This window comes from Primulina eburnea, chromosome 12, assembly GCF_022965805.1.
Source record: "Primulina eburnea isolate SZY01 chromosome 12, ASM2296580v1, whole genome shotgun sequence".
NCBI lineage: Eukaryota > Viridiplantae > Streptophyta > Magnoliopsida > Lamiales > Gesneriaceae > Primulina > Primulina eburnea.
The window spans coordinates 34,572,162-34,633,109 of record NC_133112.1 but is presented as its reverse complement, the minus strand read 5'-3'; the positions used below and the strand labels follow the sequence as shown (position 1 = coordinate 34,633,109).

The 60,948-nt window shown below is 34.3% G+C and overlaps 6 protein-coding genes and 1 long non-coding RNA gene across 9 annotated transcripts in view; 5 read left to right on the top strand and 2 right to left on the bottom strand.

The window, feature by feature from the left end:
• The first annotated feature begins 1,392 nt into the window (after positions 1–1,392).
• Positions 1,393–10,819, top strand: LOC140807487 (uncharacterized). 3 transcript variants are annotated; one of them, XM_073164342.1, is made up of 7 exons: positions 1,393–1,911; positions 2,007–2,162; positions 2,245–2,268; positions 2,467–3,339; positions 3,911–9,052; positions 9,148–9,248; positions 9,387–9,677. In XM_073164342.1, the coding sequence occupies exons 4-5, from the start codon at positions 3,227–3,229 to the stop codon at positions 5,547–5,549; spliced, it is 1,752 nt and encodes a 583-aa protein (XP_073020443.1). In that variant the 5' UTR covers positions 1,393–1,911; positions 2,007–2,162; positions 2,245–2,268; positions 2,467–3,226; the 3' UTR covers positions 5,550–9,052; positions 9,148–9,248; positions 9,387–9,677. The 3 variants fall into 3 exon arrangements, with proteins under 3 accessions (XP_073020443.1, XP_073020444.1, XP_073020445.1); XM_073164343.1 differs by having other exon boundaries at positions 1,394–1,911; positions 2,007–2,107; positions 2,467–2,514; XM_073164344.1 differs by lacking the exons at positions 1,393–1,911; positions 2,007–2,162; positions 9,148–9,248; positions 9,387–9,677 and adding an exon at positions 10,376–10,819 and having other exon boundaries at positions 2,171–3,339; positions 3,911–5,034.
• An 18,173-nt stretch (positions 10,820–28,992) lies between these two features.
• LOC140806984 (pentatricopeptide repeat-containing protein At1g02060, chloroplastic) lies at positions 28,993–31,982 on the bottom strand. The gene is made up of 2 exons (XM_073163587.1): positions 29,607–31,982; positions 28,993–29,335 (listed from the first exon to the last, which is right to left on the bottom strand). Exon 1 carries the CDS (start codon positions 31,856–31,858, stop codon positions 29,684–29,686), a length of 2,175 nt encoding a protein of 724 aa, XP_073019688.1. The 5' UTR covers positions 31,859–31,982; the 3' UTR covers positions 28,993–29,335; positions 29,607–29,683.
• A 1,546-nt stretch (positions 31,983–33,528) lies between these two features.
• Positions 33,529–37,648, top strand: LOC140807194 (ATP synthase subunit delta', mitochondrial-like). The gene is made up of 2 exons (XM_073163934.1): positions 33,529–33,880; positions 37,136–37,648. Exons 1-2 carry the CDS (start codon positions 33,614–33,616, stop codon positions 37,478–37,480), a joined length of 612 nt encoding a protein of 203 aa, XP_073020035.1. The 5' UTR covers positions 33,529–33,613; the 3' UTR covers positions 37,481–37,648.
• A 2,340-nt stretch (positions 37,649–39,988) lies between these two features.
• On the bottom strand, positions 39,989–43,687 carry LOC140807229 (superoxide dismutase [Fe], chloroplastic-like). Its single transcript, XM_073163998.1, has 9 exons — positions 43,448–43,687; positions 43,300–43,343; positions 41,867–41,941; positions 41,383–41,571; positions 40,982–41,153; positions 40,748–40,866; positions 40,637–40,663; positions 40,504–40,527; positions 39,989–40,405 (listed from the first exon to the last, which is right to left on the bottom strand). The coding sequence occupies exons 1-9, from the start codon at positions 43,509–43,511 to the stop codon at positions 40,196–40,198; spliced, it is 924 nt and encodes a 307-aa protein (XP_073020099.1). The 5' UTR covers positions 43,512–43,687; the 3' UTR covers positions 39,989–40,195.
• Positions 43,688–44,383: 696 nt separating this feature from the next.
• On the top strand, positions 44,384–45,406 carry LOC140808331 (uncharacterized). Its single transcript, XR_012112865.1, has 2 exons — positions 44,384–44,585; positions 45,011–45,406. It is a non-coding gene; the product is annotated as an uncharacterized lncRNA (long non-coding RNA).
• A 1,424-nt stretch (positions 45,407–46,830) lies between these two features.
• On the top strand, positions 46,831–49,286 carry LOC140807585 (pectinesterase 2-like). The gene is made up of 4 exons (XM_073164508.1): positions 46,831–47,352; positions 47,485–47,691; positions 47,798–48,039; positions 48,886–49,286. The coding sequence occupies exons 1-4, from the start codon at positions 46,870–46,872 to the stop codon at positions 49,043–49,045; spliced, it is 1,092 nt and encodes a 363-aa protein (XP_073020609.1). The 5' UTR covers positions 46,831–46,869; the 3' UTR covers positions 49,046–49,286.
• Positions 49,287–59,457: 10,171 nt separating this feature from the next.
• LOC140807714 (glutamate dehydrogenase A-like) overlaps positions 59,458–60,948 on the top strand; it is a 3,282-nt gene continuing 1,791 nt past the window's right edge. The window contains exons 1-3 of the mRNA XM_073164678.1: positions 59,458–59,738; positions 59,827–59,940; positions 60,511–60,732. Coding sequence (XP_073020779.1) covers positions 59,631–59,738; positions 59,827–59,940; positions 60,511–60,732 — 444 coding nt within the window. The 5' untranslated portion in view covers positions 59,458–59,630. The remainder of the gene's footprint in view (positions 59,739–59,826; positions 59,941–60,510; positions 60,733–60,948) is intronic.

Below are 60,948 nucleotides of genomic sequence, written 5' to 3'. Positions count from 1 at the left end.
AAAAATTTCTCATATCAATCACGTTACAAAAATATTGAATTGATTGGCTATGCTATCAATAAAAAAAAGAAATTAATAAACAACATGTTTATACTGACTGAATTAGTATTTAGAATTTTAAAATATTAAGAAGAGATATTTTTTAGTGATAATTTTAGATATGTTTTATCTTATTATTTAATTATAAAAAAAAAAAAATTTGATTGTTGTGTATTGGTTTATTTATTTATATTGTCTTAGTATTGATTAAATTCGAAAAAGTTATTATAGACTTAAAAAATATAAACCCGTCTTATAATTTAGAAATGTTTTTTTAAAGTTAGATTTAGGCCTACAAATTGTTATGATCGGCCCAGATTGATTTTCCTTCTCGCCCCGTTGGAAGTAGTATGAGGAATTGACGTCCCAAAAAAAATCATTTTCTTCCTCTGTATGCAATATTAAATTATTATTAGATAAATTACATATATTACCCCTTTAAAATCTCGAGATTATTGAAAACCTTCTATGTATATGTAAAAAATTATTTTAAATTTCAAATAACTAAGCTTTCTTTTTTAAAATGTCAATATGTTCTTAAATCATTATAAACTTCTTGTTAAATAACCGTAAGGCCCATATCAATGCTTGAAGGAAATTGAATTCTCCTTTCTAATTTGTTCTCTTGCCGTAGTATGCAATTATTGTATGTATAAACCCTTTTTTCTCTCTTTATCTCTTATAACTAATCGGTTTTGTTCATGTTATCCACGTGGATAGTGCTCTTACTCATTCAATACATAACATGTGTATTCAGTGGATGAATCAGAAACACTCATTCAACCATGATGTATGGATGAATGATCACGATTCTTCAATTAGCACACGTATCATCTGCTGGGTAGATAAAGATACTACCCATATGTAGGGGTGGGCTTTTGTGATCGAGTATCGGGTACCCGATCCGACCCGATCGGGTCGATTATTTATCTCAAATTCCGATATACAATTGTCGGGTTGGTTTCGGGCAGTAATTTACTACCTGAAACGAAAAAATGGGTACCCGAAATATATTATATATACTTCTATACTATATTATTAAGTGTGAGAACATTATAATAACTACCCAGAGAGGACACCATCTTTTTCTTCCAAATTTACTCTTATATGATACTAATATTACATTTTTGTTTTTTGTTTTTTTTTTCAATTTCAACACACAATCTTCCAATTTTACCCTTATATAATATTAATATTACACTTTTGTTTTAATTTTTTTTCAATTTCAATACACTTTCATTTTTATTTTTTTTATTTCAACAATTCAAATATCAATTTAGTCCCTCCATATTTTGTCAAATTTCACTTTAATCCATCGATAATGATAAAAAAGATTGTGTAAGGCCCTGTAATTTATTATCCGGTAATTTTTGGCATAATTAGAATAATTATTGAGTTGTAAATTAAAATAATTATTTATGCCAAATAAATTCAAGAAGTGTGTTAAAAATATGTATTTGAGAATATCGGAGAATTTAACGATATAAAATACATATAGAGTTTAAATAACACACGAGAGCAAAATAAATACAGACCGGGATAAATGGGATTGAGTTACTATTTGAGTAACCAAATACACAAGATATATATACAAATATGCATATACATACACACATCATTTACGTGAAGAGAGAGAAACTTTTCCCCAAACCCATTTCCCTCAACCCAATTCTCGTCACTCGTGTAGCAGCTGTGGGAAAGTCGCGATATCTCCTCCGTCCGGCGTCCAAATCACGAATGGTTTGAGGGGTTGTCTTCCTTACATCGGTAGCTTCGTTTTGAACCATGAATCGCCACTTTTGATGCTCGTTTCAGCCCCAATCGAGCCCTGTTTCGGGACTTCTCTTTTTCGAATTTCTTGTTCGATTTTAGGTGAGCTATTGCTTGGTTTTTTTCTTGGTTCTTTGGAGTATATTGAGCAAGGAATTGAAGCTTAAATCTTACCTTGCTGTTCCTGCATTTTCCAGCTAGTTTCCAGTTCGGTTTTTGGTCGTGAATAGTGATTTCCGGCGTCTTTTCCGGCGAGTAGCAACATTGGACCGCTAGCGACTAGTTTATACTTCGATTGGTAATTTTGGATCCAATTCCAGATTTTTCGGTGCATAATTAGGCTGCCCCGAAGTGTAATGTTACTCGCTTCGATTTAATTTCGCCTTGTCGATTTTAATGCATTATATTGACGTATATATTGGGTTTATATTGTAGGTTCGATCGTTGGAGAGCTTTGAGGTATAAATCGAGGAGTTTGTGAATTAGTATCGAGTTAATCGTTTGATTATTTTGGAGAATTACGGTTATTTAGTTGAAATTTCAGAATTGTTGAAATTGATTTGGGAATTAAGTTTTGATAATTAAAAATCAATAAGTTTGATTAATTTAGTGTTATTGACGAATTGTGAATTATTCGACCTATTTTATCATTTTTAGGTCGAGGAGATTAAAGTTGAGCTTGTTGTGATTTTAGAGTCGGTTTAGGTGTGTTACAGCTCGGTAACATACGACGGTAAAACATAAATTATGTTTAATTGTCATTCTGTGTTACAAGGATCGTGTTTATGACTTGTTGTTGGTTGTAAATTGTTAAATGCCTTTGTTGTGATATATGTTTATTATTGTGACATATTATTGGAATTTATCATCGGGCATACAGTTATGACATTCATGTTGAGCCTATCGTTCTTGTTAGCTCATTGTTGATATCCGTTGTTATCTGGCACTGTTGTTTATCTCGGGATCATAGTGTGGCTGATAGGCCTATACACATGAGACCGTGGATGTGATTGAACAATCCCGTGGTTAGTGCAGCCTTTTGAGGTGAGCACTGGGATTGTGTCATCTAGTTCGTTCTGTTGTGCCATCCTGTTATAGCGTATCAGCTGAATGGAGGCCGAGTCAGGGGTGTTGTTTAGCACAGCTTGGCATACCTCGCATACTTGGCAGGGCGGTTTAGCTGCATGACGATGTAGCTCCCCTGTGTTGTTGCTCGAGCATTATTCCAGTTGTTACCGTACCGTTTGTTGGCTCCTGTTATCCCGATTATTCGTTGAGCCTTTCATGCATTTCATATTACATTTCATTATATGATTATGCATGATTTATATTATTGTTGTTATTGTTGAACTGTTTCATACCAGAATCCTAACCTCAGTTATTTACTGGGGGGCTGCTGTGGTTGCTTTTGGGCACCATGGTAGATCTCCCGAGTCCTTTGCAGCATCAGGCCGAGGTTCCGCCAGTGGAGCTCGGGATTGAGGTTGGATTGATTGGTTCTGTTCAGTGGAGTCTCCAGTTAGTTTATATGTATGTCTTGAGTTTGTTTTAGGCTTGTATTGTACGTTATTTGCCGGGGAGATGCCCCGTGTATCTGTATTGATATTTGATTGTTCTGGTTATGTTCTGAGGCGACTCTGTGATATTCTTGATCTGATGAGTATTTGGTAAGTTTTAAATTCTGTTTAGTCATGGCCAGTGCGGCTATAGGTTGTTGATTTTGGTTGTTGTTTTATTGACTCTAGTTGGAGTATATTTTGATATAAACTGTTGTTTGAGTTTTCGTGATGTCCTACTTACGAGGAGGTCATGCCGAAATTTTTCTAGGCCCTGAGGTCCGTTTTAAAGTAATTTAAACCTTTTTCCGCTGCAGTTTTAAGTCAAACTATTATTGTTTGATCATTAATTGTCGTTAGAGTAAATGGGCCTCACATCTTGGTATCAGAGCGTAAACTGGGATACGCTCGAACTAGAGTCTAGGACACTCGAGTCTTGGCACTAAAATGGTTGTTGCGCCTGTGTATGCTACTTGACAGCATGTTTATGTAAATATAAGATTTGTTTACTTCCATTCTAATTGTTTTGGTGTTTTATCGTATAGAATGGAAGGAGGTGGAGAAATTCCTGTTGATGAGATTCCTCTAGCTCGAGGTCGAGGTCGTGGGCGTAGTAGACCTCGTGTCCGTGTTGTTGATGATACTTTTGTTGAGCAAGCTGCTGATCTTCTAGAGCAGCTTAGGATGGATGAGTTAGTTGCGCGTTTCCATTCTATGCATCCACCTCGATTTAGTGGTTCGGAGGGAGCTGAGAAAGCTGAGTTATGGATTTCTGAGATTGAAGAATTGTTCGATTTGATTGAGTATCCTCCAGAGTGTCGATTGAGATTAGCTGTGCATCAGTTGAAAGATCGTGCTAAAATGTGGTGGTCTACTACATTGATGACTTTGGATGCTCAAAGGATCATTCCATCATGGAATATATTCAAGTTGAAGTTTAAGGAAAGTTATTGTCCTCCATCATTCTACAGTTCTAAGGCTTCTGAGTTTCATAACCTGAAACAAGGCGATATGTCAGTTGCGGATTATGCGGATACTTTTTATGCTATGCTGAGATATGCTCCTCACGTGGCTGCAAGTCAGGTTGCTGTCGTCGAAAGTTTCATTGAAGGATTGAACGATCATCTGCACCCTTTTGTTTCTACCGGTAAACCACTGAATTATCTTGAAGCAGTGGAAATAGCAAAAAGGGCTGAAGCTAGTCTTAAGTGGAGTGGCAATCGAGTTCCTACCCAACATCATCACTCGGGGAGACAACAATTCAGTTCATCTGGTTCTGCATCTCTTCGTCCTCGTGGGAAACAATTTAAGAAGCCTGGTTCTAGTTCTTCGAGTTCAGGAAGTTCGGGGAACCGTGGGGGATATCGCTATAGTGGACCTTATTGTGATCACTGTGGAGGCAAGCATTCCAGTAATCAGTGTGTTGGAGTTCAAGGGGTTTGTAATGTTTGTGGTCGGCCGGGCCATTTTGCTAGAGTTTGTCCTAGTAAGACGGGGAAATCATCCCAGGCAGGTAGTGAAGCTCAAGGTAATAGAATTCTAGTTGCGTCCCAGTCTTCCCATCAGCCCAGTCGCCCTTCGCATCAGAGCAGAGGGCAAGGTGGTCAACAGAATCAGTCATCTGCTCATGTATTTGCCTTGACTGAGGATGAGGCTCAGGCAGCTCCAGGTACTGTCATTACTGGTAATTGTACTCTATGTGGTTTTATAGCACGAGTGTTATTTGATACTGGAGCATCTCATTCCTTTGTTTCTCATGCATTCGTTGTTTCGCATGATCTTCGCACCACTAGTATGAATTCCAATCTATCTGTTGCTACTCCGATGGGCAAAATGATTATAGCTGATAATGTGGTGTTCAATGCGGTTTTGTTTCACGATGAAAATGTTCTATATCTGAATCTCATAGTCCTACCTATGCATGACTTTGATTGTATCGTTGGTATGGATGTTTTGACTGCAAATCGTGCCACTCTTGACTGTTATCGAGGAATAGTTCGTTTCAGACCTAACTTTGCTCCTAAATGGAATTTCTATGGTCGTGGTTCTCAAGCCAAGATTCCTCTAGTTTATGCCATTGAAATGAATCGATTGTTAGATTCTGGTCATGAAGGTCTTCTGGTTTATGCTGTGGATCTATCGCAAGATGAGCGACAGATTTCTGATATTCCTGTAGTCCGTTAGTTTCCTGATGTGTTTCCAGAAGAGATTCCTGGTTTTCCACCAGAACGAGAAGTTGAGTTCAGTATCGAATTAATGCCAGGAACTGAACCCATATCTCGAGCACCATATCGGTTAGCCCCTGTTGAGCTGAAAGAACTGAAAGAACAACTGCTGGATTTGTTGAGTAAAGGTTATATTCGTCCGAGTTCTTCACCGTGGGGTGCACCGATTCTATTTGTCAAGAAGAAAGATGGTACGATGCGGATGTGTATTGATTATCGACAACTGAATAAGTCTACTGTCAAGAATAAATATCCACTTCCTAGGATTGATGACTTATTTGATCAGTTGCAAGGTACTTCGGTGTATTCTAAGATTGATCTTCGTTCTGGGTATCATCAAGTGCGAGTCAGACAAGAAGATGTCCCGAAAACAGCTTTTCGCACGAGATACGGACACTTTGAATTTTTAGTTATGCCTTTTGGTTTGACCAATGCTCCTGCTGTGTTTATGGACTTGATGAATCGAGTATTTCGTAAATATCTCGATCGTTTTGTGATTGTATTCATCGATGATATTCTTGTCTATTCCAAGTCTGAGGAAGAGCATGCCAAACACTTGAGGATAGTTCTTCGAATTCTTCAAAAGAAGCAGTTGTACGCAAGCTATCCAAGTGCGAGTTTTGGCTAGATAGAGTTGTGTTTCTGGGCCATGTCATATCTCAACATGGTATTTCAGTCGATCCAAGTAAAGTGGAAGTAGTTCTGAACTGGGCACGACCGACCAATGTGCCAGAGATTCGTAGTTTCATGGGTTTAGCTGGTTATTACCGTAGATTTATTGAAAATTTCTCAAAGATTGCTAGACCTATCACTCAGCTGACTCAGAAAAATCAGAGATTCATTTGGTCTGATGAATGTGAGTCAAGTTTTGTCGAATTGAAGAAGAGATTGACTTCTGCACCAGTTCTTACCATTCCAAGTGGTTCTGGAGGATTTGTGGTTTGCACTGATGCATCTAATCGAGGTCTAGGTTGTGTTCTGATGCAGCATGGTAGAGTTGTGGCCTATGGTTCTCGTCAGTTGAAACCGCATGAGTCTAAGTATCCTGTTCATGACTTGGAATTGGCTGCTATCGTTTTTGCTCTCAAGATTTGGAGACATTATTTGTTTGGGGAGCAATTTGTAATCTATTCTGATCACAAAAGCTTGAAGTATATGTTCTCTCAGTCAGATCTGAACATGAGACAGAGACGTTGGATGGATCTTTTGAAAGATTATGATTGTGAGATCTAGTATCATCCGGGAAAAGTGAATGTCATTGCCGATGCTTTGAGTCGTAAAGTTGTTGACGTTAATTTATCCTCGATTCATGTTTCTAAGTTACGAGAGGATATTTGCATTTCTGGGATGGATTTTCAAATCCAAGGTAATGCTGTTTGTGTATCTCAGATTTCTGTTGAGCCAGAGTTGATTCAGATTGTAAAGTCAGCTCAGAAAACTGATGATCGAGTTCTGAAATCTTATGAGTTAGTATCTCAAGGACACCAATCTGGTTTCTCAATTCATTCAGATGATTCTCTTCGGTTGAATGGTAGATTGGTTGTCCCAGATATTCCTGAATTGCGTACAGCCATCCTTAAAGAAGCTCATTGTACTCGATATAGCATCCACCCAGGAGGAAGGAAAATGTATCATATTCTACGGCCTCAGTTTTGGTGGAAGAATATGAAAAAGGATGTTGCTGAGTTTGTGTCTCGTTGCATGATCTGTCAGCAAGTCAAAGCGGAACGAATGAGACCGGGAGGATTACTGCATAGCCTTGAGGTTCCTCAGTGGAACTGGGAGCACGTGGCTATGGATTTTGTCACGTATTTGCCACGTACTTCTCTTCATTTCGATGCCATTTGGGTGATTGTCGATAGGTTATCTAAGTCGGCACATTTTATTCCGTATGAGAGGAAGTATTCGTACAAGAAGATGGCTCGTCTGTATATTGAAAATGTTGTGAGACTTCATGGAGTTCCAGTTGCAATAGTCTCAGATCGTGACCCTAGATTCACATCAAAGTTTTGGACTAGTTTCCAAAAAGAAATGGGTACACGACTTGCGATGAGTACTGCGTACCATCCTCAGACAGATGGTCAGACAGAGCGTACGATTCAGACACTCGAGGATCTGCTTCGAGCTGTAGTCATGGATTTTAAAGACAGTTGGCAGGAAGCTTTACCACTAGTAGAATTCTCATATAACAACAGTTTCCAGGTGACTATTGGTATGGCTCCTTTTGAAGCTTTGTACGGCAGACGATGTCGATCACCTCTTTGTTGGGAAGAATTTGGTGAGAAGCAGTTGACTGGACCTGAGATTGTTCAGGAAATGCATGATAAAGTCCAGTTGATTCGTCAAAGAATGAAAGCTGCCCAAGATCGTCAAGCTAGTTATGCTAACAGACATCGTCGACCTCTAGAGTTTCAAGTTGGAGATTTTGTGTTTCTGAGAATCTCTCCGTTTAGAGGTGTTGTTCGCTTTGGTATGAGAGGTAAGTTGTCACCTCGTTTCGTTGGTCCCTACGAGATTGTTGAGCGTATTGGGACTTGCGCTTATCGTTTGGATTTGCCTCAGGCTTTATCTGGCATCCACGATGTTTTCCATGTTTCTATGTTGCGTAAGTATGAGCCCGATCCATCTCATGTGATTCAGCCTGATGAGGTTGAACTTGATCCGTCTCTATCGTATACTGAGTATCCTGTTTGTATCTTGGATCGTAAAGATAAAGTTTTACGCAATAAAGTTATACCACTTGTACGTGTTCAGTGGTCGAGGCATGGGATAGAAGAATCAACATGGGAAACAGAAGAGAAGATGAGAGCATCTTATCCATATCTGTTTGATTCTTAGTATTGTATTGTTGGTTTTCTATTGTGTGTAAGATGTATGTGTATAAGCAGAAATTTCGAGGACGAAATTTGTTTTAAGGGATGGAGAAGTGTAAGGCCCTGTAATTTATTATCCGGTAATTTTTGGCATAATTAGAATAATTATTGAGTTGTAAATTAAAATAATTATTTATGCCAAATAAATTCAAGAAGTGTGTTAAAAATATGTATTTGAGAATATCGGAGAATTTAACGATATAAAATACATATAGAGTTTAAATAACACACGAGAGCAAAATAAATACAGACCGGGATAAATGGGATTGAGTTACTATTTGAGTAACCAAATACACAAGATATATATACAAATATGCATATACATACACACATCATTTACGTGAAGAGAGAGAAACTTTTCCCCAAACCCATTTCCCTCAACCCAATTCTCGTCACTCGTGTAGCAGCTGTGGGAAAGTCGCGATATCTCCTCCGTCCGGCGTCCAAATCACGAACGGTTTGAGGGGTTGTCTTCCTTACATCGGTAGCTTCGTTTTGAACCATGAATCGCCACTTTTGATGCTCGTTTCAGCCCCAATCGAGCCCTGTTTCGGGACTTCTCTTTTTCGAATTTCTTGTTCGATTTTAGGTGAGCTATTGCTTGGTTTTTTTCTTGGTTCTTTGGAGTATATTGAGCAAGGAATTGAAGCTTAAATCTTACCTTGCTGTTCCTGCATTTTCCAGCTAGTTTCCAGTTCGGTTTTTGGTCGTGAATAGTGATTTCCGGCGTCTTTTCCGGCGAGTAGCAACATTGGACCGCTAGCGACTAGTTTATACTTCGATTGGTAATTTTTGGATCCAATTCCAGATTTTTCGGTGCATAATTAGGCTGCCCCGAAGTGTAATGTTACTCGCTTCGATTTAATTTCACCTTGTCGATTTTAATGCATTATATTGACGTATATATTGGGTTTATATTGTAGGTTCGATCGTTGGAGAGCTTTGAGGTATAAATCGAGGAGTTTGTGAATTAGTATCGAGTTAATCGTTTGATTATTTTGGAGAATTACGGTTATTTAGTTGAAATTTCAGAATTGTTGAAATTGATTTGGGAATTAAGTTTTGATAATTAAAAATCAATAAGTTTGATTAATTTAGTGTTATTGACGAATTGTGAATTATTCGACCTATTTTATCATTTTTAGGTCGAGGAGATTAAAGTTGAGCTTGTTGTGATTTTAGAGTCGGTTTAGGTATGTTACAGCTCGGTAACATGCGACGGTAAAACATAAATTATGTTTAATTGTCATTCTGTGTTACAAGGATCGTGTTTATGACTTGTTGTTGGTTGTAAATTGTTAAATGCCTTTGTTGTGATATATGTTTATTATTGTGACATATTACTGGCATTTATCATCGGGCATATAGTTATGACATTCATGTTGAGCCTATCGTTCTTGTTAGCCCATTGTTGATATCCGTTGTTATCTGGCACTGTTGTTTATCTCGGGATCATAGTGTGGCTGATAGGCCTATACACATGAGACCGTGGATGTGATTGAACAATCCCGTGGTTAGTGCAGCCTTTTGAGGTGAGCGCTAGGATTGTGTCATCTAGTTCGTTCTGTTGTGCCATCCTGTTATAGCGTATCAGCTGTATGGAGGCCGAGTCAGGGGTGTTATTTAGCACAGCTTGGCATACCTCGCATACTTGGCAGGGCGGTTTAGCTGCATGACGATGTAGCTCCCCTGTGTTGTTGCTCGAGCATTATTCCAGTTGTTACCGTACCGTTTGTTGGCTCCTGTTATCCCGATTATTCGTTGAGCCTTTTATGCATTGCATATTACATTTCATTATATGATTATGCATGATTTATATTATTGTTGTTATTGTTGAACTGTTTCATACCAGAATCCTAACCTCAGTTATTTACTGGGGGGCTGCTCTGGTTGCTTTTGGGCACCATGGTAGATCTCCCCAGTCGTTTTTCAGCATCAGGCCGAGGTTCCGCCAGTGGAGCTCGGGATTGAGGTTGGATTGATTGGTTCTGTTCAGTGGAGTCTCCCAGTTAGTTTATATGTATGTCTTGAGTTTGTTTCAGGCTTGTATTGTACGTTATTTGCCGGGGAGATGCCCCGTGTATCTGTATTGATATTTGGTTGTTCTGGTTATGTTCTGAGGCGACTCTGTGATATTCTTGATCTGATGAGTATTTGGTAAGTTTTAAATTCTGTTTAATCCTGGCCAGTGCGGCTATAGGTTGTTGATTTTGGTTGTTGTTTTATTGACTCTAGTTGGAGTATATTTTGATATAAACTGTTGTTTGAGTTTTCGGGATGTCCTACTTACGAGGAGGTCATGCCGAAATTTTTCTAGGCCCTGAGGTCCGTTTTAAAGTAATTTAAACCTTTTTCCGCTGCAGTTTTAAGTCAAACTATTATTGTTTGATCATTAGTTGTCGTTAGAGTAAATGGGCCTCACAGATTGTACACACACGCATAGCGTGTAGTATATATAATGTTTTATATTTTAAATTAAGGAATAAAAAAATTAAATCCCTAATTCCAATATTTTACTGTCTTCGCTTTTCCCTCCCAATGTTTTTCTGCGCCTCAACTCTCAGCAGCTTCTTCTCAAAAAGTGAGTATACATTTGATTAAATCGTACATACACCTCATCGCTATCTTATCTGCAGAAGCTACTTGATTTTAGGTATGGATTATTTTAATTTACAACATGCATTTGTGTATGTGTGTTTGTATATAAACAATTTACAGCGTCTCCTCTGCTCTCTCAGTTGCTTCCAAATAAGGGGTTTGGTAAAGAGCTGTGACTATAATGTTCCATCCCTGACAATATTCTTTGTGATTTGACTATAATTGTTTGTTTATACTGATAAGTGACAATATTTTTTCCCTTTTTCCGTTTTTTTAGATATGCTTGATAATTGTGATGTTTCTAGTATTGATATTTTCTATTTCGCATGGATTTAGTTTAACAATTATGTAAAAAATTTCACAAATACGAATTTTGTTCTCGTATTCGGGAGGAAACTATTTGATCGGCCGACAGTTGACATCAGTCATTAGATCAACGTGAGGATCTTGATGCAGGTATTGTTTTGAATGTAAATTTATCTATTGTAATATTTGTTTGCCGAAAAAGAAGAATTTATGTTTTAGAACGTCCAATGTATGTATGGCTGTCAATATGCAATAGTTCATTTTAGGGGTGTTCAAATTTCGGATAAAACTGAAAAATCGAAAATCCAAATCGAACACTGAATCGAACCGAAAACCGAATTTTATAATTCGGATATAAATGTTAAAACTGGATTTATTTGATTCGATTTTGGATTATATATGTAAAAATCGAACCGACCGAAAAAACTGAAATTTTATTAAATTAATAATTTTATTTTTGTTATATATTTTTTGAGATGATATTAGTGAATGATGAATTATTTTGAAGAATATTTAGTTGATTGTTCTTTATGTAATTTATTTAAAATTTATATTTAAATGTTTTACTAAGAAATCATGTAAAAAGATAACATATTATATTTTATGTGGGGACCCGGACGCTAATCAAATTCTTAATCATCATTGAGACTAATTAATCAATTATAGAACAGGGTCTAATTTTTTTTTTAAAGTGTGGAACGTAGTGAAATTAAAACATATATACATCTCAGTATATAAAAATACAAGTCTTGTATCACAAACATTTACTCAAACTAGGGTTTGACAACTACTATCAAGTGTTCAACCCTATCTCTAGTCCAAGTCCGGTGCCACCACTCTAATCACGATCTCTCTCTTCATCTCCTGGACCCTGATCATGTCCCACCTGTTGTCAAGTACACATACAGACAAGACAACAGCCGGATAAACCGGTGAGAATATAATCCCAGTATAAATCAACGAAACATGCAATCATATAAACAATATAAAGCATGTAATCAGGTAACATATATATGTATCAAAATCTGAAACATAATCAATCTCAAACTGTCGACAATACTGGTAGCTACATCATTCAGACTAGACTCAGTCCTAGTCTAGGGATCCCGATTCCAGAAGTTGGCATGCGTATAACGACTAGCAGTAATAGAAAAGACTCCAGTTCTATCCACGCCAATATGGTATCGATCAACAGTAATAGAAAAGACTCCAGTTCTATTCACATCGATACAGTATCGATTACCAGTAATAGAGAAAGCTATTATTCTATCCACATCAATATAGTACGGATTAACAGTAATAGAAGCAACTCTAATTCTATCCACATCGATATGACATCGATTAACAGTAATAGAAGAGCTACTAATCTATCCACATCGATACAATACTGATTAATAGTAATAGAAAAAGCCACCATCCTATCCACATCGATAGCCAAACATCCAGTGACAGTCTTTGGCACAACCGCCAATACACAATCTTATGACATCGTGCAATGTGCCCGTGGTGATCCCACCACTAACGGCACTTCTGTCATAAGACTACTCGTCTAATACCTGCTGTCTAAAATCAAGAGAACAAGTATATCAATCAACTCAATGCAAATATCAATACAATAAAGTAAAGTATGTGATTTAGGGAAACTCAAGTCTAACCAACTCAAGTCGATCTCCCAATACCACATTGACTTATACCTTTCTTTCGTCGGTTTCTGGCTCAGTCAAAGTCCTGAACTCACAATCTGTCTGGTACTGACAATATCAATAATCTCATATCAATATACTAGTCAATTCCATAACAATCTGCTCAATCTGGATTTAATTCAAAATCAACGGTATAACGGTACAATTTTAATATCCCCGTCAATACCAATTCACCAGATAACAGTTACAATCTATAACTCATATCCAATACAATCCGTAATCCCGCCACAATTCAAATCTGTCCGGTATCAACCGATTATAATCAGAAATTCATAACAATTCCATAATCAGTCTATTTCTTAATCTGACTTCGATTCTACGATGTCTAACATGTCAAGAACATCATATATGAATCCTATTCAATTCTGACAATAGCATAATTTCAAAGCATGTCAAAACGTAGCAAAACTTACGTCAAAGTGTAGCCTATATATATATATATATATATATATATATATATATTCAGGTGCTCGGTTAGTGATACGCGTCACTTTTCTATCCAATTCAGGCGGCGCTCGGGCGGTAATAAACTACCGCTCGAGCGCGGTAGTTTCTGTCCAACTCCTTTCCGGGTTGCACATTGGCGCTCGGGCGGTCAAAAACTACCGCCCGGGCGCCACACCTTCTGTCCAAGATGTATGTCTATTGAACTTTGGCGCTCGGGCGGTCATTTCTTACCGCTCGGGCGCCACTAGTTCTGTCCAAAATTGCACCCGTCATATTTAATCTCATTTCATGTCCCGATTAATCCTTTCATAATCATATCAAATTATATATCAATAATTATAGATTACTAGGATTAAATTTCCGGGCATTACATTTTACAATATATTTATCTTATTAATTTAAATAATTGTATCAAAACTGAAATAACCGACCGAAATAACCGAACCATTTCAGTAGAAAACCGAACCGAACCGAAGAAAAATAGTTTGAATATCGGATGATATATTTGTAAAACCGAAAATCGAAAAAACCAAAATAAAAAACGAAAATCGAACCGAACCGACCGATGAATACCCCTAGTTCATTCCCTATATCTGATCCATGTTTCACCGGACTTGCTTTTGAATATGTAAATTACTTGTGAGTTAACAAAATAAATTCAATCGTCATTCTACTTGTCTGGGAAAGTCCTTTGAGTTTGATCAACTTTCCGATGCATATCCCACGATTTCCTCGTGTATTTTCCTAGATGAATTATCAGCAAAATGCTGAGAAAGTGCACTGTAACAAGATTTTGTTTTTTGTTTTTACTTTTCAAAATCTAACTAAAAGAAGCTAAATCTATTAAATAATCATAATCTTGCTTTTTCTCAAATTTGAATGTATATTGGCTCATACAATAGATTAAGGCATCAATGATGTGATTATTCGGCTTGCCTTATTGAATATTTTGGATTTCATATATTTATTAATTAGATGGAGAGTGTAATAGATTATCTAATGGAAGAAGCTGATAATGCTGACGAGAACAAGAACAATGATGTTGATTTTGTGGAAGATTTAGATCATGATTTGGTGATAAAGATGAAATGAAACCCGAGTCTAAAAAGAGAGTTAGGAAAGATATGACATCTAGATCACGATATTGGGAACACTTTGAAAAATTCTACTGTGAAAGTGACAATCTCTTTGTTTTTTTCCCCCTCTAACGACTAATCTCTTTGCTTTTTTTTTTTTTGGCATAGAATTAACAAACTCATAGAAGGATGCAACCATAATTGATATATAATTATGAAAAATATCAACAATCGATTACTGTAAGTTTTAAAGTTTAAATTCATTATATTCGATGAATGTAAATTTTTAAAATTTAAATCTTTTATATTTTTTTACTTTAATAATGATTGTCTTAGAAAACTAATAGAATTATAACATTTTAGGTACTTTGATTTGATTGGATTTTGAGTCTTTGAGTCAGTCCTGAATTCGAAGATGATATATTTGGACATATGATGATTTAGCTTGAAAGTTGGAAGATGATTTACATCTTGTTTTAATTTATCGTTGATGATTGGAAGAAATTGATGTTTTACTTTCGAAAATGATTGGATTGGTTAATATGTGATGGATTTTTTGTCTATAGTGAATTCAAGTGATTTTGTCTTTGATTTGAATGTGTTTTATTTAAATTGATGGTATTTTATCAGCTTATTATTGTTTCAAAATGATGGAGTTTTTGTTATGCTGAATTACTATTATTTTGATTGACATATGTTTTATTTAGATTGATGGTTTTACTGCAACTTTTTATTGTTGTTGTTCTATTTTGTGCAGAATAGGTATTATTTATATATATATTGAGAGATAAAGAAGATAAAAATTTTGACATAAATTTCGAGTACCCTACTATACACGAAAATTGCGGGTACTCGAACCATCGGGTAGCACCAATTAAAGTTCAGGTTCGGGTACCCGAAATTCCCCGACCCGAATTACCCGAACCCGTGAAACCCGACCCGACCCGACGCCCACCTCTACCCATATGAGTAACATCTCTCAAGACTAACTCATATCACAAAGATCTTAAATGTAAGAAAAGATCTCGGTTCAAAATCCAATTGTAACACCCATTTTTTAGCTCAAATTAAAAATAAAAAAACCTTCTTAATGAACAATAGAAAGAGAACCCTTAAAGTTCATTATCGATTCGCATCACAATTTTGTTTTTATTAATTCACCGTTCATTTTGTTAGGTGAGGGGTGGGGCCCACATATTAAATAAAATAATATAAAACCACATCCCACATCGGAAAATTTATAAAATTGAACGAGAGAATTAGTTATAAATAGAGCTCAATTCCTTCAGTTATTGTATCCCAAAATCAAAAGTTTTTCAGCTTTGATAAAAAGAGAGTACATAGAAAAAAGGAGTGTATTTTTTTCTTGAGTGCGGGAATTCTCTTGTGTGAGTTAGAGAAATTATTTTCTCGGTATACTCGGATGTGGGAGTGAGAAATATTGTGTATTGGTGTATACACTTGTTGTAATATTTCTTTCAGTTATAAAAATTGCAGTGCTCCGTGGACGTAGCCTATATTGGGTGAACCACGTAAATCTTTGTGTTCTTGTTGGTTATTTTATTCCGCAAGTTTTTTGGTTACTATATTATCATCGTGATCAGTATCGCTTCGGTATAATTTCCCAACAACTGGTATCAGAGCCTTGTTGTGAAAATTCTTAAAAATTCTGAGTATACTCTGTGGTTGCAGCTTTGTCTGATATTCCACATCAGAAAAGATTTTTTTAGATTTTTTTCTAAGGATAGAGAAGTGATGGCCGGAGATGATGGATCGGGACCGGGAATCAACAAGTTTGACTGAACAGATTTTTCGTTCTGGCGGTTACAGATAAGAGATTATCTGTATAGTAAGAAGCTGCATCAACCTCTATCAGGAAAGAAACCGGAAAAGATGGATGATGATGATTGGGAGCTCCTTGACCGACAGATGTTACGTGTGATACGACTGACCCTAATGAAGAATGTGGCACATAACGTGACGGAGGCAAAAACCACAGAAGAGATGATGTCCATTTTATCAGACATGTACGAGAAGCCATCAGAAAACAACAAAGTACATCTCATTAAAAAGTTATTCAACCTGAAAATGGGTGAAGGTGCTTCGGTGGCTAAACACATCAATGAGTTCAACACGATTATTTCTCAGCTAACATCAGTTGAAATTAATTTTGATGATTTGATTCGTGCACTTATTCTTTTGGCGTCTTTATCAAATGTATGGGAACCAATGCGGGCAGCGGTTAGCAACTCTGTTAGAAAAAAAACTAAAATTCAATGATGTCAGAGATCAAATTCTTGCCGAAGAAGTTCGCAAGATGGATTCCAGTGAAGGAACATCATCAAGTTCTGCTCTAAATCTCGAGAATAGAGGAAGGGGCAGGAGTGGCGAAAAGAGTTTTAACCAATGGCATGGTAGATCCAAGTCAAGAAATGGAAAAGACAATAATACATTTGAAAAGAATGTGAAGTGCTGGAGCTGTGGTGAAACTGGTCCCTTGAAAAAGAAGTGCTAGAGCTGTGGTGAAACTGATCTCTTGAAAAAGAACTGCAGATCAACGAAGAATAATTTCAATGCTGTCACTGAGAAAGTACGTGATGCTCTGCTATTATCCATGGAAAGCCCTGTTGATTCTTGAGTTATGGACTCGGGAGCTTCGTTTCATACCACTGGTAATCATGATGTATTCGATAATTACATTGCGGGAGATTACGGAAAAGTTTTCCTGACTGATGGAAAACCTTTGGAAATAATTGGTATGGATGATATCCGGATGAAAATGACAATTGGATCTGTCTGGAAAATTAAAAAAGTAAGGCATGTCCCAAAGTTGACACACAATCTGATTTCAGTGGGACAGCTTGACGACGAAGGTCATAAGGTGACATTCGGTGATGGTTCTTGGAAAGTGAAAAAGGGGGCCATGATTGTTGCTCGATGAAAGAAAACTGGAACACTTTATATGACTTCCAGTTTGAGAAATAAAGCGAATGTGGATGCTGGAGCTAATTCAAGTCTATGGCATAGTAGGCTTGGGGATACAAGTGAAAAGAGAATGAAAATGCTTGTTTCAAACGGAAAGCTACCGGAATTAAAGATCGTTGAACACAAGCTGTGTGAAGCTGTATTTTTTGGAAAGCAGAAAAAGATGAGCTTTTCAAAAGAGGTTAGAGAACCGAAATCGACGGATTTGGAGCTGGTACATACTAATGTATGTGGACCATCTCCTGTGACATCCCTTGGAGATCGCTCAAGATATTATGGCACTACTATTGACGATTCGAGCAGAAAATTTTGGATTTATTTTGTGAAAAATAAATCGGATGTTTATGAGACCTTTAAACAGTGAGAGTTAGCCATGGAAGATGTGATAGATTCACTGTCATCCAATCACATGTGGGAGTTGTCAGAACTTTCTGAAGGTAAAAATGTTTTACATAGCAAGTGGGAGTACTGGTTAGAATGTGACGGTAGCAAGCGGTACAAAGAAATACTTGTTGTAAAAGGTGAAAAGAAAGTCATTGGTTACACTGATATTTTCTCTCTGGTGTAAAGTTAACTACTATCAGGACTGTACTTGGATTGATGGTAAAAGAAAATTTACATCTGGAACAGTTAGATGTAAAGACGACGTTTTTTCATGGTAAGCTAGATGAAAAAATGAATCAATCACAGGGATTTGAAGTACGAGGGAAAGAGAAAATGGTGTGCAAACTTCAGAAGAGCTTGTATGGTCTCAAACAAGATCCAAGACAGTGGTACAAGAAGTTTGATGGTGTAATGAATAATGATGGTTTTCTGAGGTATCAGGCTGATCACTGTTGTTATGTGAAGCTTGATGGTTATTATATAATACTACTGATATATGTAGATGATATGTTGATAGCTAAAGCTTGTCTGGAGGAGATTGATAAACTCGAGAAAGAGTTATCAAAGGAATTTGCTTTGAAGGATTTGGGTGCTGCAAAACAAATCCTTAGAATGGGGATCCTTAGAGATAGGGTGAATGGAGTCTTGAAGCTTGAGAAGATTCCTGGAAGCAAGAGTCCAGCTGAGGGGTGGGGCCCACATATTAAATAAAATAATATAAAACCACATCCCACATCGGAAAATTTATAAAATTGAACGAGGGAATTAGTTATAAATAGAGCTCAATTCCTTCAGTTATTGTATCCCAAAATCAAAAGTTTTTCAGCTTTGATAAAAAGAGAGTGCATAGAAAAAAGGAGTGTATTTTTTTCTTGAGTGCGGGAATTCTCTTGTGTGAGTTAGAGAAATTATTTTCTCGGTATACTCGGTGCTCCGTGGACGTAGCCTATATTGGGTGAACCACGTAAATCTTTGTGTTCTTGTTGGTTATTTTATTCCGCAAGTTTTTGAGTACTATATTATCATCATGATCGGTATTACTTCGGTATAATTTCCGAACACATTTTTTAATTAACATAAATGAAATAATACATTTCTATATATTTTTGTTGTTGAAGTGTTCAAGGTCAATCATTTTTAAAAAAAACTCATTGTTTCGCCGAGCGACCGGATATATTTGCACTTTCCACTATACAATGCATTGAAGATGTAATTAGGTTTTATTATTATTAGTTTTTATATGGCAAAAACTTGTGTAAGACGGCTCACGTGTCGAATTTTGTGAGACAAATCTCTTATTTGGGTCATCCATGAAAATTATTACTTTTTATGCTAAGAGTATTACTTTTTATTGTAAATATCGGTATGGTTGATCCGTCTCACAGATAAAGATTCGTAAGACCGTCTCACAAGAGACCTACTCTTTTTATATTTCTTATCTTGCTTTTGAAAGGATTTTAATTTTAAAATTTGAAAGTCTGAATTTTTTATGATACATGCCAAATTTTCCGACCTTTCGAGTTTTGATTCCTGATTTTGGCACTGTAATTAATTTATATTAGTTATGATTTTGAAAATTAAAGTATTTTATAAAATACAAACTAATGTGGTCTCACATGTCCAGATGCATCATGTAAATAACTATTGTGGAAAAGTAGTTTTGACCATTGAAATGACTACAAATTATATCCATAAGTAACACTTTATTTTTTTATCTATCTTTTTTTATACTAAATAGAAAATAAATTAGACTTTTAATAAATCAAATAAATAAATCAGTCAAAATCATGTTAATATAAAAAATGGAAAAATATTAAATATATTGTGTAAAAATAACTTTTTTGGAGTATATTAATCTATTCTTTGTAATATGAGCTCGAGTCCACATTCATGATTCAACCATTTTTTTCAATAAATCTCGATAATTAATCAAATTTGGAACAAAGAAAATATTGAGGCAATTCTATATATAAATTATTTATTAATAACTTTTAAAATTAAACTGTTAATTAAAACGCGTTGAATTTGAATAATTGGGAAAGAAATCTGAATTTATACGCAATTGCTCTAGTAAATCAACTGGATAAGATATCCAAAACTGATCAAAATCAAGGGTGAAATTTCACCCTACCTTGTGAGGCACTGCCCCATGAGATGATCAAAGGCCCAGATTTAAACACACATACACCCCATGAAGTGATCAAAGGCCCAGATTTAATCACCATGTAAAATCAATGGCTGAGATCATGTGAGGGCACTGCCCCCACAGGTAGCATCTACTCTACCAAAATCAAGCTATGTCATATTCAAATTTTATTCATTCATTTGTATTTGTTTATAATATATATTATTGTTTATCAAATTTACAAATTACAAAACCTTTGTAGTTAATTTTGATGAATTATTTATTTAATTTAATAATATATATAAATATGTGACAATAAAATTGATAAATTTTGTGCTTAAAGGTGATGAATATACAAGAAAGTTTAGATATATTAATCAAGGCAAAAACTTGTATGAGACGGTCTCACGGGTCAAATTTTGTGAGACGGATCTTTATTTGGGTAATCCATGAAATAGTATTGCTTTTTATGCTAAGAGTACTACTTTTTATAGTGAATATGGGTAGGGTTGACCCGTCTCACAGATTAAGATCCGTGAGACGGTCTCACATGAGACCTACTCATTAATCAAACATTAATTTTGTTGATACATATACAAAAATTGTTTGACTGCATTTACATTGTTTTCCATATTTCTTTTTCATTTCACTTATTTTTATATATATTTAATTGGTATTATCATCCATTAAAATATACTAAATTTACTATGTATATTAGTGTATTTATTTTCTTATTATCAGTGAAATTTTTTTACAAAAAAATAAAAAATAATTATTTGCATTTCGTTTAGCACTCTCAAATAGGAGTAGGTCTCTTGTGAGACGGTCTCACGAATCTTTATCTGTGAGACAGATCAACCCTATCGATATTCACAATAAAAAGTAATATTTTTTCACGGATGAACCAAATAAGAGATCCGTCTTATAAAATATGACCCGTGAAACTGTCTCACACAAGTCTTTGTCCTCAAATAACTGATTAAATATTATTTCACACATTTCTACAAACTTAACTCAAAAAATTATATAATTTGAAAAAATATATTTAATCGACACAGTCCAACCGGCTAATATTCAAAAGGGTGAGTTGGCTAAACGTAGATTAGAGGAATACGGCTTTTCCTTGTATAATATTCATCATCAAATATATAAATAATTATTTTATTGACTTCTGGAAAACGAGAATGTACCTTGCACACCTTATATATACAAGACTGTGTTTCAAATATATTAGTTGAGAAAGGGAAAAAATAAATTAATTTGAGGGATCAAAAATGGTGAAATTTAATGCGTTTCAAATTTTTTGGTTTTGCACTCTAATGCATGGGATGGCAGTACTTGTCACGGCAGGCGTCGAACCGGTAGAAGTATGGTTCGAGAACCTAAAGAAACCGTCGGCGCCGAAAACCGCGGTTATCGAGTTCTATGCTCAAGACTTTCAAGCTGGTCCTAGACAATCAATGTGGCAAATAGCCCAAGCCAGCATCACTCCAACTTCACCGACAAATTTCGGCGCGCTCCTAATGTCCGACGCCTTAATAACCGTCGGACCTGATTTGAACTCCGCCCCGATGGGTCGAGGTCAAGGGTTGGTTGCTTATTCGGATTTGAACGAACCCGTGGTGTCTTTTATGAGTAATTTGATCTTCACGAGTGGTGAATACAATGGGAGCACACTCTCCTTGGCCGGGAGAAACCCTCTTTCGCGCGACGTTCGAGAGTTATCTATAACTGGTGGTACTGGTGTATTCCGATTGGCACAAGGCATAGTTATTACAAGTACTTACTCGGATTTTAATGCTACGACGGGTTATGGTGTTTTCAAATATACTTTGTATGTGATTTATCCTTAGTGGTATATTGTCATTGTGTGAATAATCAAGATCGACGGTACTACGTCTTTGTTTTAATTATATATGAAAAATCAATAATGTTTGGCTGTAAAATAATCGTCTTTTCAAGACTCTACATTTTCATTTTATTTATTTAGTTATAAATCAACGTGATTAAATAGTTAGGGTTTGAGCCCATCGATGGCTTATAATCCATATATCGGACAACTAATGTCTCATTTGAGTAGGTCTCTTGAGAGACGGTCTCACGAATCTTTATTTGTGATACGGGTCAACCATACCGATATTCACAATAAAAAGTAATACTCTTAAAATAAAAGTTAATATTTTTTCATGGATGACCAAAATAAGAGATCTGTCTCATAAAATACGACTTGTGAGACCGTCTCACACAAGTTTTTTCATCTCAAATTTGATATACGAGCTTGAACTCGATAATAATGCTTGACAATTAAGTTTGAAACAATTAAGTCAAACCCCAATTATTTTGTTATGTAAATTGATCTTGACATGTATTTGCGGAAAATCAACTCGATTTTTTTATAATTGGACTACACCACACGCGAAATGCTCGACTTTCGTGCACTCTTGTACAAAAATATGTTGCATATATTAATATATAATTTTTTTTAAAGAACCCCCACGTGTTAGTAAAAACTATATATATAGAAAAAAATGAAATTGTTTTTTAAGTTAGTCTACCTTTTTTAATCTTATAATTAGTCAAAAATTTAGTTTTAATATAACAAATTGTAATGTTTACTTTTTGTCTGATTTTCATTAAAATACTGACATCACTCGTGATATTATATTCGGCTAATTGAAATATTTAACTTGTCATGAGATGACAAAAGTCTATATAAACCAACTTACATAATCAATTTTGCTTCTTTTTTACAAACAAATGCGTTCTCGTTTTACTAAAGACTAAAAACCAATATATATATATATATATATATATATATATATATATATATATATATATATATCTCTGTGTGTGTGTGTGTGTGTATGGCTAACATTCAAAAGGGCGAGTTGGCTAAACTTCAAATATTTATATCTCAACAATTCTTAGAATAATAAAAATTTAAAATGACTTATAATATGTATGAATTATAATATATTTTAATAACAACTTAAATCAACATTTTCGTAAAGCGAGGACGTATACATATTATTTTCTATACGGGAGGTGCAGTCATGTTTGTGCGGACATGAGCTCGAGACGTGACGCAATATAGTATAGACTACCAAAATCAATAAAAAAAAGCGAATATACCGAATGAATATTGTAATTTTTCATGAATTTATTGAAGGAAGTCTAAGATTGTGACAAGTATTTGGATGTAATGGAAATTAAAGAAATAAAAGCACACCCGACCGCACTTCAGTGGGAAACACGTGAGTCACAATTGGAATTATCTCTAAAAAAAATCGAAATTGTATTATTGGTACATGAATTGAACCATAATCGTGGCTGTAAATTTATCTAAGGTGTTTATTGTATAATTATTAAATAAATAAAATTTATTTAGTTTATATTCAGCACGAAATTCTGAGCGGATTTGCCAGGTGTTATTCAGCATCGTTTGTAGGAAAAAAAATTAAAAAAACTTCACTTCTAACTAAACTATTATGGTCCTCGATTTTGATGTTGGGATGAAAATAAAATAATGTCTTTAAATTACAGGAATCCTCGATCGATTCATGGCACCAAGAGCGATGTTAGGATCAAACGATTATCATTAGGCCAAAAGTTATAGTTGTTAGTGAAGTCGCAACTTTATTTCATTATATTTGTGACGGTGCAGAGTGCACTTACTTGTGTGCTAATGGGTCGGACTGTTAGGTACATGAGTCCGTGTAGGTGTGTGTCTATCTGTCGGTGTTGTCTCATATCCCTAATAGATCAGTCTTACCATTTCCCTATCGTCGGACATATCCTCAGCAGAGACAGTATTACCTGTTAAGATCCGATGTCACTCTTTTACGGCTCACTTAGTCAACTAGATCAAGCGGCGCAACGTAAATAGATTGACGCATGAAAACTTTCCAATAGATCACTCATCCTAGTACTATTCTCATTCATGCACGTTTAACCCAACATTTCGAACACAAATTGACATTTGTAACAAACATGAAATAAAGCTCAAGAATTGACTGTCACTTTTATTATTTCAAATATCACCAAATATCAGCAAAATTATCTCAAGTAATTAGCTTCAATGCTCAATCATAAAGTCAAATAATTCCAGAACATATTGACACACAAACCCGCTAAGATTTGGAAAGGTACTGAGGCGGCTAACATTACGTATCTCGGAGGAATTTTTCTTCTTCGTTAATTGATATAAATATGTGCGACTTCTACATCAAAACTTCATAAATAAACAAGAGGGATCCATGGAAAAATTTAACCTATTTCAGTTTTTTGTGTTTTGCACACTAATACACACGACAACGGTATTGTGTCATGGCCCGGAACCCGTCGAAGTCTGGTTCCGAAACCTAAAGAAACCGTCGGTACCGAAAACCGCCGTGATCCAGTTCTATGTTCAAGATTTCCTAGGTGGTCCTAGGCAATCAGCTTGGCAAGTAGCCCAAGCTAGCATTACTCCTACTTCCCCGACCAATTTCGGCAGACTCATCGTGGCAGATAGCTTACTAACTGTCGGAACCGATTTAAACTCGGCACCCATCGGCCGAGCTCAGGGGTTGATCGCTAATTCGGATTTGAATGAACCGGCGGTAGCTACGAGTATTAACTACGTTTTCACAAGTGGTAAATACAACGGGAGCACACTCTCCATGTTCGGAAGAAACCCTTTATCTGCTGCCGGGGATCGGGAGTTATCTATAGTTGGTGGTACTGGTGTTTTTCGATTGGCACGAGGTATTGCTACGGTCCGTACTTATTTAGATTTTGATGCCACGGGCTATGGTATTTTCAATTATACTTTGTATGTCATCTATCCATAGTGTCGAAATGATTATTTGTAATTTGATGAATCATAATCAAGATCCTTAGTAGGGCATCTCGATATAATTATATATATGAAACATGAATAAAAATGTGGTTGTGAAATTGAATTTAATCGTAAATTTATGATGAAATTGATCTAAAATCTCGCATCATGTTCTTGTGGAACATTGGCCTATCATTGTAAAGAGTGAGTCTCAGGTGAGATCGTCTCACGGATTTTAATATGTGATACGGATCAACCATACTCATATTCACAATAAAAAGCAATACTCTTAGCATAAAAAGTAATATTTTTTCATGGATGACCCAAATAAGAGATCCGTCTCACAAATACGACCCGTGAGATCGTCTCACACAAATTTGTGCTCATTGGTAAATTTATTGTTTCAATTTTTTATTTAATTTAAAATATTAAATTCTTATAATATTAGTACTAAAACTAAAAAGATAGAACTTTTTATGCATAGAAAATAAGTTAGAATTTTATTTTACAACTAAAATTTACGACTTGTTCGATCATCCCCTTCACAATAGCATAAACACGTACATATACTAACAACTCGAGTTCGGGTTCGGTTCGATTCCTAATTTATCAATAAAATTACTAATATTTCAAGTAATTAATACAATTAGGGGTGAGAATTTGAATTTGGGTACCCGATCGGATCGGGTTATTTTTAATATGTCGAGTTGGGATCGAGTAGGATTTTTCCCATCCGATACCTGATCGAGTATCAACGTAAAGTTTTATCTTTTTTTAAATATGACTTTGAAATGTAGTATTGGACAATAACTATAATTTAATTAAATAAACACAACTTTCTATCACAATATATATATATATATATATATATATATATATATATATATATATATATATATATATATTAAAAAAATCAAATTGATATTATACCAAATAATTGAATTATAGTTGTGTTGTCAAATCAATTATCTAAATTTTCAAATCATAATATTTAAACAAAATATCTTTGGAGTTACACACTGTAATATAGTAAAGATAACTTGTTTGTATGTCTGGTCGTATATTAATAATCTATATTGTCAAATTTCAATATTATTATCGCTATATTATTTTTTTGCCAATTTTACTTATTTTATTTTAACAATATATATAATCAAAATCGCAAAATTAATATACTAACAATACTACAACTTTTACTAGATATATTTTACTACACCCGATCACGGTGGGAAACATAGGAGTCAAAATTGCAATTATTTTTTTTAAAAAAATCAAAATTATACAAAAAATGAGAACAAAGATAAAAAAAATTATAATGTTGTAGGACACATTGATAACTTAATCTAATATAATTAAACTAATTATTTTATATAAATTAAATTTAAATGTTGTTTTTATTTCATTTAAAAATGATATATTCAAAATATTTTGTTATATAAATTTTAAATAATTAATTTAATTATTTTATACTTACCATGAAAGTTTTTGTGGCGTATCAGATGTCATTCAACACCAATTTATAAAATAAATAAGTATATGACTTCTAACCAACTGAGTCGGGTCCTCGATTTAATGCTGAAAAATATAGATTTAACTAGAAACTATGGATGAAAATAAATTCTTAAAATGACACATTAATAACTAGAGTGAGTCTCATGTGAGACCGTCTCATCCGTGAGACGAGTCAACCCTACTCATATTTACAATAAAAAAGTAATATTCTTAACATAAAAAGTAATACTTTTTCATGGGTCATCCAAATAAAAGATCCGTCTCACAAATACGACCCGTGAGACCGTTTCACACAAGTTTTTGCCTAATAACTATTAGAGTGGGTCTCATGTGAGACCGTCTCACGGATCTTAATCTGTGAGACGGGTCAACCTTACTCATATTCACAATAAAAAGTAATACTATTAGCATAAAAAGTAATACTTTTTCGTAGATGACCCAAATAAGAGATCGGTCTCACAAATAAGACCCGTGAAACCGTCTCACACAAGTTTTTGCCTAACTATTAATGCAAAATAAAGACTTGACTTCTAATTAAATGATTCGGGTCCTCCAAATTTGATGCTGAAAATATGAAATATTCAAAATATTTTCTTATAATTATCGATTTTATTAACGTAGTTATTAATTATTATTTTTTACATCAGCTTACATGAAGGTTAGTTTACAAAATAAAAACATCATTAGGTAAAAAAAATCAAAGAAATCGGACGATGAGGCCAATATTTGACCTTGTTAGTAGTTCTCTTGTGAGACAGTCTCATAGATCTTTATTTATGAGATGATTCAACTCTGCCCATATTTACAATATGAGTGACACAAATAGGATATATGTCTCACAAAATTGACTCACGACGTCTCACAAAAGTTATCGTGTAACCCTATACACACGCATATATATATATAAATATATATATATATAAATATATATATATATATATATATATATATATATATATATATATATATATATATAGAATGAAATTATCGATCTCTAAAAATAAAACTAAATATACATCACATTATTCCTACGTTGCTACAAATATAACTCTAATTATTCGAAAATCGAAAAAATCGAAAATTGAACAAAAAATATCACCCAAATTATGTCTAGTAATTGCTTTGCAATGTTCAATCATATAGTCAAATAATTCCAGAACACATAATTGACCCACAAACGTTACGTATCCCAGATGAATTTTTCTTCTTATGATAAAGATATTCTTCATTAACGGATATAAATATGTGTTCCTTCAACATTTTACCAAATCAAAAATTTATATAGGAGGAAAATCAATAAGAGGGACAATGAAGAAAATTAATCTGTTTCTGTTTTTTATATTATACACACTAATACATGCGTCGACAATATTGTGTCACGGCCCCGAACCCGTGGAAGTCTGGTTCCGAAACCTTAAGAAACCGTCGGTGCCGAAAACCGCGGTTGTCCAGTTCTATGTTCAAGATTTCCAAGGTGGTCCTAGGCAATCAGCTTGGCAAGTAGCTCAAGCTAGCATTACTCCGACTTCCCCGACCAATTTCGGCAGACTCATCGTGGCAGATAGCTTATTAACTGTCGGAACCGATTTAAACTCGGCACCCATCGGGCGAGGTCAAGGGTTGCTCGGTTTTTCAGATTTGAACGAACAGGCGGTATCTTCGAGTATTAACTTCGTTTTCACAAGTGGTAAATACAACGGGAGCACGCTCTCCATGTTCGGAAGAAACCCGTTAGCTGCTGCCGGTGATCGGGAGTTATCTATAGTTGGTGGTACCGGTTTTTTTCGATTGGCACGAGGTATTGCTACCGTCCGTACGTTCCAAGATTTTGATGCCAATGGTTATGGCATTTTCAATTATACTTTGTATGTCATTTATCCTTAGTGTGGCCATGATTATTTGTCATTTGATGAATCATTGGCGTGAATAAACAAGATCCATAAGAGGGCATCTTGAGAGATACATACACATATATATATATGTGTGTGTGTGTGTGAAACATTAATAAAATGTGGTTGTGAAATTGAATTTTGTCATGTGTTGTAGACTCTATATTTTTGTACTCCATTATGTTTCTTCATGATTAAATTGATGGATTTGATATAAAATCTCACACCAATCCTCGTGGAACGTTAGTCTGGCGTTGAAGATTAATTCATTGTAAAAACTTGTGTGAGACGATCTCAAAGATCGTATTTTGTGAGACAGATATCTTATTTAGGTCATCTATGAAAAAATAATACTTTTTATGCTAAGAGTATGACTCTTTATTGTGAATATTCGTAGGATTGACCTGTATCACAAATAAAAATTCGTGAGACCGTACCTACTCTTTATTCATTAATTGTTTTGAGTTTTTATTTCATTTAAAAGTATTAAATTCTTATAATCTAAAAAGAGAGCACTTTTCATGGATAGAAAATAAGCGAGAATTTTACAACTAAAATTTAAAACTCGTTCGAACATCTCATTCACGATAGCATAAACAGGCACACATATATGATATACTAACAATTAATAAGGAATAATACATTTATATTTTTTTAGAAATGATAAAATATTAATTCCCTCTCATTTTGCAAATACAGTCGTAGATTGGGTCACCCATGTTTTATGAACTAAGGACTAAAGTTACTATACAACAATCAATAATCAACTTGAACAAAACCAAAGATCTGAATAAATATTTTCACATTTTGACACGAGACAAGAAGAGTACATACAACGGTCGAATTACATCCCGTGTAGCGTTGACAAAGTTAGCTCGTCGGATCCCCAACGCAACGAAGTTTCGAGGAGGTAAAATGCTCCTTACCCTGGGCATCATTTCGGGAGCTCGTATGCAAGTAGGGGAGTGGCAGCAGGAAATTTCTGAATTTGCAGTCCATGCTCTGCTCAAATTTGCAGCCATTGATTCCTGTCAATCCAAAAGAGAACTCCAAGTCAAAGTTTAATTTAACAAATAAATAAGAAACCGTAATAATTCAAATACACACACACACACATATATTTATATAGATTAAACAGAACTCACAAGTCACAACAAGAAGCAACATATTAAATTAACACCAAATAAAGAAAAATTAACAGCTTCTGCTAAAATTCAATCCGTGAGATTTTATAGAAAAGCCCTTAAAAACATATAAAATACAGTCAAAATGTAAAAGGAATTCATGAAACATGAGTACCTCTCCATGTCTCAGCTAACTCCGACCGGTGCGAATAACTTTTCTTGCATGAAATGCCCGAAACTGGTCACCTGAATTTAGTTCAGTAATCTTTTGGCAACGAATTCGGCTTCCCTCAATTTTCCTTCAGCTTCGAGACCGATTCTCAACTCTTCAATGCAGCTTGAAGGTTGTTCTATACCCTTGTCTAACAATTCATAGTACAGGTTGAATGCTTCTGATAGCCTGTGGCCTTTACAGAGACCCGTTAAAACAGTATTGCATATGGCAATATCGACAGTCTGGTCATTTTCCAGGCTGAACACGAGCAATTCACTTGCCTCCATGAACTTTCTATCCTTGCAAAGTGACACAATCAGTTCTTCTATACGGACTATGTAACCATTTTTATAGAGACTCCTAACAAGCTGAAATGCCTTCTTCTGTGCACCACTCCTGAAGATCACTTTGATTGCATCTGTTGAGAGATTGATGTTTGGTCTAATCTGTTTGTCTAACATTAGCATAATCAAGCAAGCCGATTCATGAGAAGAATCCTTTTTGACAAGTTCCATAAGAACACGGTGGAATGTGGATGTTCTTGGAAGATGGGAACCATTCGACATCTTTTCCAAGGTGTCGTAGGCGAGGTTTGGTTGCCCCTTACATAGAAGACCTTCTATTAGTGATTCAAAAATCTCGGCGTCAGGGACAAAACTTCTCCTCAACATCAAGACCAAAAGTTTATGCCCATCTTCAACCGTCCCTTCCTTACAATGCCCCAAAATCAAAGTTTTATAAGCCGGAGGATCTTGTATCCCTCGTTTCATTAGCTGCCTGAACACTCTCTCAGCTTTCTTAGTCTTCCCATTTGCACATAAATTACGAAAAATGGGATTGTACGCTGCAGCAAGAGGCGTGCAACCATCTTCACACAACAAAATTTGCTTCTCAAATAACTCATCAAGCAACTTCTCTGCCATGTTAAAATTTCCCTTTTTACACACAGCCCTAATCAGCATACTATACGTGGCTGAATCTTGTTTAACATTCAGCTCCGTCATCTTCTCAAAAACTCTCAGAGCCTCGTCCAAATTCCCCCCATTGCAATGAGCATTCATCACCGTGTTAAAAGTACACGTGTCTGGCACCAATCCCACATCCCCTCCATCACATTTCCCTAAAATCTCTTTTACCATATCAAAGTTCTGAGATTCACAGAGCCCTTGAATAATCGTATTATAAGTGATTTCATTCGGCTTGATGCCAAGGTCAACCATTTTTCTGAACACATCCATAGCCTCGCCAATTTCTCCTTTTCTGCAATACCCTCGAATCAATGTAGTGTAGCTAATAACATTTGGCTTCAAATTCTCCCCTTTCTTTTGCATACCATCAACCACATTACGTGCCATGTTCACCTTTCCATCTCTACACAAACCATCAACAATCGTATTGTACGTTAACAAATCCGGTGTACAATCAAATTTCTCTATCTCTTTAAAGATCCTAAATGCTTCATCAATCCTCGAGTTCCTACAAAAGCCTCTTATCAAGATATTGAAGGTATACAAATCCGGATTCACTCCATATGTGCTAAGCATTTCATGGTATAGATCCAAAACCGTTCTCATCCTTCCACTTTTGAGCAAAATCAAGAACAGACAATTAAAAGTAATAGCTGAAGGAGAAATGCCCATTGATTTCATTAGCTTAAATACCTTTAAAGATTCTTGAAAAAGCCCAGCTTCACCATAACTACGAATCAAGCTGTTGAAAAACTTGTCAGTCAGCTGTACAACATGGTTGGATTTCTTGGGTATAGAAATTAGGAAGTTCCGGGCCGCATTGAGGTTACGAGCCCGGCCAAGAATTTCGAGCATGATGAAGTAGGAGTGATGGGTGTGTGTAAAGCCAGAACCTTGCGCCCAATTGAAAAACCGAAGGGCTTTGGAAGGGGTTTTGACAAGGCGGAGAGTTTGGAGAACGGTTGTTTGGGAGAGCGGGGTGGTGGTGCAGAGGAAGGACTCGAGTCGGGCCGACCAAGCGGCGGCGGCGTTGATGAGCCTGGCCATGGTTCGGGCTTTCTTTGTTTTTGTTGGCTTGGAATCATGAGATTCATCTTTCTTTGATTTCTTACCGGTTGCGACCACAGCAGAGACTGCGAAGGCGGAAAATGGAGGCGGTTGGCGGAATACTTGCGTGAGATTTGAAGGGAAGACAGAGGTGCAGTACGAGAGCTTGAATTGTAAGATTTTCCTCCTGAAGTTCATCGAGAATTTGGTGGGAGAGATAGACGGCGCCACCAACCGCCCAAACCTCGCCGGCCGACGCCACGCCACCCGTTCACGAAATCAACCGAATTAACCGATCAACACAAGTATAATCGAACCAAACCGTAAAATTGATGGTATTTTGTTTTGAAAGAGTGAGTTATTTATTAAAATATGAAATTTAGTAAAATATTTTTTTACAATTGCAGAATATTAAAATTCTTATACAGAATATGAATATAAAATAATAAAAATTCATAAATAAAGTATAAATTATAATCGAATACAAATACGATAAGAACTTATACATGAGCACAAGGGTGAATTATTTATTTATTTTTTAAATAAGTAATTCACTCGAATATTTATATCTTAATTTTATTTTAAAATTGTAATATTATTATTTATATTGTTAAATATTTAGATATTTTTACGTATATCGGCAGTTTTTTCTTGACAATAATAAAAAGGATTAATTATAATAATCCAAATAAAAAATATATGGTTGGTCTTGTTTGATTATTAATTATTCCCAGTTTGGTTTTAATTCTTACTTCGTAAAACTGATATATTTGGATCCGTTCAAATATTATTTTATTCGATATACATAGATTTCGATACAATATCGGATATAGATCGTTTTATACCCGGAAAAAAAGAGATCTTAGAAGACTATTTAAAAAACTGGTGCTCATAGCTAAAGCATGTAGTTCACTTGCCAAAAGCTTTCTCTGATCGTTTTCCATTATCACAAGAGCATCCTCGCTCGAGCAAACCACTAGACAATCTTCTGAAATGTAATGTCGATGCGACGATGTTCAATGACCCTTCTCACCATCGGCAAAATCAATACCAACAGGAATCATTAAATGAATGAAAGAAAAGTCAAGTCATCTTTTGCAGCGAAAAATAATGGTTGGCAAAAGAAAAAAAAAAGCAGTTTTCATACCATTGAGTTATGCTATAAATAGATGCACCAATTGATCATTTCCTTCATCCATTCATCGAGTCTTCACTCATCTTACAACATTTGATTGCTTAGTTCTATGATATTTGTGAGGTGTTTGTTCTCTTGTATTAAGGGAATTTGTTCTATTTGGAAACACATTAAGTGGTTGTACATTATAAAATATTATAGTGTAATTTTTTTCATATTGTCCGTGATTTTTACTCTAATAATTTTTAGAGGTTTTCACGTAAATCTCGATGTCCAATTTATGCTTTATTTTCATCTTTATTATCTCAAATTGTCGTACGTGAGACCAACACTCACTTGGGTTTTGGGTGTATTATTTAGAAATCTAATGACAACATGATAACAACGATATATAGTTCACTCCATGATATTTTTTATCGCATTATGATCGAACCGTTGGCTCTTCGAGAGATACTTGATTGAATTAAAACTTGGCATCTCTCCAATATCATAATGGAGACGTCTTCCAATCTAGGGTAGATAATTGAAGGTGGAAACATCTTTAGCACAAGCACAAGATATATAGATCTTGTAACTTTGCTTTTGTCAAAATTTCCGGAAACGAAGATGTAGAAAAATATTTATTTAAAATACTAAATAAAAAATCTGTTAGACCACGGGTTCTATCAAGGGCCCAAATATGGTTGTGGGCCTATCTGTACAATGAGGCCCATTCAACATCGCAATGCATTCGAAATCTTCCATCTCTTCGTCGACCTTCCTCCTCCGAAGCTCCGAACACAAGAAACACACACTAGTCTTCAAAATCAGGAAGCAAAATGCAGAGACAGGCGTCGCGATTCATCCTGAGCCGAGCTTCCGCTGCCGCGATGAGGTGGCATCGCCCATTATCGACTGATCTCCCGGCGGAGGCGGCGGGTGACTCTAAGTTCGTTGACGCTTGGAAGAAAGTTGTCCCCAATATTGACCCGCCGAAAACCCCCTCTTCGTACATGGCGCCACGTCCCCCGACTCCGTCCACCATTCCATCTAAGCTCACCGTTAATTTAGTTCTTCCTTATGATTCCATCTTGGCCGCCAAAGAGGTAAATTCGTTTATGTGTTGTTCATTTTCGTTCGCTGTTCTGTGTGGAAAGTTTTGATCTTGCTTCTGGCTTGATGGGTCTTTGAACATTTATCTTCTTTAGTGAATGCTACTGAGTTACGACAATAAGGTGGTGGGCTCGATTTATATTTAGGAATTTGTGTTGTTTATTTTCTTGATTCTCTTTTGTAGAAGACTTGGTTAATTCTGAGATTTGTTTTCCTTGTTTTAGTGTTTTTGTTATGGATGCATAATTTAGTAACACTGCTGGGATTTTTTTTAATTTGTCTGATTCTGGAGTCAAGAACTCAACAGCATCTCGTAGGTTGCATTTGTTGATGATCAAAATACGTTTTCCTTTTAAGAGTTTTAAATTTATCGATATTGCTCATGTGGAGTATAACAGAATCCTTTTATTGCAGACTAAGTACTGAACATGATTGTTCTATTTCCCAAAAATTCTTGATCGATCTCCCTATTATAGCCCGGGCCTTTAAGATAAAGTCGTTTTCAGCTAAATTTCTTATGACAATTCTTTCGTGGATCTTTTCTAAAATTAGATGTAGAGGCACGTTGATTGGTAGTGTAGCTTTGTACATTACGAGGATATTGCAGCAGTTTTAATACCAGGATCATTATTATTCATTAAAAGGACTGAAATAATGGATTGAAAGTGTGAAATTCTTGAGTCAGATATTTTAACATGTGTTTGTATCCAGCAAGATGTCATCTAAACATCTTCGAGAACTTTGCCTCTGTTTTTTTCCTTTTAAAATTGAATGGAAAACGATCATAAATTAATTAAAGAACTGGTGCTAGCTTTCTTCATATATTGGCCTCTCCTCCCATCTCATGCACTTTGAGGAATTGTTTATTGTTTATATAGCTTATTTTTTGAGTGTGTATCGTGAGGTGTATATATGTTTCTTCTCAAGAAACTTCAGTCTCGCCGCTGCAGATTTGTGATTTATTGATTGACTAGATTGATAATCAAAACCCAAATGATTTTTTTTCCTCTCTATTTATTTTACTGCACCAATATTTGGTCTTTAACCTCTTGTCGAGCAACTTCTTGACTAAGTGCAGGAGCTCAGAAATCCATTAGCATTAGCTGCTCAAGATGGATGACCTTATGTCCGTTCAATGGAGTAGTGTGCTCTATTCATTATACTTGCATTAGCGTAACTATGGTTGATCATGTGGTTATTTTTCCTTTAATTGCATCGTTAAGCATTATCGTATTATTCTCTACCGAAGAATTATATCCAACTAACCAGGCACTATAATCATCTGGCAAAATACATTATTAATGTTATATGCGAATTTTCTAGCATTCCTTGATTGACCAGCTAGCATTAGAACTCATTTTTTGGAATATAATCCGAGCATTATTATAATTATAAAATTTAAAAGTTCTTGTAACCTATATAGGATACATGCATATGCAGTTTACACGACTTGTTCAAATCTATAATTACTGTCAAGTCTGAAATTGAAATTATCATTCAAAATATGTGATAAATTAGAAAACGGAAATTAGTACTTATCTTGTGATTGCTTTAAGCATCACTTTATTACTTGTTAGAAGTTGGATCTAATCATGAAGAATATGGGGAAAAAGAACAACAAAATGAGAATGAGAAAAAGTTAGCTATTTGAACCTTTTTCCTTGGATTTGATTAATTATGATATAAATTTGTATAACCAAAATGTGTGAAATGCCAATTTATTTGTTCAACGAATGTATCCATTTTTATTTATATTTTAGGTTCCTAGGTATATATGTGGCGTATCTGACATGAGTGTTGTGTCTGACAAGGATTCCTACTCAATTGCGAAATGATATGGTGTGTTTTTTATGTGTCCATGCATCATAGAACTTGATTGAAATTGAATATATTTAGGTTGGTGGAGGGATTTGAATTTGAAAGAAGTCTTTGTTCTTTAAGTTGCATTTGGATGTAAGGATTTGATTTGGGGAAGGATTGATTTGGAGGAATGAGTTTTGATTTGGGGAAGGGTTTGAAGACCGAATTTCAAATGGCACTTATTTTGATTGTATTTGAAATGTATCGCAATTACTGATGAGAATGTTTAATTTGATACACAGAAGAATTAGAATTCTCTTCAACTTATTCCATTCAAACAAGTCATGGAATCTAAAACCATGGATTTGAAATCTACCAACCCAAACACAACCTAAGGGTGCACCTGGATTGAGTGGTTTGAAGCCATAAACTTGAGTTCCATTTAATTGTTTGAAAGGATTTTATCAGGTGTATTTCAATTCCACATCTTTATTAACTTATGTGATGGTAATTGAGATTCAAATCCATTTTCAGATCAAATCCTTCCACTAAAATGAATTGCATTCATCCAAACACAACTTAAGGTTCCATTTGAATTGATGTATTTGAAAAGACAAGAATTTCAAATCAATAATAGCAAATTTATTAGTTTGTTTGGATAAATCCATTTGACAATGGATATTTAATCCCCGACTAGTTAATTTTTGAAATCTTTGTAGTGGGTTTTAAATTTATGTCAATATGAAGTTATTTCAAATCATTCGTTCAATACTCCAACCAAATTTTCCAATCCAAATGCAACCTAATTGATTTCATTTCTTGAGAATTTGAAACACATTTGTTTTGAACAAGTTTAAAACGGAAAAAAAAATTCAAATTCATAGAATTCAAAAGTATAACACAGATATGATAGATTTAGATCATATATGATTTGTAATCTCTCAATCCAAATACACCAATACATTTAATTTTGTATGTCCTTTTAATAAACTCGTGTAATATAGACATGAAAATGAAACTTTAGTTAAGGTCTTTGCGACTTTCTTTGGTGTTTCTAGAAAATGATGCCTGAAAATGTATTTTCTGGAAGTAAAATTGGAGAACGTGACATGTTTGAATCTGTTTTTCAGAAAGACACATTCTACCTTCATTCAACAATTTTTCAGTTATTCAAATTTTCACTAGTTTGTGAGGTACTTTAAAATCTTAATGTATGGTTTTCTTTTATTAGAACGTAAGCTTGAGGGTGAAATATATTTTTGACTAAGAAACAGAAAATAACGAAAACCATTCCTGAAATAAGAACAAACAATATATCACCTACAACTTTCTCTGAATGATATTTAAAACTTTGATATTGGTGGTTTAGCAACTTTGTTCAAATATCATTTTTGGGCCTTTATAACTATTTAACCTCACCACAATCTCCATCTCTCTTATCTTTTCAGGTTGATATGGTCATAGTCCCAGCGACTACCGGACAGATGGGTGTTTTACCGGGTCATGTAGCTACTATTGCTGAACTAAAGCCTGGTATTTTATCAGTTCATGAGGGTAACGATGTAACAAAATATTTTCTGAGCAGTGGGTTTGCTTTTGTCCACGCAAACTCTGTTGCCGATATAATAGCTGTTGAGGCCACACCAGTTGACCGCATCGATGCAAATCTAGTTCAGAAAGGTCTTGCTGAGTTCCAACAAAAGCTAAGTTCAGCAACAACTGATGTTGAGAAGGCAGAAGCACAAATCGGCGTAGATTTACACAGTGCTCTCAATGCTGCTCTTACAGGTTAATGGTTAAAGACTAGCATGTCTTCAACTGGACCTGTATTTGTTTTATCCTGGTGTTCTTTTTGTCTGGTTCTTTTTACCATTTCAAGTGCTGGTTTCAGCTTACTATCGACAAATACATTTACAAGGATTTCTTGAATAAATATTAAAAACCAAGTGGATTTGAACTTTGATGTTATTCTTTTTTATTTTTGAGTTGGAGTATGGTGATTCTTACAATTGGATCTCGAACCGGAGATCTCCTTTCATTGGGATCATGGTGTCTGTTATTCTACAATTGTGATTAGGCTCCTGTTTTTTTTTTTGTTTTTTTTTTATCTCTGTGGGATGATAATTGATATTTCTACTTCTGGTTGATCAGAAGTGAGCTCGCTGTATAGTTTCTGATAAAAAAAGAAAGAAAGAAAGAAAGAAAGAATGAAGTGAGCTCGCTCTATTTCCCAATCTTACATTGAATTGTACTGAAGCTGAGTTTTGTGCCTGCCTTGAGGCTGCTAATGGGATGTAGGCCTAATCATGGTTTTAAAATCAATACAAATTTCGATTTTGTTTCCCTTTTACATTCACATCATTTCAAAATGACCAATTTGAAAAAAGTGATAGTGGGACAATATGCATCTTATGAGATTCAACATGAATGCGCAGAACTTATTTCGATCTTCTTCTCCTGTTATTCTGATCACTCGGCTCTCAGGCAAAAACTCAATGCAAAATTTCATGTAAAAGAGAACAATCACTCAGCCTCAGCAGCATCTGTATCACTTTCCAAGTACACTTTAGTCACCTCCGAAATCGGTCTGTCTTTCCCTCCCAGATACGAGCTTCACCATAAAGATGGATATGTAATCCGAACGTCGGTTCTGTAGAATCATATTCCTACAGGTGAAATATAAATAAATTGTTGATGCAGCTGCCTTGAATTCTTTGACAAATGCTTCAGATCCTTACACTAAACAATTACCCAGAATGATTTGACTTTTCTTATTGAGGCAATTAGAAAACATAATTGTAAACATATGGGGTGTTATCAACAACGTTATAATTCAACTATGATTGTTCAACTTGATGTCATTAGCCTAAAAGTAAATAATCTTATCTTGTGAGACGGTCTCACAGATATTTATTCGTGATATTTTTTACAATAATAAGTAATACTTTTGACATAAATAATTGTTTTTTATAGGTAACTCAAATAAGAGATCTGTCTCACAAAAGTAACTCGTGAGACCGCCTCATAAAAGTTTTGTGATGATTCTAATGTATCATATGAAAGACAAATAATTTGTTGATGCAATTATTAAAGTAGTAGAATTAAACATTATTTCGGTGGTTGTGATCTTTTACAATATTCGAATGGTTGGCATCAAACAAATACAAAATTGGAGAAACGTACAACTAATTTCATGCAAATTTTTCATTCTCAGATTATAAATTGAAAATATTTGTGTTGTCTTTAGCCATTTGGGGTATGAATTGAATAAAAGTGTAACCCTTTTCAGGGACTCTACTCTTTTATTCGAAATCGGAGGGAACATTGGACAAGCTTCCAGCCGTGATCGATATAGAAGTGAAGATTTCAATCCTCGATGCAGAGGTGAGTATCTAAAAATGGTAACTCGTCTCGTTTTTAGTTGGAAAAAATAAGCCACAAAGCACAGATAATTTTCAAAGACGCATGATATACAACTATTTCCAGCTTCACAACTCACAACTACATAATCTACAAATTTGATGCATTCATCCGACACATTATATTTTCAAACTCTGTTCGTTCATTAAAAGTGATAACTTACCGATAACGTACATTTACTCAAAAATTATACATAACTTCGTTACTCAACGAGTAATTTTAAACACAACGCATACATTTTCCACCACGCGCGATTTAACCTTATGCTAACATAGAACTTCTGCATATCATGATCAAAAGAATGCAAGTTTTCGCGAGGATCATGATATTAAGATCGGTAAAAGAAAACCAAAACTAAAACTAAAGGAACATAGTCGAATGTGGTAGGTCTAATCACGTTTTAAAATCAATGGTTTCGATTAAAGGTAGAACCAAAACTGAACAACTTAGATAAAGTTCAGATTCTGGTTTTGTATTTTTACTGAATATAAATCTAAATAAGGATCACATATAATATAAATAATTAAAATTAATCAAATTGTTTAATTGTGTAAATTATACATCTCTATATACTATAGTATCTAAAAAGTTAGATTTAGTTTACTGTTTTGGTACAGATTTTTATCTTTGGGAACCGGAACCAAACAGTAAAATCTCAATTTTTTTTCGTTTTGAAACCTCAAAAGGTCGCAGCTTTGGTTTCAAAAGATGGTTTCAACTTTGGTTTAACGGATTTCAAAGAACTGCCGATGGGAATCTCTTGATCTTAATTTCAAAAGAATATTTTTAATTCAGATTGATTAACCATGTCATCTTGAACTCGTTTTCATCTGATGCAGACAAGTTGACACTGAAGTATCATCAAGAATGCACAACACACAAGACATGCAACTTTCAATTTTATTTAACTTTCAAATTCACATGAATTCAAAATGACCATTATAAAAAGGGATAGCGGGATAACATATCTTATGAGATTCAACATGAACACGCAAAACTGATTTTTATCTTCTCATATGCTTCTGGTCTTACTTCCCACAAAAATAAAGGTTAAAACTCAACGCAAAATTTCTTGTAAAAGAGAATAATCACTCAACCTCAGCAGCATCTGCATCACTTTCCAAGTACACTTCAGTCGCCTCTGAACGTGGTCTATCCGTCTCTTCGTTTTCTCTTTTCTTTAACTCCTCTCTTTCCCTCTCAGCAGCTTGAGCTTTGGCTGTTTCAAGCCTCGAACTAACCGCTTCCCAAGAGACGAGCTTCTCCAGGAAGATGGATATGTAATCCGGACGTCGGTTCTGTAGAATCATATTTCCTACAAGTTACATTTCTTGGAAGCCAACACCAATAAATATAAATAAATCATTGATGACCATGGCGCTTCGATGTTGCTTACCTGAAAGTCGAGGTAGTATGCGTGCTGTGTTCAAAGAATAGAGAGAATGTAAAGACGGTTTGAGATGGTTAAAAATAATTCCCAACGTAATTATTAGGTGAAGATATGTTAAAAAAAATTATCTATCTGTTACCTCCCAAACGTCTAGAGTAAGCAGCGGCTGCAACAGCATAGCAGATAAATTGCATGAGATTATAAAGAAACAGGATTTGGAACAAATCCCAAAAAACAGAGAAACACTCACAGAGTAATCCCATACTAGAGGATTTACAGCATTTGGACTCTTCACAACCACAAGCTTTTTATCTTCATCTGATGGTCGGGGATTCACCGCATTTCCTACGTCAAGTCTATTTGCTTTGTCTGTGTGTAAAATCAAAAGGGATCAACTATCAACAAACATTATCTTCATTTTGTTAAGAGGAGAAAATTATCTTGACATCTAAAATGGAACAGGAAGTAACAGGAAGGTGCTTACACACGAGCCAAGCCCAACCAGAACCAAATTGAGTTGCTGCAGCTGCCTTGAATTCTTTGACAAATGCATCAAAAGAACCAAAGTCTCTATTAATTAAATCCAGAAGTTCTCCAGATGGCTCACCTCCACCACCTCGTTTCATGGACCCCCAGAAGAATTCATGATTCCACGCCTGCCAATTGATATAAAGTGACTAAATACTGGACTCTAAAGAATACAAGTAATACATTATGGACGGCAAAGATTGATAAGATAAAATAAAATGAATCATATTTTTCTCAAGCAAAGTCTAGATTTTATCCAAGAATTTGTTGAACACATACACATTCGGATTATAGATTAAATAAGCTAGAAGTGCAAATGGAAAGCATGCATGAGAAGGTGAAAATATAAAATTATACCTGGGCAGCATTATTGAAGGGTGGGAGGAAGTCACCCTTGTTGTATGTATCGATTATTATTTCCTCTAATGTTTTGCCATCAAGTTCGGTACCAACTATTTGCTTATTGAGGTTATCCACGTAAGCCCTGTGATGTTTTCCCCAATGGTATTCAAATGTTTCGCGGCTCATATGAGGTTCCAAAGCATCCTAAATCAGAATCAATAAATCAAACACAAAATTATATATATTTTAAAAAATAGTTTCAAATGTACGAAATAGAAAATGAAGTACACTTGGTAATTGTTTGTTCCTTGACAAAAGAACACAAACATATTTTCTCCAAAGGAATCTAGTTCGTACTATATAAAATAAATAATAAGTTATTAACTACCTCGGCCACGCATAGCAGGCCAAAACTGGCGACCCAGAACAAACAGTTGCATGAAAATAAGGCACAAAGTAATAACACGAGTAGAGGTTCGACGGAGTTTTCATATCTTACCAACGGGTAAGGTGGTGGCTTAAGTTCAATTATGGCCTTTATCACACCGCCAGCAGCTCCTCTTACATTCAATTTCTGCATCAAAAATGTTCAAACAACATTGTGTAACATTATTGGCAGATAATACAAAATACATTCCAATCTTGACACGACATCAGAGCAGGATCTTTCGACTCCTGCACCTCAGAACAAACTAGGGAGCTTTGAGGTGATTTCCCCCAGCAGTGAAATTTTTTTATAAACAATTTTTTTCTAAAATCACGTCGCTTCCGGCCTGAAAACTGGGGACACCCATCATGGTCACCCATTTCCAAAAGGCTTCGGAAATATAATAATCATAGATATTGAATTATTGAATCAAGACAATCAATTAACTAGGGGTGTGAGTTTGATCACTGAACCGATACTGGAGGAGGAGTTTCTTCAAATAAAAACTAGTTTGGGCCTTTGCAAATTATAAAAACACTTAAATAAGCTAAAATCACTCATCCAAAAAATGAAGCTTCTAACACTTACGCTTCCACTGTAAGAAAAATTTGAATTTTGACAAATCATATTGTGGCCCGTATCAAGATAAAAAAGAGAAATAATTGTGTCAGCGGCGGGACGGCCGTAGTCTGAATTTTGGACGAACGGTGCATGGGTTGTCACACCTTTAGACTTTTGAAACGCGCATATGCCTCTCCTTTTTTATTCTCGCGCTCCCGATCTTCTCATTGATGGTACGAGAGTGTTCTATAAATACCAACATTTGAGGTACTTGTGCACACAACCATAAGAAAAAGTACTACACGATCTAAAGAGGTTGGAGTGCTTAGAAGAAAAAATACACTATCTACAGATGTTGGAACGCTTAGAAGACTCAAACTAAGAAGAAAGCATAATTCTTACAAATCATTCATTTGATTGACGTGATAATCAATACGTTTTCGCATATTTGTTTATCATGTTCATTCACGTTTAGAAACATACATTTTGAGAAAACTCTAACATCCCCTACTTTAAGAAAATTATTTTACAAAACCTAACTGTTTTTCAAGCTAAAAGTTAATTTTTTACTTTCTCAGGCTGAGGAGTATATTTCAAACTCACCTCTTCGAACTAAGCGGTTCATTCCAAAATCAAAATGACTTAAATAATCCCATATTTATAGTTATCAGCATCTATACTTAGTAGGAGTCAAAAGAATAGATCTCAAATGTTAATACATCCAGAGAATTCCAATCCTACTTAAAAAACTAGTAAGCATATCCAACATTCAATTCAATGAGATGCGAAACCCAGAAGCTCGCCACTTACATTTCAGTTCGACATTTCATCAATCACAACTCGTACCCATTTGCATGATACGATCAAACGAAAAATAATCCCCATGGAACTTAACCTAACCCCCTCACATGGCCACGTAATAAATACGCAAAACATAAGCATACCTCACTCTTCCTCGTTTGGATGCCGCGAGTCGACCCAAAAAATCCTGCGACACAAATTTACCAACCAACAAAAACACAGGCATTTACAAATCAAAAACAGCGATAATCGGTCGTGTGCCATTGTACTCAAACAGCAAAAATTAGCAACCTTGGGAGGAAAATAACCCGCAACTCAGTGGAATATTAGTGGCTGTTGCCGCAGTCGCAGCCATGATATTCTCTGCACTCACTTCTTCTCAAATCAAAGTTTCGGCTTTCGAATAATCTCGGACGCAATCAAATCCGGTGGCTGCGATTACTTGTGGGAGCGTGGTGTGGGCAAGCACAACGTACGAGTACGACCATATATCGTACTCTCGAGAAAGTTTCGTCTGCAAATGGGTAGTACAATCTTGAAAATTGTTTCATTTTATTTTAATAAAATAAAATTTTGGATTAGAAAAATAAACATTTTCATGAATTCTTTGTAATATATATAGTTATGAAATGTTACACCTCTATTTATAAATATATATATATATATATATATATATATAGTTATGATATGTTGTACATCTATTGATAGACATATCATAAACATTCAAAAAGTTTGTAGAGATGTCTCATAGAACATCAATATTGCTTTAAATGTTAAGACGATGTTATCACATACATATTCGAAACATTTAATGCAACGGTATGTAAAACAACATCAAATTCGACGTTCTATGAAGTGTCCAATTTTTTCGCAATAAGAAAAAGAAAATCAACCATCCTAACTTCTTATTCTGATATTTTAAAAGATTAGCAATCAGAAATTTTTGTTGTATATATGAATAACATCCTCCTAGAATTTGTGGCACAGATCCCAAATATGTCCAAAAATATTTATTTAGCTTTTTAACTAGGTACCCTTATAATCTCATTTTATATTCAAACTAAACATATAATAAAAATAAAATATTCATATTCATTAAATAAAGACAAAATTGTATTGTGTGTACTGGTGTACTACATTAACACAATGTAGTACGTGTGTTACCATTAAAAAAGAAAAAAAAACTTGGCTATAAATGATCATGACTCAAGTTGGAGAGTCGGGGTATAGCAGCCATACTTCGAAGCGACGATGGTTCCATACTGGGTACAACTGCAAGTATGCTACATTAATGACATAGTTAACCGGCGCATCTATAAAGAGCATCTCTCTATCGGTCAGGCTCCTTACCCAAGGATCCCTAACAAGAGCCGCCTTCTTGTAGCCTACAGGATTGACATCTTTCTAACGAACTTCCTTGATTGTATCGGTAGGTGATAGCCCTATAGTAGCTACCCTTTAGGGCCATTAATAGCTCCATAAGAGTCCATAAGGTAGTTAACAAGACACGGGATTCGAATCTTTACAATCTTGAAGGACTCGATACCCACCCTGCCCAGTCTAAACATAAACATTTACCCGCTCGACTTATATCCAAAATGTAACGCTTATTATCCGTCAAACTCTTTAGATCCGTCAAACTAGTTAGATCCGACGGCTCGTAGGTGTATTGTATGGTTATGGGATAGCTCTATTTTATTGTATTATTTTTTTGGGTCGTTTCGATTTTTTCGGTATACTTTATTTATTTTGAGGTCAATATAGAAATTTCAATAGATCTCAAAGAAAATTTTAACTCGTTTTTATTGTTTGTGTTAATTAATCATGATCGTAAGCTAATTATATATTAATCAGGACATAGGTCCTCACAGTCGTCGAGATGGATCGCGAGGGCCACCTCCCCATTTTGAATCAGGTTTCAATTGAGGAAGTTCGGATCAACCATATGGGAACAAAACATGACAACTAATTATTTGGCTTCGGAAATACCAACGAGGATATCCAGACCCTCCAGCAGGCATAGATCAAATTATTGAAGAAGACAAGACGATAATAAACTATTTGAAAAGAATTATAATACTTTAATCATTCCATGGCGGGTGATCTGGAAGGAAAAAAGGCTTTGTTAAAATTATTTTTATTCACCTAAAGCCCAAAATCAGCGCCAAGCTCTCTTTGTTCTCCCATTATCTCTCAACTTGCAGATTTACGTGACAATAAAATTCTAAAAAAATCCAACCATTTGATTTATTTCTCCTCTGACACTTTTAATTTCTCTGTCTTTTTTATTTTATTTTTTTTGTGATTTTTTTTGTTTGTAATCACGTCCCTCGCAGTATCTCATGTACATTACTCACAGTGTTATCTCATTTCTTGTAGCAGTTTATTTCACCTTACAAATCAATCGAACTCAGTGCCTCCAGATCAGATACACGAGTCAAACATATTATGTAAAAAAAATCATCATAATGCAAATGTACATAAAAATATACATAATTCAGGTTTAGGGGATAATTCTAGACTCAATGCATAAAGACTACACATACCGTAGTCCAAAAGTGGACACGGATAAAGAACTTTTTGCATATCAAGATCAAATGAATTTCATCTTTAATTTGATTCAGTCGTTGATTGAATCTATTTAAGTTCGCTTTTCTAATTTGATAAAAATCACTTAGTGTTTTAAATATATTTTTAAATATATTTTGATTCTTTATTTTTTTTAAATAAATATTTCAAATATATCAATGTTTTAAAATAAATATATATGTTGTACACATTTTAAATATTTAATTTTTCTATTTTGATTAGTGGAATTAAGTTTTGTGCAAGAAACAATAATTTTTATCATAATAAACAACTAATTTTGCAAAGTTGTTATAAATTTGAAATATATATATATATATATATATATATATATATATATATATATATATATATATATATATATATATATATATATATATATATATATATATCAGTTGTTTAGTAGGTTTCTAAATGATTTAATCAAAATTAGTACGATTTTTTTATACTAATATTAAGTAATCAAAACTCTGAATTGAATACCTCCACTTAGTAAAATTTTGATTTCCCAAAATTTTATACATCCAATAATTTTAAAAAAAAATTAACTAATTAATTTAATGTACCATACTAAATCTTGGGATAAACTCTTCGTTATTTTATATATCAAATATGGAAAAATTTTAAAATATTAATTTCTTTTTGCAAATACATTTTTAGTTGTTGATGTTCAAAAGTTTTTATTTATATTTTCTTAGATAAATCAAGATTTTGTAATTTAAGGAAAGTACATGTAAGGGTAAATAAGTCTAGAATTGACTAATTATATGAGGTTGAGTATTATTAACATTTTTTGGAGTGTTATATTTAAATCTACATACGTATATATCTATACATACGTATATATCTATACAAGTACGTATCTATTTGTCCTATCTTTTCTCTTGAACCTCCTAATTTCCCCCTCAAAAATTGAAAGATATACATATATATATATATATATACCTCTAATAATAGTTAAGCTAAGCGTAGCCGAAAACAAACCAAAAACGAGAATTCCAACTTGAATTTCGCTTCATCTCAGGATTTTTTTGTACACACATTCTTATGAAAATTGTATATAAATTACGGATATCAAGCACCATCTCATTTAAACAAAAATAATATAAAACCAATTCTCAAGTCAAATGGCTGGAATAATGGCATGCATGCAACTTGTAATCCTCCTCCTCTTCCTACCCTTTGTTCGTTCCTCTGACACAACAGTTATCCCCGCCGACAAGTCCCAGTTAAGCAGCTGGTTCAATCAAAACGTTGGCCCTGCATCTGTCCGAAAAGGGTCTCTAGAGCCGGCCCTCGAAGCTGCCGAAGCCGGAGCCAAGGTGATCAAAGTCAGAACCGACGGCAGTGGAGATTTCAAGACTGTGAATGATGCGATAAAGAGCATACCGACAGGCAACAAAGATCGTGTTATTTTGTGGATTGGACCTGGAAATTACACAGAAAAGATAAAAATTGACAGGTACAAGCCGTTCATTACGTTCTACGGGGACTCGAACAATATGCCGAGTTTGATATACGACGGAACCGCAGCAGAGTATGGAACTGTGGATAGTGCAACTTTGATCGTCGAATCGGATTATTTCAGCGCAGTTAATGTGAAAATTGTGGTTTGTATCTGTTCCTGAATCCATTTTTCCATCAAGATTTCCGGGTTTTATCACTTTATTTGGATTCTTGAATGAAATTATATATGATTTGTTTGATTGGTAAGTTCTTTGGTTTCTTGATTATCCCGTTAGAATTCTGCCCCGAGGCCAGACGGAGTCCGGAAGGGGGCGCAGGCGGTGGCTCTGAGGATCGGCGGAGACAAAGCTTCGTTCTATAATTGCAAGATATATGGGTTTCAAGATACTCTTTGCGATGACAAAGGAAAGCATTTCTTCAAGGACTGCTATATTGAAGGCACTGTTGATTTCATTTTTGGCAGTGGAAGATCCCTATATTTGGTATATATCTTCTTCAATTATATCAAATATAAACGAGTTTGAAACGAGACAACCATTTGATATTCAATACAAAGTGTAGGGTTTTTAAATGTTTTTCCTTTTATAGAACACGGAGACATATGTAATTCCCGGGGATGGAATGGCGATGATCACGGCGCAGGCAAGGACCAAAGTAGACGAGAGCAATGGGTATGTGTTCGCGCATTGCAAGGTGACGGGCACAGGCAATCACGCGTACCTCGGCAGGGCATGGATGCCTTATGCTAGGGTGGTGTATGCTTACTCCGAATTTAGTGATGCTGTCAATCCCGAAGGATGGTCCAACAATCTTAATGCACAAAATAACAAGTGAGTATACGTTTGTAGTTTTGTTTGTGTATATTTATTTACATTTATATCTGCCAAAAAGTGTGTTTTCCATATATATATATATATATATATATATATATATATATATTCCTTTGCATGTCGATTTACTCGTCAAAAACTTGAACACAAAGTAAGTAGAATCGGCCACGTACGTAAGTCTAATTTTCATGCCAAGTCTCGAGAGCCCTCATGTTAAGTAAATGGGGAATTTTTGGTAGGAAAATATGTAAGATGGCCTAATGGCGACGTTGGATTTCTTATAACTTGAAAATTTTCGGTCTTACTATGATAGTTTTGCTGAGTAAGTCTCTTGTGAAACGCTCTCACAAATCTTTATCTGTAAGACGGGTCAACCCTATTGATATTCACAATAAAAAGTAATATTCTTAGCATAAAAAGTAATATTTTTGCATGGATAACCCAAATAGAGATCCGTATCACAAAATACGACTCGTGAGACCATCTCATACAAGTTTTTGCCATAGCTTCGTACAATCCTTTCTGACCTAGTACAACTGCAATGAACTGTGTCATACAACCAACATGTGTCATGTTATCCATGTCAATGTTACGATAAAATAATAAAGTTAGTAGACTAAAACTGAAAATTTTATGCTCGAGCCAGGGCGAGGAAGCCATAAACGTCACCCGATCTCTCAGTTTGTATAATTATTTTCGAAATTAAAAACTTTCCCCTTAAAATATACTCTATAATCATCATTTAATTTAAAATCACAACATTTTTTATTTTATTTTGATTTTCTCATGGATGTTATTGATTTTTATACTATATTTAAAATATAATGAATTAATTTTTGCACGCAGGACTGTGTATTTTGGAGAATATAACAATAAAGGCCCAGGATCAGCTCAAGGAAAAAGGGCAGGATTCACCAAGAAACTGAATGATGCAGAGGCTAAACAATTCATCACTCTTGGTTTTATTGAAGGCTCTAAGTGGCTCCTTCCTCCTACCAAACTGTAAATACCAACCGTTGGATTAGCAAAATAAATTATCCGACGACACACGATTGTTCTTTATAGTAAATAAATAGTCGATTATTTTATTATATTTTATTTTATTTTAAAAATTTTAGTTTACTTTAGCTAGGATTGCCTATCCAACCCTAAAACATGAGGATTGCTGATAGATGGTTTGTTAGTGTGTATTTTATATCTAATCATTCTTGATTGAAAATTTAATCAAGAAATATTTAGAATTTTAATTTAATTCTTTTGATTTTCGGGTTCGATCATTGAAATTGTTCGTAGAAGATCAGGATTGTGATACAGCACGAGTCTAAAAGTTTTCATGTGATAAATTCCCATTTAGTTTTTTTTAGACTTTAATACTTTTTGTAATTATCAATTGTATAATTTAATTATTTTCTTCTCATCGTTATATTTAATTTATAAAGATAACATTAATGAAGGAATAATTTCCCTAATTTTTTTTAAAAGATTTATATTATTTTGACTCAAGCATGTATCGTATTTACTAATTTAATAATTAATATATATTTTTATAACCGGGTTTGGGCCCTAAAATTTAATTACTCGTATTATCTCGGCTCAAAATTTTCTTTTTTGAAAATTCGAAGATTATATATTTTTATTTAGATGTCCCGACATGCCATGATCTTAACCCTTATAAAAAAATCATTTGATAATTTTTATGATAGCTTATAAGATATTTGAAAAATTGTTTGGAAGTTTAGGGAGAAAGACGTTTTTTGTCCCGTAACTTGCACATTTTTCATTTAGTGTTAGTATTTTTCATCAGAGTATTGACGTAGCATCAGACACGTCAGCAATATCTAGCGCCACGTCGGTATTTTCCGGTGTTATGTTAACATTCCGGTGGAGGTGGACTAAAATTGAAAAACAAAATGTCAATCAGTGTAAAATAACTGTGATTGACTGAGAGCATGACCAAAAATGAAAATTGTGCATCTTACGAAAACAAAAATGTTATTCTTTCGACAGTTTATTAGAAACTTGAAAAAAAATTGATTATATCGTAACTTATTTTCTAGGATCGAAGGTTAATATATTATTATCTTTAAATAATTTAATATTTTTAAAGACTAAAATATCATCACAAATTTTATTGTATCCGAGATATATCTCCAGAAATAGTTGTTTTCATTATTTTATGATATGATGTTTTTTCATAGTCTTGAAAATAAAAAGGTATTAAAAATCCAATATATCAATATCTTTAACCTTTATTTTATTTTATTTTATCTTATCCAAATATTTTAATAGTTTAAATTAATAAAAAAAATTATAAAATACAAAATCCAATATATCTTTTTTTGGGAGCTAGAGAAAATGCTTCCAAGGTACCTCAGTTCACAGATATATGAGATGATTAATTTCGAATTCTCAGGAGAAAACGATTGATTTACTTACGTTAAATAAATGCATATACTCAATTAATTACATTTAATAGTTTCATATCTTGGTATTATAAATGTTTTTTCAAGTATTGGAAAGAGAACCCCGTATATTTGTTATAGTTTTGTATTTTATTTTTTAAGACCATTTTTATGTTCAAGTGCTTACACTATACTAAAAGTTATAATTATTAGTGACGAGACGACTTTATTTTCTTATATTTATAGTAAAGTTGAGTTGTTGGGCTCATAAATCCGAGGAAATGTGTGACTATCTGTCGGTGCTATCTCATATTTCTTTGAGATAAGGCTTACCCTTTGTTTATCGCCAATTATGTCTCCATCAGACACAATATTATCTGTCAAGATCCGGATTCACTCGTTTATGACAACAAGAAAGTTTAGTTGTTGGGCTCATAAATCCGAGGAGATGTGTGACTATCTGTCGGTGCTATCTCAAATTTCTTTGAGATAAGGCTTACCATTTGTTTATCGTCAATCATGTCTCCATCAGACACAATATTATCTGTCAAGATCCGGATTCGCTCGTTTATGACAACAAGATCAAGAGTCGCAACGTCGTCAGCAGCTTGGCACATGAGAATTTCCTAAGAGGTCATTTATCTCAGTACTGCTCTCACTCATACAAGTTGCTTAACTCAACATGCATTATCCTCAAGATGTACATAAATATGCTTCTTGGGAGATTTGAACTCGTGATCTCGCTCTGATACCCCAATAGTAATGATCAAGTGTTTACCACTAGGTCAAAAGTTATATATGTTAGTTTAGGTGCAATTTTATTTTTTAATACTCGTGTTAGCGCAGAGTGTGCCTATTTAGGTGCTAATAGGTCGGGCTGTTAGTGTCTATTTGTTGATGTTTGTTAAGATTGGAACTTGGACCTAACTCAACCCCCAAAAGCTAGCTCAAGGAGAGAGGGTTGTCCAAGCCAATATATACCACTCAAAGGTTATTTATTCAACCGATGTGGGACAACTAACACACCCCTCTCATGCCCAGGAATGAACATCTGGAGCGTGGAGTTTACAAATGACCCAATTATGGACAGAACGGGTGGCCTAATTATAGGCAGTCCAACACATAACGGTAAAACCTGGCTCTGATACCATGTTAAGATTGGAACTTGGACCTAACTCAACCCCAAAAGCTAGCTCAAGGGGGGAGAGTTGTCCAAGCCAATATATACCACTCAAAGGTTATTTATTCAACCGATGTAGGACAATTAACAATGTTCTCTCATACCCCTTAGATATCAGTCTTATTATTTCTCTACTGCTGGTTATCTGCACAACAGAGACAATATTACTCATTAAGATCCGACATCAACCTTTTACTACTACCTAGCTAATTAGATCAAGCGTGCAAGAAGCTTGACGCACGAGAATTTCTCAAAAAGTCATTTATCTTAGTATTATTCTCTCACTCATGTACATTTATCCCAACAACTATGTTTATATAGATATGGGATAACATAAAAGTTTATCAGACCAACGTCACTGTATATTTAATTATTAGTGGTGTGTGCTTTTAATACGTGTGATAATAAATTATTTTTTGAACTAACGAAAATTGAAATAAAAATAATAATTGTTTGTTTAATATAAAAACAATTGCAAAGGTATTTTTAGAAAAAAAAAAGGAGGTGATTTGAATCTGAGATGGAAATTAAATCCAGTGACAGGCCGTTATTACTTATTATTATTTTTATTATTATGAGTATTATTATTTATGTAAGCACATCCATTTTAATGCTTAATACATCGTGCCCATACATAATCTTCCCTCTTCTGAACATTCTTCACCGTATACTTGGACGCCGACATCTCCTGCTGTTCCACTACAAAAAAATTCGGCCATTAGCGACGGTCAAACCGTCGCTAAAACCGTCGCTAATTAGGCCTAGCGACGGTAAAGACGACGGTTTTGTTAAACGTGACCAGGGGCCCCGTCGTCTTCTAAAGACGACGGTTTGGCTCCCCGTCGTCATATTAGCGACGGTTTCTTGAAGAAGACCGTCGCTATATTAGCGACGGTTATTCTAAAAACCGTAGCCATTATAAGCGACGGACATTAAATACCGTCGCTATATGAAGCGACGGATTAAATAAAAAGACCGTCGCTATCTGAAGCGACGGTCTTTTAACAACCGTCGTTATTTTGTTCGGAGGTTTTTTAAAAAATCCCGCCGCATAAAAAGCGGCGGGATTTATTGCAAAAATCAAAATATAAACGGGGTGCGAAGATTTGTGCGAAGATTCTGCGAAGATTTCTGCGAAGATTTGTGTGAAGATTTGTGCGAATATATAAACGGTATTTATAGTAAATTAATATATAAACAACGGTATTTATATATAGTAAATTAAAACCTGATTTGTGCGAAGATTTACAGCTCCCACGTAGCGTTGGAAGATCGCATCGACAATCAAATCTACAACATAAATACGAAAAAATGTTAAGTACGCAATAAAAAAATCGAAACAGAGAAAAAAATTGATAGAGTTCGAAAAAAAAAACGAAACAAAGATGAAATCGTGTAAGAAATGTTCGGGGAGTGCTGATTATATACAAACATAGCGACGGGTTATTTAGGAACAGTCGCTATATAGCGACGGATATGAATAAAACCGTCGCTATATAGCGACTGTTATGAATTCACCGTCGTCATGTAGCGACGGTTTGTAGAAAACCGTCGCCAAAGTAGATCGGCGACGGTTATTTCAAAACCGTCGCCGATGTAAATCGGCGACGGTTGTCTTAAACCCGTCGCTATTATGACGACGGGTGTAAAGAAACTGTCGTTATAATAGCGACTATGTTTTTAAAAACCATTGCTTATTCTATTTAGCGACCATTTACTCCAAACCGTCGCTATTTTAAAGCGACGGTCTAACTAGAACAGTCGTTATAATATTGCGACTGTTTCGTAAAACCGTCTCCATTTTTATTAATGGCGACGGGTAAAAAGACAGTTGCTTTAAATAACGACGGTTTTTGGAAACAGTCGCAATATGAGCGACGGTTTGTGAAAACCGGTCGCTAAATTGCGACGGTTTATTTAAAACCGTCGTTATTTTAGCGACCGTTATACGGAAAACCGTCGCTATTTTAAACAAGCCACGGTTTATTAACTACCGTCGCTATAGCGCTGTGCGGCATCCCTTTTCCATCGCAATGAGAGTCGCGCATCACGATCCGCCAAACGGATTCATCGCGTTAATTATATCTACCTTTTAACATTTTAATGTTAATAAAGATACAAGTCAATAAATATACCATATACATAGGAAAAAATTAATATATTGGTAAAAATATGATTAAACAAATATCGATCAAGTGTAAGAAATATGACACATGTTTAAAGGAAGACGTACCGTGTAGGAATTGGCGACGGCCAAGAAGCCTACAATTTTTGACGAAAAATTGTGTACGCTGACTCAACTTCAGAAACTGATATGCGTACACGATTATTTCTTTGACAATAATGCTCCCATAATAAACTCGTTGATGGTATGAGTTTGCCTATAAATACCGAAGGCTTTGAGGTCTCTAGATACACAATCTCATACAGAATAATACACCATTTATAGAGAGATTGGAGTGTTTAGAAGGCTTCAATCGGAGGAAAATCAGAGAAATCAAAATGATTCAATGGTCGGAGGTAACGCTCGATTTAAGCTTCCGCATATTTGTTTATCATGTTTATATACGTGCAAAAACATGATTTTTAGATAAAATCTTTAACATCAAGAGAATCTTGATGTGCTGTTTTGGACCGTGGAAGCAAGTCTAATCATCATTTTAGTTTTTCGAAATCTAATAATGATTCATTGGAAATTCGAAAAAACATTCAATATGAAAGTTGTAGATCATGTAAAGACAAATACCATGGAAAAAAAATGTCCACTTGTGGCAGCCGGAGCACTAATACTACAACGTATGAAAAGTTTCATTTATTATCTCGATTTGAGTTAACCGAAAGTTTTACATTTGATTTAGATATTTTTGGTAAGTTTTGTGAATTTGAGAATTGTATTTTAATTTAAATATAAATAGAAATACATTTGTTTTATTATATTTGTTGACGTGCAATAATTGTCACTGCTGGGTAGAGCAATCAAACCATGACGATTGGGTTGTTGTGCAGTTTTAAAAAATTGAGTTGCATCATTACCACCAGCTATAACTTTTGGTAAAACAGCAAGCACTCGATACTACAATTGATATCAAAGGCAAGGTCATGTGTTCGATTCACATTGATTCCAAGAAGTGCAATTATTGGAAGATAGATTGTTGATGTGCAATAATTGTCCCTACTGATCGAATCATGACGCTTGGGCTACTTTGCGGTTTAAAATATTTAAATTGCACAATTATCACCAACTATAACTTTTGATAAAACATCGAGTGTTCGGTCTTATAATATATTATATAATTTAGTCGTGTATAAGATTTATTAATTGATTTTTATAATTTTATTAATATATAATTATAATACTACAATATAGACTCTGGAAAAATTATTATAATATAATTTTTAAATGATATAAATTGATTTTTACATTGTCAATCAATAAAATACTTTTCGAAATACATTTTGTACCTAATGGAATTTAATAAGAGTAATTTGACTTAAAACAAGTAGATTGAGGGTAATATTGCATTTTTAATCAACTAATGTATGAATTGAGTCATTTACAATATATATATGTATTATATGTGTGTGTGTGTATATATATATATATATATATATATATATATATATATATATATATATATATATATATATATATATAAAAGGGGTGAACCCCACCCCCGAGGGCCCCACAAAGAGCCGCCCCAAGCCCCACATGTGCTTACCTGGATTACTTAATTTTCCTTCTCTCTTTTTTCCGTTATTTATTTACCTTGATTTGTTTATATTTTCGTGGTATCCCATTTATTTACAGATGTGGAATTCATGCTTGCTTTCAGTATGAAAATATATTTTAACAAAATATTTCAAGTTGGGAACAAATTCCTTGTTTTTTGCGATAATTTTCTTCACTTAATTGTTTACTTTTTTTGGGAACTCATTTTGTTTAGTGATATGGAATTCATTAATGCTTTCAACATTTCAATTACATATTTCAATCATTATTTCACCTTAAAAAAACATTATTTCAAATTTGGAATTAATTTTTTTAATAAATAATTTATCACTATACATGGTCGGCGTGGTCGCCCTAGCCTGTAACGAATATACATAGAGCATTGTCTCGAAAAAAATAATTTAATAAACCTATTTATCAATCATTTATTATGAACAAAGAGAGATGACGAGATAAAAGTTGATATTTTATTTTCCAGGTTTTATATTTTATATTTTACAATATATTATCCACAGCAGCCACCAAATTTAAAACGTTGTTTGTTGCTTTATCTGAATCGCCAGCCATTCACCACGTCGCAGGATTGGAACTAAATAATAAATTGTGTATATAAAACGTTGTTGCTTTATCTGAATCGCCAGCCATTCACCACGTCCAAGGATTGGAACTAAACAATAATCAAAACTTAGGGTATTAAAAATATTCTAACATATATATATAATTCACACACATATAGACACACACAATTTATTGTGTGTGTGTCTATATATATATATATATATATATATATATCCTACAAATAATAACATCGAGTTGTTTCATATCAATTAATTTTTTAATTGTAATTTCAGGTTTTCGGACAGATGGATCATTTCATAATGTTCAAATAGAACATCAGAAGTTCAAGCTATTTTCGCAAGAAAGTCACACAGCAGATTATCGGAATTATATCGTCAAGATATCATCTGTCAAATTGACCGGATCAAAGTCGTGTTTGCAGAACACTTGTTCAAACCATTGAAACTCTAATTGCACTGCAACCGATCAGACTTGAGAAATTTCAAGAAGCATATTGCAAGACAAGCCGTTCGACAACTGCTATATTTAAAATGATTACAGAATATCCTACCAACTGTCGAATGCTAGAAAGCTGTTTATTTCATCCATGGTCAGTCAGTTTTTTGAAAAGCAAAGATCCTAAAGTCGAAAAGCACGAGGAACATTAAATGATAGGTACGACGACTGAAAGCGACATGTCCATTCTGTCGGGTAATAGTACAGATGATCGTTGAAAAGCAAATCCGATTGTTAGAGCTCTTCAACTATAAATATGAAGACTCAAGAACTTCAAACTACTCTTTTTCGAACTCTAGCGCATCAGCTTATCTGCATTTTCAAAAGATTCTGAGCACATTTAAGCAAACATAATTTCAAGCTGCTCAAAGCACACACTTAGCAGAATATATTAGATCTCCAAGGATCATTACATGTTACATTACCAACTCAAGTCTTCAAGTTGACCGTTATGTTAATTTTTATTGCTTTTCTGGTGAACCGATGATTTTTAAACATCCAGACTTTGTAAAGTGATCACAAAGAATTTTATTTTACGCAATGATAAGTTCTAGGTGAAGTGAGTTGTTATAAGTCATCATAAAACCAAAGTATTAATTTAGTAAAAATATTTCTAAATGAATTAATGAATGACATATGAGTGTTATCTCCGAACATCCATAAAAATATTGTCTTCTTTCATTACACACTTTACATTATTGCATATTAATTTCAAGTCATTTCTTTTTAACTATTGATTGTATTATATGGTTTATCACTAATCAAGTCGGTCATTTGATATATCTACAATTTGATGATGAAGAATTTTTCATTTGATACAAAATTATTGTTGGTGATAATGATGTAATTCAAATTGTTTTACAAGTGTCACATTTCAATCGCTTAGCAGGAGCAGGTGTCGTTCCCCAGCAATTCCCCTTACAATCCATGATATGTGACCTTGATTCTTATATAAATTATAGAATCCAACGCTTATCATATTATCGAAAGTTATAACTAATGATAATTATGCAACTCAAATATTTTGAACAATGTAGATGACCAAACATCACGTATAGATCCATCTTAATATGGATAATTATTTCTTTCCAATACAAATTCTACATAAAATTAATGTGGGACTAATACGTCTACTAAGATATACTATGCAAGAAGTTCTTCAATTATAATACCTATCAAGTCATGAAGTGTAGAGTGTTTTTGTCTGATGTTTAAGTTCTTTAAAACATCTGGTAAATTAATCAATATCTTATAATATCTGAAAAAGTGTTTATTGTAAATTTCTGAAAAAAATTATTACATGTGAAAATAAGTTGTCTTATAACTTGTTTAATATTTGAAATTAGAATTAATTTTTTTAAAAATAAATTCATGATAAAATCATTTTTGAGTCCTAAAAAAAGAAATTTGTACCTAATTTTTTTTAAATAAAAATCAAAACTGACACGAAAATTAGAATCTCAAAAAATAATCCTCGAATAATATTTTTTAAAAAAAAAGAAGAAACATCACCTAAAAAATAAACTTGATTAAAAAAATTGAAAACACAGAAATTATTCAAATAAATAATTTTTTGTTTGAATATATAATTATCCAAAATAATTAAGAGCTTATAAAATCTAAAAACATGTATGTAAAAAATTTTGTAAAAGAACTTATAATTTGCTAAATTTTTTAGATTAAAAAAATTTATTGACTTCGTTTTTTTAAAATCTTATTTCAATATTTAAAAATACTGGTATCGAACATTTATTTTCATTATCTATTTCGTAGTAAAGAAATATTTTTTTAATTATGATCATAAACATCCTTATAAAACCTAATATATTAATATTGTATATTTTATTTAAATATCTTAACAGGTTAATTTTAAAATATAATCTTATAATTTTATAAGCTTAAAAACAATTCAATAAAAAAATTTACATACCATGCGAAACCGCCTCTTTCTACGGGTGGATTATAGTGACCAGAGCCAAGTCAAACATATATTCCATTAAATTATATTATATTATATTACAGTTGTACTTTTTTATAAAAAAAATAATAATTAAAGAATAATAAATAGTAACAAACTTGTATTCCTATCCAATTGCTTCGTGGAAACTAAAATTAAATCTATTTTATAGGACAGCCGTGACATGGCAATGGTAGGTTGTAGTCGCCGCGTAAAGCATCCTTTTCTTTCTTTCTTATAAATAATACTGCAAAAAAAAAAAAAAATTTACTTTGAAAAAAAGATATTGCAATCTTTTATGACAAAAACTTGTGTGAGACGATCTCACGTGTCGTATTTTGTGAGACATATATCTTATTTGGGTCATCCAATTTTATTTTTTTTTTTATGCTAAGAGTATTACTTTTTATTGTGAATATCGGTAGAGTTGGCTCGTCTCACAGATAAAAATTTGTGAGACCATCTCGCAAAAAATACTCATCTTTTATTATATATACATATATATGAACAATTTTATTTTATATATTTTAATGTCATTGTTAATTGAATAGGTGATAAATAAATATTTATTTAAAAAAAACACACATCAAACTTCAAATAGAAATCAAAATTTTGAGACTTTAAATAAAAAAAACAGAAGAATTGCTTTTGATTTAGACTTAAATTTGAACAAAATCATCTACTCTACTTTATATTCATATAGCAAGAAATTTTGGACAGAATTACAGTTTGTTTATTCAAGTTTCAATATACACTAGATAAACATTCACACATTGCGTAACATTGAAATCACGTTAATCAGATAAATCACACGAAACAAACTATGTACAACATGTTCGTTCGAGAAAATGATGTTGGACTTTCAATTAATGATCAAACGTTCAACTACTTCACCAACTTAACACAGTAAGCAACAAATATATATTTGTTCTTGCATATTGTGGATAAACAAAATCAATATGTCGCATGGTCGAATCCACGTCAGCCTTAGAAAAGATAGGCTCGAAATGATTTATTTTCGCATTAACAATAATCGAGTAGAATCCAGATGGGCAGGCAGCGACCCCACTCACCCGAATCGCCGCGTATATAAGTAGGAGGGACCTGTGCTGACTTTGAACAGCCCTACACCTATTTTTCGATTATTATATATATTATCCTTTGGATTCATCTGATCCGGCCTAAATTTTCTGTGTATTGTTTGTTTCAGCTGACTGATTTTGAAACCCGGATAGATTTCTTGAGAAAATGAATGCTCTTGCTGCTACCAACCGCAATTTCAAGCAGGCGGCTCGTATTCTTGGTTTGGACTCCAAGATTGAGAGGAGTCTTTTGATCCCATTTAGAGAAATTAAGGTTTGTTTTTCGTTTTCTTTTTTGTGTTTCTGGTGATGGGTTTTCGGAAAAATTGAATCTTTTTTTTCAAATCTGGGTTTTGGGTCAGGTGGAGTGTACGATTCCGAAAGATGATGGAACACTGGCGTCTTACGTTGGATTTCGAGTGCAGCATGACAATGCTCGGGGGCCCATGAAGGGGGGAATCAGATATCATCCGGAGGTGAATTTTTTTCTTTGTTGATTTACTATTTCTTGACTTGATCTCGATGTAATCGTTTGGACTTATGTTACTTGTGCTCATTGGATGTTTTTTGTTGGGGTCATTATATGAACGGATTAGTTAAATTGTGTTTGGATGTGTGAAGGAAATAAGAAATATCAATTTGTTCTACAAAGAGTATGAGATGTTGGAATTTATGCGTGATCAGATGTGTTTGTTCAATGAGATCTTTCTTGTCGAACCGGATGCTATGGGTTTTCCCATTTGCATTTAATTGTTATGCATAAACTATGTTGAAAGGTATTTGTGGAATTATAGGGACTTTGTGAGCAATCTGCCATCTCCTACGCAAGCAACGGTTGATCAGAAGAATAAGTCTTTTACAAATTTTTATACTTCTTTTAGGTTGTCCATCAAGTCAAGAATTTGATTCTGTACTAAATGTTCTGATATGAATTTTACTGATTATTTCTTTTTCTTTGCAAAAACTTGGAAGGAATGAAATTTTGTTCCGATCTTTCACGATTATAGATCTTTTGTCCTGAGAAGTTGCTCGTTTTTTTACTCAAGGTTGATCCAGATGAGGTGAATGCTCTTGCTCAATTGATGACTTGGAAGACTGCTGTAGCAGATATTCCTTATGGTGGAGCGAAGGGTGGGATAGGGTGTACACCAAAAGATTTAAGCAAGAGCGAGTTGGAGCGGCTTACCCGTGTCTTCACCCAAAAAATTCATGATCTTATTGGAGTTAACACCGATGTCCCGGCACCAGATATGGGCACTAATGCTCAGGTGAATGATCGTTTGTAATTGGTACTCGTTTAACCGGAAAAATTGTGTTATCATATATTATTTTTGATAAATGCAAGTTTTGTGTGCCAAATCCATTGAATTTTTACCAATCTTGCCCCTATAAAATCTTGGTCTGAGGTCCATGATACTTGTTTACTTTTGTGATCTAATTAATCCCATGTTGTGTTTATTGAAATTCAGTTCGCATTTAGCTAA

Coding starts and splice junctions, on each gene's coding strand:
- LOC140807487 (XM_073164342.1), top strand. CDS start 3,227: ATGGTAGATCTCCCGAGTCCTTTGCAGCATCAGGCCGAGGTTCCGCCA. Junction 3,340..3,910: donor AGTCTCCAGTTAGTTTATAT/GTATGTCTTGAG, acceptor TTTATCGTATAG/AATGGAAGGAGGTGGAGAAA.
- LOC140806984 (XM_073163587.1), bottom strand. CDS start 31,858: ATGAACTTCAGGAGGAAAATCTTACAATTCAAGCTCTCGTACTGCACC.
- LOC140807194 (XM_073163934.1), top strand. CDS start 33,614: ATGCAGAGACAGGCGTCGCGATTCATCCTGAGCCGAGCTTCCGCTGCC. Junction 33,881..37,135: donor CCATCTTGGCCGCCAAAGAG/GTAAATTCGTTT, acceptor TTATCTTTTCAG/GTTGATATGGTCATAGTCCC.
- LOC140807229 (XM_073163998.1), bottom strand. CDS start 43,511: ATGGCTGCGACTGCGGCAACAGCCACTAATATTCCACTGAGTTGCGGG. Junction 40,867..40,981: donor TGGTTGGGCTTGGCTCGTGT/GTAAGCACCTTC, acceptor TTTTACACACAG/ACAAAGCAAATAGACTTGAC. Junction 40,664..40,747: donor CTCTAGTATGGGATTACTCT/GTGAGTGTTTCT, acceptor ATGCTGTTGCAG/CCGCTGCTTACTCTAGACGT.
- LOC140807585 (XM_073164508.1), top strand. CDS start 46,870: ATGGCTGGAATAATGGCATGCATGCAACTTGTAATCCTCCTCCTCTTC. Junction 47,692..47,797: donor GTGGAAGATCCCTATATTTG/GTATATATCTTC, acceptor TTCCTTTTATAG/AACACGGAGACATATGTAAT. Junction 48,040..48,885: donor CTTAATGCACAAAATAACAA/GTGAGTATACGT, acceptor TTTTGCACGCAG/GACTGTGTATTTTGGAGAAT.